Source organism: Amphiura filiformis, chromosome 7, assembly GCF_039555335.1.
Source record: "Amphiura filiformis chromosome 7, Afil_fr2py, whole genome shotgun sequence".
In the NCBI taxonomy this organism is placed as follows: Eukaryota; Metazoa; Echinodermata; class Ophiuroidea; order Amphilepidida; family Amphiuridae; genus Amphiura; species Amphiura filiformis.
The window spans coordinates 61,615,167-61,687,255 of record NC_092634.1 but is presented as its reverse complement, the minus strand read 5'-3'; the positions used below and the strand labels follow the sequence as shown (position 1 = coordinate 61,687,255).

Sequence of the window (72,089 nt, the reverse complement as noted above, 5' to 3'; positions counted from 1 at the left end):
ACGGGGGAGATCTAGCCTACATAGGGAATGCGGCTACGCAAAACCATGTGAATGCAATCGTAAGCCGTGATCTATCAGCATTATCGTGAGTGTTATTAATAATTTATTTATCTTCTCAGACGTTTTGGGTCAAAGCAGTGGTATAGCCATGCTGGGGGCAAGGCCAAGGGGCACGACATCTAGCAAGGGGAACAAATGGTTTAGGTTTAAATCTACAAAAGGACTTATTTTTTTTAATTTCAGGGAGTGGTGGCAAAAAAAGACATCCCACAGGGGACAGTTACCCCCTAACACCCACCGCGGCTACGTCACTGGGTCAATGAAATATTTTCGTATATTGTACATGTTGTAAGCGGTAATGACATCTACAACTGACTTATTGATCAATAATTATTCGTTGAGTAGTTAGGCAAATAAGTTTGAATAAATTCTCTAAATGTGGCTTTAAATGTTGCTTTTTTATGTTTCCTATTAATCTATTTAGTGTAATATTTTATCCAAGTTCATATTCAGCTAAAACTAACACGTGGATAGGGATGTACATACCTTCAAACTCAAACGTGCTACATAAGGCTGAGGGTACTGTCGCAGGGATCTATACCAATTGGGAAATTGGTTCGCCTAGTGGAACCGCAGCCGGACAATACTGTATTCAAAGACAGATAAGCGGCGATGGTTTATGGAATGACAATGACTGTACTGATATACTGCCGTTTGTCTGTGAATACATTCCTGGTAAGGTTCAAACGTTGACCTCCGTTTGTTAAACATCCCAGTTGTTCGACATACACGGTAACCTCCTACCTCTTGCCTTAATTCACCAGAGGCGTAGCCAGCCTTTGAAGTAACATGTGCGTATGTAGGGGGAGCTTTGGAGACGCCAATCCCCGGAGTAAAAGCAGGGGGCGGCGAATGAAGAATGAAAAGATGAAGGACGGGGCGCCAGAAGAAAAAGAAGGGGTGACCAAAAGAGTTATTGATGAAAAAAGGGCTTAAGAATTGCCATACAGTTTTTTTTTGTTTGTTTTTTTTGCTCTTTGAAACCTTGTGTCAACCTTTTCGGAATGTTGATGGAGAGCAGCAAAATTGCACCTTTTCTCACCCCCCCCCCCCCTCCTCACCCTGGTAGGAGCGCCCACGGAACGTAACTATGTAGGGTGGGTGGCGAAAGCCAAATTATCGTCCCCATTGGTAATTTTGTCCCATTCTCAGTAATTTTAATGACACTTTTGTCCTTGCCGTCCCCATTTAATCACTCAAAATTTTCTGTTGGACAATATATCCTCCCCACGGCTCCACGGGGTACGCCATTGATTCTAACCCAAACCCTAAACCCTATTGCCATAACCTAACCCTAATGACATTGTTAATTAGTTCAAGAGATTATCGTGCCAAAAAAGCGGAGGAATTACCGTAAGCTCTATCCTTCTCGGCTTATGTCTGTGCTTAGATATAGCGCTCAGTGGCGGCGTTTGCGCCATTGAAGTTTGTCAGTGTTTGTCATATATTTGTTATTATTTCTTTTAGACGTCGACGACTGTTTAGAAGGGACTCATACTTGCGATCAAAATTGCCAAAATGAACCAGGAATTGGAGCTTTCTCTTGCTCGTGCAATGATGGTTATCAACTGAGTATGGATGGTCATCAATGTCTAGGTATTTTGATTGTCAAATCAAATTTGGGTACTTTCAACTCATTGACTTATTCATACACATATAATTATTAAATTAAAAACTTATTTAGACCCAGAAAACTTTTTTACACTTAACAATTTAAGAGTTATCGTTATTAAGAAAACTTAAATCATTTAAGAGAATAAGGATGGAAACCAAAGGGGAATTTGTTGGAAAATAGATATTTACACAATTCAGTTATTTAATTCCTATTATCGACATAACACTTTTATGTACTCATATTTTCATTCCTTAAGATGAGTTGACTTCTGACGTCAATGCCTGGCAGTAAGCGCACGCATCATCACAATTTCCATTGTTTTTTGCCTGGCAGTATGCGCACGCATCATATTTTGTTCAGCTTTTAAAACTCCCGCCACATCACAATAAGGATATTGAACAGTGCAGTGCTTGCATGGGGTTCCCTCAAGCATATCGATATACTAGTCACTTGCCTTTGTTGTTACATTGAGGTCAACTCATCTTAAGGATTTGGATATTAGCGTTTGCACAGTATTTTTTTAATAAAAATGTAGATATTTATATACCGCTTTATGCCGTAAACAGCCTCAAAGCGCTTTACATTTATTCCGCCGTCATTTGAATATGTCGGAACCAGGTTTGCAGCCTACAAGTGGCGCAGGGTACATCAGTACAACGAATGTGACAACCCCTAACAGCTTCCCATTGCACCTGGGTGGGGTGAAGCAAGGGCGCAACACGGTGGTGGGACGGGGAATCGAACCTAAGCACGTCGAGCAAACTCTCGGATTATGAGTCCAAGGCCCTTGTGGGAGCTGAGAGTACATCAGACATATCAAATTGCATTCTGGATACGAGGAATGTCCTGGTGATATCAAATAATTTGGATTTTTTGAAATTCGCGATATATAATGCAAATTTTATGACAAATTATTAAAATTTTATTAACTTTTTGATATTTAACAGTCCTCAAAATTATTTGATATCTGAAGGACATTTCACGTATTCAGAATGCAATTCGATGTGTCTGGTGTGCTCTCATGTCATAAAAAAAATACTGTCCAAATGTTGCTACCAGATCCCTTAAGGCGAGTGGGATGGCTATCAATGCACTAAAGTATTGATTCCAATTTTTAAACACTCAAAGTTCAATTCAATTCTTGGTCAACTAAAATATTTTCAATTCAATTCCAATTCAATGCATCGAAATGCAAAAATGACCAATTGAAAATCAATTAAATTCAATTCCGCGATTTCAATGCGTCGAAATAACACTAGCTCAGGCTGTTTTTAGCTGAAATATAGATTATATTTTCGAATTATGGTGATTCAAATTTGAAACTGAATATTGATTTTACCGCAGATATTAGTTCAAATGTAAAATAAAATCAATATAAAGAAATAAAATGCAAATTTTGCAATTTTGCACGAACAGGTAAAGGAGCAACACAAGTCTATAATGGGGAACCATTAATTTTGCTTAGCCTGGCGACAAATTTGTGTCCCATTAACATTTCTAACAAGTTTCTCAACAATTTTATAGATATTGTATACCAAGGATGTTTTGAAGATGGAAACGATCGAGCTCTACCTATTGGAGTGACATCGTCTGACACTATGACAATAGAAACGTGTGTGGAACATTGTCAGCAAAACCAGGCCGGTAAGGATTATTTTTTTGCTTAAACATTTTTTTATAATTTATTTAGATCTTTAAATTAAAAGAAAAATAACAATTAAAAAAATTGACATCATATGCTCTGAGTTAGTACACTAATAAGCATTATGAGTTGGTACCCTGATAGCCTTGAATGTTATACATTGACAAAGGTACATGAACCCCATATGTTAAATATCATGAACCCCTGGCCCAAACTGTTAAAACAAATTGTCAAGCGTTTCTCAATAATACAGCAACAAGGTTCTCGGATGGTGATACCGTGATAGCACTTCAGCATTACACCTTAACATGGGCCTCAGTTTCAAAGTAAAGGACCAGCCATAGCTTTAGGACCATATAATACGTTGGTACACCGATATAGGACCCCTTAAACATTCATGGGTACTAACTTGAAGACTATCAATGGCCAAGTGGACCAAAAAACGTGTAAGATTATACATGTAATCTTAAACGTGTAAGATTGCATCTTATGCGTGTAAGATCGCATCTTATACGTTTTAGAATCTAGCGGGATGCTTAAATTGACGAATCATATATAAAGAACCTATATTTGAACCCCAAACAACCTATTATCTTACGCGTATTCATCTTCGACCAATGAAATCTCGCTATAGCATTTCTTATACGCGTAAGAATTGCCTATTAGGGATGAACGGTATTCCGATTTGACTGGTACGACGAGTGTCGAATAATCTCACCCTCTCGATCTGCATCGCGGTAGTTTTTGCAAACGTGATTATTTTACCATCACCTCTTGAAATTTAATTGATATGAGTATTTATTGACTCTAGATAACTGAAAAATGTAGCCAAAAAGTCAGATAAATCGGGATGTGGGCATGACGGACCAACAGTCGGAACAATTCCTGACATGGATTAGATTCGTCATAAAATACAGGACATTGTAGCACTCATACAAATTAAATGCCTCGTTTATGATTTTGGTGACGAGCTCTCCTTATCCTCGGTACGCCGCCAATAATATTACGTATCGTCCATCACTACAATCTTACACGTATAAGAAGTCGTGGGTGTTACAAATCACAAAACGTCTTTACATATTATTGGTTGAAGTTTGTTACGCGTAAGATGATTGGTTGTTTGTGATTTCTTACTCTGTGATTCATCAATTTAAAAATCCCGCTTCATTCTTACACGTATAAGATGCAATCTTACGCGTATAAGATGCAATCTTACACGTGTAAGGTGCAATCTTACACGTGTAACCTTGCACGTTTATCTTACGCGTTCTTTGGACCACTTGGGCATTCATAGAAGACGTTCTATTGCGGGTATAGCCGCATTTGTGTGCAAATAAAGGCCCGGATCCATAACTTACAGGTTCCACTTAACGCTTTTTGAAACAAATGGAAAAATATTTTATGATAATAGTAAAATGTAAAATGGTGTATGTTGTCATAAATTATTTGATTTGCCCATCTGGACCAATTTAGAGCGTCACACATTATTGCGTTCAGTCACAATGGTTCATTATATACAAAAAATTACTCGTTTTAAAAGTGCATCTGAGTCCATCACGTAGGAGTCCACTCAGGAGCGTAGCAAGAGCCTCGAGGACCCATGGATATGTAGCAGTGCGGGCCCTTTTAGCATCTCCTTTATCAGCTCTTTTCCCCAAAAGTCGTGTTCACACGGTCGGACATAAGTGACTTATTACAGGTAAAAAATCACTTATTACCGGTAACAAGTCACTTGCTCGGCGGCCCCTGAACCCTCTGGGCCCCTTGACTTCATCCATCCTGTCCACCTGCTTGCTAAGCTCCTTAGTCAACTCTCAACCAGGCATATTAATGTCTTTGTTAAGGAAAATTGACTCGTAAGGGATAAAAACAATTTCAGCCTATAAATGCCGGGACAGGCATATATGTTGATGAACACGCATGCGTTAGTAATTACCGATCGACCCGACATTATTCTTGGTTTATTAACTGTACACGCAATGGTTATATGCTCAAGGTGATTACCCACGCCTTCCTGCATCCATACAACCCTAATTCGCTTCTATCCTGTGATTATAATACCAGATTCCAAAATAACGTTACCCAAGTTAAATAATGTTATTGGTGTATTTCATTCACTAGCAATAGCTTGCCAAGACCGTCTCGGGGTGGAGGATGGTCGTATAAGTGACGCCCAAATCACAGCTTCAACCGAATTTGGTGGCGCATACCACGGGGCTAACAATGCTCGTCTGAACCGCGTTGCGCAGGCTGGTACTACTGGAGCATGGAGCGCCGGGGTCAAAACGTCAACCAATGGATCGAGGCAGATCTTGGCCACCCAACACGGGTTACTGGCGTGTTGATTCAAGGGCGAGCTGATGGTTGTTGCTTACAATGGGTGACCAAATTCAAAGTTAAATACAGTAATAACGGTGACTATTGGACGTCTGTTCAGCAAACAGATGGAGAAATGGTAAGGGTTTTATCTTCATGTTTATACTTGACGTTCGTGTTTCTTATTCTTACTCGACCGTCGGTTGACAGGCGGTTGGTGGCGGTTGAACAGCGTTCCATTGCTTAGAACAATCGAAACCAGCTAAAACCAGACGGAACCGGCAGGGTTAGGGTTCAAATTCAAATCGATACAATTGCCGGTTGCCCGCCGCCACCGCAAGTTTTAAAGCCGTCCCTAAGAAAAGAAAGAAGTGAATAAGTGTGAGAATATTGTGAGAATGTATCCATCAAACATGGATAGCCCATTGTCACTTTAAGGATACGATACATGATTTATCGACAAGTGACTCATTTCGGAATGCGATCATGAATTTTGAAGAAAAAAAAGTTTCCACAGGCTTCGTTGGGACTCGAAACAGCGATTCTAAACTTCCTTCGATTACGCGTCTAGCGCTTTACCGCTCGGCCACCGTGGCAGTTGAGCGGATGAGTGTAATGATAAAAGATAAATCTCATAATGCCATCTTTAGCCTTTTGTTTACTAAAAAAAGACGCGTTTTGTAAAGATAGATTAGCCGTTATGCATAAATAGCACGAACGTTTGGGAAAGGTTTCAAACAAATAATAAAGACACTGATGTGATGATGAAATTGCGTAAGTCGGGAATTATCTGCGTCGCAATGTTTTATTTTGGTTTTAGGAATTTGACCTTAAATTTACGACTTCATGACATTATCATTCGAAATCAACAAAAGATATTTCAACACTATATGTCCTCATTCTTTCTCTAGAATTTTTTTGTACATGTATGTGAAATAGCTTCAATAATGGTTCGCTGCATAGTGGTAAAAATAGCCTTGACCTAAAAAAGGGCGAGAGGTACCATATTTACGGATTCAGGCTAAATTTAAAATTGATATAAAACGTTTGTTTTTTGATCGATTACAAAAATTACTTTTTGTCGTATAAAGAAATTGTATCTGGCGTGAATTACACTACAGTTTTTATTCCTAGGGCTCTTTGACTTCTTCAAATAATTTTTTTAATGATAGAGTGAATCCCCTGGCCATCTATAATTACGCACAAAAGATCGAATCCCCATAACAACGTGTATCCAATAAAGACTTGACAAAAATATGTTAACATAGAAGAACAGGTTAATTTACGCGCATTGTGATACCAAATTTCGTACAATATTAAAACGAAATAAAAAAAAACGAATTAAAATTGCCATAAGGACCTGGCGCTCAATCTCGCCGACTTAGTCAACGGCTTCTCGGAGCATTTCGATGGCTCTCCTGCGGATTGCAGTTTCAAGCACGCCGACGAATTAATATAGTGTAGCCATATCACTGGTTGCGAGCAGTTATGATAAAGATAAAGAACTGAGTGCAATGCATTCGTCACAATAATCTCACGCGCATTTAGCTCGAGAGCCGATAGGCCGATTATGCCGATTATGCATCATATACTTCGAGTATATTAAAACAATAGGCGATATTAATTCCCGCATTCACTATTTTAGTTTGAACATTTGGAAAAATATCTTATAAAAACACCGTCAGGCCACTGACCTGGTAACAAGGATGCATATAACTGGTCAGGAAAATCAATTATTGTATAAGTTAACTATCAATGGTATCGATTGCGCCATACGTCATACCTTAGTAACTTGTTCACGTTTGCATACCTATATAATCCGGCAATTACCGCCATTCATCAACGCACAGTAGTTTGTTAGGGTATTGTTGTCAAGGGTTATAAGCCGGTTGCGAGAAATGCAGGAGTTGGTCTGATGAAGGGTGTCTGAACATAGCTTTTTATTGGGTAGACACACATTGTGTTAGTGCATATCTCAGCAGTATTTGATTTCCCAGCAGAGTTGCATCGGCGCACACCGACATCGCCTGGCTAATAATTATTTGGTGCAGCAGAGACACTAAAATGAATACACGGGATCGATACACGTGAATTGCTATGCACGATTTTGATATCAGACGAAAATCTTCGGATACCGGGTTAGAAAATGATGAATATCTCCCGTAAATGATTTCGTCTCAAGAAACCAGATGTGGTCTCATACACTTGAAAATACGTGTTGAACAGATATGATAGTCGTCGGCGTGCGCTTTTGACTTTTGGCCGTGCGCTTTGAACTCAAATCTAACCAAAATTCAAGATTTTAAATAGCGCAGCGTAGACCCTCGTGGAGGTAGTCTCGGGCCAGACTGTATGTGGCTATCACGAACATACAGGATCGACGAGTGTCAGACCGACTGACACAAACTGGCTGTGTAGGAGACTATCGTAGAAGCAGGCTATAACCAGATGACAATGGCGAATGTATGCTCGCTGACCATACAGAGGTCAGTCACAGGCTAATGTCATTAGCCTTAGTCGGGTGTCCTTCAGCCAACTTTGCATTTAAAAACTATTAAACAGGTGGGAACACAATGGCCATCCGTGGCTGTGGATTCAACCTACCATGGCATTTAATGCCATGAAGATATCGGGGCGACGCTGCTGTGCGGCGTGGATCTGTGTGGTTGTGTTCCGTGTGTTCCGTGCACGCCGATGAGTTAATCGGCAAGATTGAGCACTAAATTGTATCGATTTGAATCCAGAAGATATAATGACGGGTTTTACATGCCACAATGCGTACGTTTATGGATGGCGGATATCTTCAAGATACGCCTAAGATAATACGCCTAACCTTAGGCCTCTAAGATGCAATCTTAGACGTCGTCTAAGATGCATTCTTAGGCGTCTAAGATGCAATCTTAGGCGTCTAAGAATTTCGCGGTAGACTTAAATCAACGAATCACAGGACCAGAAATCGCAAACAACCAATCATCTTAGGCGTATTCAATTATTGACCAATGAAATTTTAGACGCCTAAGATTGTACACGCCTAAGATTTTTCTTAGACGTCCAAGATTGACCATTTGACCGTGACTAGTGATGGACGGTATCGTAAATTCGATCAAAACGTACGACGGACGCTGTGCGTTGGAGAATATTTCGAACAATGGCTGGGTGGTGTGTTTTTAATGAACTCATTTTCTCTCTATAGCCATGGGCGTCAAGTGGAGGACATGTTCTCCCTCCTTTCGGCAAAATGGCTCATTGTTTTGGTTTTTTCAGCCACTTTTGACAATTCAGGCTGATTCTCTACCCACATTTCAAGCTGGATTGGCGCCAATGTCCATAGCAATGGAGGTTCATCATAATTTTCCCCCAAGACGCTCCCCCAGCATTGCCTCTGATTTAAGAGCATGTTATGGTTATTCAGGATCTGTGGGTTATTTAAAAGATGCCCTGTAAAAAATTGCTTGTGTCCCTTCTCGACCTGCCAAAATTGCTTGCAGACTTGAAACCTCCCTGAACAATATTTCTTTTCAAAATAAATTTTTTAATAGTCTTTTTTTTTTCTTCATTTCAGCTTAATAGCAGTTGCCATGGTTGTGTGTAAATTGCAATTAGATACATTGTAATAAAACATGATTTTAAATATTTGTACATTAATTTTCTCTGAGGACTTGCAGCAAAATTATGATTTTATTTTCGTCAGTATGGGTTTGTGGCTAGCAGTTGGGTAATGATGGTGATGATGATGATGATGATGATGATGATGATATGATGATGATGACGACGACGACGACGATGATGGTGATGACAATGATGACGATGACGATGACGATGATGATGATGATGATGATGATGTTGATGATGATAATGATGATGATAATTAATACACAAACGACAAAGAGGAACAAACATGCCTAGCATATAATTTTTAACATGGAAAAATTTGACCTCTTGTCTTCTTGCAAACTGAGATTATGCACAACTTCAATTGTAAAAGTCGATTTGGCCTTTGTCTCATGCTGTTCTAACATAGACAGTAGTTATAAAGGCATAGTTTGCTGACCTTATAACGTCTGTGCACTCATAAATTGACCTCTGAGCGTATTAGGTACAAACGCATCATACTCTATAATAGGAGGTTAACTTTCTTGTTGAATGGTGGCCCCGAGGTCACTGAACTGTGTATTTGGATATGATGTATTTTTTGGCTCATAGCACACGTGTTAAGCAAAAACATATACATGAGAAGTGAGCAGGGTAGTTGACACCATAGAAACGTGCTCTTTGTTTAAACATTACAAGTAACATGAATGGCAAACATTAATGTTTCATATTGCTTGCAACCCCCTCCTCCCGCAATCAATGTTGGAGCCAATACTAGACTAATTGTCCGTTCCTGTCTCAGTATCAAAACAATAGCATTGACTGGATGGGTGCGGGAGGTGGGGGGGGGGTGAAAATTTCATACTAAATTAAATCCCTCATCACTGCCATCATCATCACCACCACGACTCTAATAATAATCTGACATCATTTGTATTATCCATCATCATCATCATCATCATCATCATCATCATCACCATCTTCATCATCATCATCATCATCATTATCATCATCACCATCATCATCATCATCATCATTACCATCTTCATCATCATCATCATCATCATCATCATATTCATCACATCACCATCATCACCATCATCAGATTCATCACCATCATCATCATCGTCGTCGTCGTCATCATCATTTACACTATAATCACACAAATAGAAATCTTCAATACATTAACTGCAAGTCATCAGAAAAACAAAACATTTCAAACAAATTATTGTTTTATTACAGCGCGCACAGTTTGCAACAACAACATCAACTGCTAGATTATGCTCAAATGAAAAAAAATTTAAAAAATGTCCCCGACGCAAATTTGACCCTCCACCACGCCACAGAAGGGGGGACAGACCCTGTGGATGATGTTGAGATGGTGACGGCTGTGTTGGTCGTGTTATTTCGTCAACATGCTCTATAACCTGGTACAAAACGGGGCGGCGATTTGCCATTCTGCCGGTTCATAATGGCACTTCTATTCGAAACTTGTTCCTATTATAGATAAACTGAACTGAACCAGAGATGACGGAACTGATTATCCCGTGGTACTTTCGATCACTGCGCATGGTATCTGTAATACGAGCTGCTAGTAGTCTTCCAAGGTGCTTTTGCGAGCTATCACATTGGTGATACCGTCCATCACTACAATATCAATCTTAGACGTGTAAGAATTCTTAGGCGTGTAAAATCTTAGCCGTCTAAGATTTCATTGGTCAATAATTGAATACGCCTAAGATGATTGGTTGTTTGGGATTTCTGGTCCTGTGATTCGTTGATTTAAGTCTACCGCGAAATTCTTAGACGTCTAAGATTGCATCTTAGGCGCCTAAGATTGCATCTTAGACGTCTAAGATTGCATCTTAACCGTCTAAGGTTAGGCGTATTATCTTAGGCGTATTTTGAAGGTATCCGCCATCTATATACGTTTGATTGATCAATGTAAGCATGGCAAGTTTTTTTTTTAATTCGTCCTGTTTTCTTTAAATTACTGCTATGTTATAATGGAACGAAATTAGGCGAATGAGCATACATGAACCACCTGACTTTCTATGTTAAACTATTGCGAATACGATTAATACTAGTTCGGTATAATAGACGTATCTGTAACGGCTGCGTTACGTTTTGTGAAGTCATGAATTCTGCGCTATATATCATTTTTTCTACACAAACAAAAACAACAAAAGTTCAATGTGACAGAATATATCTTACTAAAATAACATACAAACCTTAATAAGATATATAAACGATATTTTGTCCTTTAAAAATCAATCCCTTTCACAGATATTTGATGGAAACACCGACCGAACTACGGTTGTTACCAATCTATTCCTTGTACCAGTTATAGCGTCTTACATCCGAATAATCCCCACTGAATGGAACGGTCACATCAGCATGCGGTTTGAACTTCTTGGTTGTGAAGGTAAATGTTCTGAGCACTAGCTCAAAGGTAATTCCCTAGTATCGCGATGTCCGAATATAGGGTAAAAAATTGTTTGCTTGACCTCCACCGACCGACCCAAAATTGGCCAAAATCAGGGTCGGCTCCTTAAACTCATTATAACATTTCTATCCATTCATGCATCAATGTTTCCAATAAACTTGGCGTCTTATGCCTGTAAGTACGCAGTCGGTCTAATTGAATCAAATTCTATGGCGTATCTTGCGTATTGAAGGTCTGAAGTGAAGTATTGATGTATCTTTCCACATGACCAATGTTCATTGCCTACAGGCCTGTACAGTAGTTAGTCGTTAAATTTTTTTAAAACTCCAACCCCACTGGAGGGGCCTAGAAAGAGGGCGCGAGCAGAGGGCCAGAGGCGCAGAGAACCGACATACCTTGGTTTACTGATAGGCTATTCCAGTTGAAATCCATACGCCCCCTATGGAAGACATGACCTTAATCTTCCACACACAAGGGTTGTTGATTTCAAATTGAGTCGCTCATTTTGGTATCCCCATTTCAAATTCATACCGGTACTCTCTGGTGTGTTTGTGGATTCAACTGAAAAATACTCAATGGGTAGTGCATGTGTTGCAATCTCTGCTTTTCCGTTCAGCATATACATTTTCAAATAAACAACTACATAATTTTGCTTTCATTTGCACCAATTTGGCTTACTACGTTAACCCAATCGAACGACTGAAAGGGAAGGCCAAGGAAGGTGATTGTTCGGCTGCGGCTGCGTGTCTTTTGTAGGATTTCGCGAGGGCACATTAACATTATGATTTCATGAGAAGATAGATTATTATGAATAAGATACTGAAATGACCTTTTGACCTTTAAAATTGTTGCTAATTTCCATCCAATCTCATAGGACTTCAATGAAAAAAACAAAACAAACAAAAACAAAACACCAAGGGTCCAATCATTTCTAAGCAAATAAAAGCAGTTTAAGCCCTACAAGTGATAGGAACCATTTGGGTCCCCCATTTAAAGCGCTTGCTGAAGCGGTGCTAAACATTGGGTATAGCCGTATCTGTATGTACTATTATAATGCCCTCTAGCATGTCATTCTTTTGGGTTGGGTTTTTATTTTCTTAAGTGTAATAGTGGTTACTTAAGCCAGGTAAATCCTTTTCTCCTGATTTTACATTTATAATAATGTTATAGATTTCAAGTGCCCTGCAGGATGGGAGGAGTCAAACAACTATTGCTATTTTGTTTCCAGTGATAGTAAAAATTATGCCGACGCCAGAGCATACTGCAACGATAGATCATCTCATCTTACCAGCCTCCACACTCAAGCTGAAGTTGATTTTATCGCTCGTAAGTATGTTTTCTTTAACCCTGATACTCCAGAATAAGCAGTAGGGTGAGAGTTCATGTAAGGGTAATGTCGGGACCCCGTGTTCAACTTAGGATACACCCAATAGCCATTTTGTAAATATTAAGGGGTTGTGCAATAATTATGTGTAACCCCGGGTTGGTGAATTCTCAATATGGTCTGCCAAAAATCGCTTACCCCCCTTTGACCGTGGCAAAAATCTTTGCCCCCCTTTTGACGTGGCAAAAAATCTTTGCCCCCCCCTTACACATGCAATATTGTCTTATCATATACTGCGAGCGCAGCGAGCAGGAAATTTTGCATATTTAAACGTGTTCCTAACGTTTTCCTACACCTTTTTATGGTGTAATATAGAAACGGTGCCAAAAATATCGGTGCCAAAAATTGCTTGCCCCCTCTTTCGACCTGCAAACAATTCGCTTGACCCCCCTTTAAACAAAAAACCCCCCCTTTTTGGCCTGCCAAAAATCTTTGCCCCCCCCCCCTATAATTCACCACCCCGGGGGCACATAATTATTGCACCACCCCTAACTCATGGTCATTGTTGGTTAAAGCACGTTCAGGTTTTAACCGGGTAGTCTGTGGCTAGTCTAATAACACCTTTGACCCTGTACAAAAAACAATGGACATACGTCGTTCTAGTAAATTAGGAAGATGTTTAAATGTGATGCGTGTATACACCTCAATAATCACCGCCATATTTTATAGACTTACCAAAGAATAGTTTCTAAAGTAGCCTACTGTATTTATATTTAGTAATTCTTAAACACTTGAGAATGTTCTTGCAATCTTATTGGTTCTTACCCGTGTGATATGACACGATATCACACACCTTAGCGCGTGCGTGTCGACGCGATACTCGTACGCGCTATTTGAACCAATCGGAATGTGCATAGCAACATCAGGACTGATCGATTCTAAGCCCTAGGTAATTCCTTGTAAAATGTAGGATTTAATTTGGTTAAAATTTGGTATACTTATGATTAATATAATTTATTTTCATTGAAATGTTTAAGAATGAGAATAAAGGTATTGTTTTAAGCCGCTGTTGTGCATCTATCGTCTCATATAACACGCGACATCATTATTTTTGGCGTAAAACAACTCGGCTTCGCCTCGTTGTTTTACTTAATGATGTCGCCCGTGTTATATGAGACGATAGATGCACTCCAGCGGCTAAAAACAATACCTTTATTCTCTAATTTGGAATCGGGAACATTTTACCAAATCAATGTTTTTACCTGACGGTAATAGTACTCGTGAAGTAGAGTGCCTGGGTGACCTAATCTACTAAACCTTTAACTTTTCCCTTATGAATTTTAACCCTCATGCAATATGATGCAATATGGCGCGTATTGTCTATACCTAGCATACACACAATTGAGTCATTACGACATTTCAGTCGCTCATCTTCCCATTGTTAAAAATAAGCTGCCCTTCGTGAATGGCCCATTGTGACCACATTCAAGGACATGTGAGACATACTACTGCCTTGAGCAGGGGTGTGGGAGGGGGGTGTGTGTGAAACCAAGAACATTAACGCAGTAGCCAGGGCGTCTCGAAACTACCAACTTGTGGGTCAAAATTACAAACCACACTCCCCTGTGCAAGATTTCGATAAATTCTTCCAAATTTAAAAGTTGCAGTAAATTGTATTAATTTTAACTAAGCGGGAAGATAATGTTGGGTTTTACATGCCACAATGCTTGCCATGGGTAATAACCATTGCATCTATTATGAATTTTATTTTGGGAAATTAGTCATGGGAAGGAAGAGCGAGGTACCAGATTTGGAGTCCCAAGGGATGAGGGAATGAACGGAAACGGGAAGGACAATCTCTGAATGAACAAGATGAAACAGAAATTACGTATCATAGAATTTATTAGGAATTTACATTATCAGATAAACTGATCAAAATAATATGTATGTATGAATTAATATAAAACCTTACCAGAGTTACATCACATAAGTAGTATAATTTAATATGAATCACGTGCTAGACATGATGACATTAGAATCATCATCATGTTACCAGTCTAACTATCCATCGTGAACCAAAGTTGAGTAGATGTGCATCAGTCGCAGGGCTAGCAAGGAGTGACGAATTTATTAACGGAGAAACAAATCCTTGCTTCACTCAGTGCAATTGATGCACAGAATTGGATATAAAAACGTTCACTTGATGAATGGTTATTCATGACTTTCTGCCCTATGCTCAATAATCAATTATTGACTGAATTATCGTCACAACACATCTTTTAAATTCGGCTATTTTTAAATACAAATGCTACTGTGTTGTTAATATTGAACGATATTGCACAAATAGGTATTTAGATAAACCATCGTTAATTCTATGTTAAATTTTTGTAAATACGATTAATATTGCTAAAGCTATATGCGTATTTCCTTTTTTTCTGACTTACTTTCTGTGAAGTCTTTATTTTAACGTCAAATTAAAAACTCACCCACCACTAATTGCAACAGAATTCATTTTGCATGCGTCCATCTCCCAAAAGCTCACACAAAAGCATGTCAAAGGTCACCAAGAATCAAAGTAGTGGAACAATGCCTAATTTGCATAAATCAAAAATGGCTGCTTATGCAGGACGTGACATTTCCATTTTTGGTCAAATCTTGCTAACACAATACCAATGTATTGCTCTTGTTATAAGGATTCAGAAAAAGTACCTACCTACAGACTTGACATTTAGTATGGAATATTTTTTCGCAAAATTCCAAGACTGGTCTGGAGGGGTCAGCATAAACCGCACAGGCTAAATATTAATTGGGGTGTGTCGGGAGAGAGTGTAAAATAATTTTTTGACAGGAAATGTGCTTTCCATTGGTTTACATTATGGCGCTCATAATGTAGTGAATTAGCCTAAAATGGCGGTTTTAAGGAGACTGAATTGCATTCTTGTGGGGGTAACATTTCTGAATTTGAGCAACATTATTCTGATATCAAATTTATTGAGATTTAAGGTGATATTTACTGAACCTAAATACCAAGTGTTCATCAGAACTGAAATGCACTTGTAATATACCAGTTTTGACAGTGGGAGGAGCTTTAAAAAATATGGCTCTTAAAAGTGGTAAGCACTCAGAAAACTTGAATGGGCCCTGGGGGCCAAATGTTATAAATTGACTGTACACAAAGAAGCAATGTGAGTTTATTGGACAACCAGGAATCCTCGCAGTTGTTTTTGTACCGTAAGTTTATAACATTTGACCCCAGTGGGGCCATTCAAACTTATTGAGTACGTACCACTTTTAAGAGCCATATTTTAAGCTCCTCCCATGTACAAAAAATTGGTATATTACAAGTGCAATTCAACTGTGATAAATGCCAATTGCTGACGAAGTTTACGAAATATCACCTCAAACGTCTATAAATGTGATAATAACAGAACAATTTTGCAATTTTAAAGTCCGAAATTGTTCCCCCCCCCCCCACAAAGCTCAAATTGAGCCTCCCTAAATCCGCCATTGTAGGCAAATTCGCTACATAATGAGCATCATAATGTAAACTTATGGAAAGCACATTTTCTATCAAACAATATTATTATTTTGCACTATCTCCCGACACACCCCCAATTAATACTTAGCCCACGCGGTTTATGCAGATCCCTTCCAGACCAGTCTTAAATTTTGCGAAAAAATATTCCATACTAAATGTCAAGTCTGTATTTTGTGGTATTACCTATGAAACAAAGCATCAAAAACAATGCAACTTTTATCATTTTGATTTATTTTTGCCAAAGGAACAATTTGAGACCAGTTGGAGAGCAATACATAGTATGGTTGGTAACATGATTTGACCAACTTGGAAATTTCACCCCTGCATAAGCGGCCATTTTGGATTTATTCAAATTAGGCACTGTTCCACTACTTTCTTGAGAATTTTGATGAGTTATTTGACTAGCCTATTATGCATCGTCAAGAGAACAAACAAACACAGTTAGTTGGGGATCAGTTGATTGAATTGAAATTGAATACAAAGAATTAAGAACAAGAGAATGTTCAGTTTCCTCTTGTATCATTGCATTAATCACCGACACTATTCTATTTCCTACTTTAAAAACATCAACTCATTAGAGAATGAATTTGGAGAAAACCTTCTGATAATTACAAACACTCGCTGAGCAGCAAGACCTTCCCTCTAAGCTTTTAATCCGATAAGCTGATTATCTATTTGTTTTCATGAATTGGAAGGCATTTTTTGATGTATTACTGAGCTCAATCATCTGAAATTACTAGAGCGCGAGCCACCCAGGCTGATGGCTCAGCATGGTATTTTTATTGTCAGAAGGTTTTCTCCAAATTCATTTCCTAATGTTCATTACCTTTAAAAATGTGGAACATGATACGTAAAAATATGTCGTTTGCATGAAATACACTGATGTTGTTTTGGTTCTTATTTCGGTAGAAAAAGCGTTGGACGCAGGAACAACTTTGTGGATAGGATTGGATGATCTTGATGTGGAAGGGACCCACAAATGGGTAGATGGAACAACGGTATATAATAAGCTAAACCGGCATTAAAATTTACAATACATTGTGGGAAAATTTGTCTAGTTTGGGAATACTTTGACCCATCGAAAAAAATAGTTTTTTGTTCGTACAAAATATTGTTTAAAATGCTGAAAAAATGCATGGTTATTTCATATTACATAATAAATGAATGAATAATAATTAAAGCGATATCCCCGATAGGTCAGAGGTCACAAAATTGTAAAAAATCATCGTCATCATCGTCATCATCATTCACATCATCATTATCATCATTGTCAGACTTCTTTCTTCCCTTATCCAATGCGCAGCATTATCAGCATTGTCCACGTTCTTCCGTTAGCCAATGCACAGCATTGTTCACGTTCTTCTCTTAGACGATGATATAGTTAATTTTTTCCTACATTCTTCTTTATGACCTAAACACATGATTTTCGCTTCAAAATACTTACATTTTGAATATAATTTTGTACAGTTTATTGACGTACCATGGGATGCGGGAAATCCTGACACTAGCAATCAAGAGGATTGTGTTACGATGGAAACAAACGGATACGTTGGAGATTATTCATGTGGTGTTCAATGGAGATTCATATGCAAGATGCCAAAAGGTTGGAACAATATTGCTCTAATGCAATGTGTAGTACTTATTTGGAATCTAGAGCAAGTTCTCGTTGTTTTTTGTACGTAGTTTTAGTTCCGAGTGAGGGGAGGTACTACCGTTTGGACGTCAGTTTTGTAACAAGTCATGATTTGTGACTTTTAGAATGAGACATGTGCACAATTTACAATACAAATTAGTAGACAAATATAATTTGAACGTTTCTGCGTTATGATAAAATTCTAGCAAAAGGATGTGAAGAAGATAGCCATCTGGTATGAACTTATCAAGTCTTTGCCATTCTAAATATGTAAACTTTTATATACTTTAGACCAACAATTTAGAAGTTATGAGGCCCGAAAGTTTCCATAATTCCAATGTTCAAACCAACCTTAAAAAGGGGGACTAATAATACACACGCACATACATGTCCCTTCCATCCCCCCTACCTCCCTCGTATTTTTGAAAAATGTCAATGAAGAGTACACTTAGACGTAAACTTACACTGTAAATATAATTTGCAAAATATCCTGTGTAAACTAAATTTTTTAAGAGAACTATAACCAAATGCAGCCGGGATTGTTCTGATTGTAGTTGATGTGGGGATTTTTAAGTCCCATTAAAAATAAATCTCATTTTCGGATTTCGTTCAATTCACAGAGCATCATCGTTATATTGGATGTTATGTTGATAGAGCAGACCGCGCCTTTCCAACCGACTTGGCACAAACAAACCCAAAACTGACGCTGTCTAATTGCTTCAGTCATTGCCGTTCAACGGTAAACGCTACGCGGCGGTTCAAGACGGGAATTACTGCACGTGTGGGAACGATGATGTTCAGTATGATGTATATGGGACGGCTGCATCAAATGCGGATTGTAGCACCTCGTGTATCGGCAATTCCCTGCAGACATGTGGAGGTCCATGGCGAAATGCAGTATATGATTTATGGGGTAGGTTGTGTGAGTGAGAATAATGTATTTCATTTAGATAGCATCTTACAGCCATGGCCGAATTTACTACAGGGCAAAATGAGCTCATTTTTGGGAGCTTTGGGGCGCGAGCTCCCGGGTAAAAAGAAGGGCAGAAAGGGCTGCAAGAAGAAGTTTCAAGAAAGCCATCACTCAAACCGGTGTAGATAAGTTGGAGGGGGTGTAACAGCTCTAATTTTGTAATATCAAAAAGAAATCTTAAAAAAATGGGTCAACCTTTCGGGGCTGTGGCTGCAGGGGGCGAAAAAAAATACATTTTCTGTAGCCCCAATCCCCCGGGGGGTAGGAGCGGCCACGATATGTTGGGTAGATAAAAAAAAAGGTGGAAACTTAATGAAACTGTTTGAATGAGAAAATTTTAGCTTGGATGGGACCCTGAAAATGGGAAATCCGGCCGTGCTTACTGATGAGGTAGTCTAGGTTTTGCTTTTCGTCATTGGCAAATACTTTTTGCCATTAAATAACTTTGTTTAACCTTATTTTCCTTTTATTAACACGTTTAAAGGAATACGTTATGTTGGACTGCAATATGGAAGTCAGTGTTTTGTGGAGCCGTGGGTACCAATTATTCAAAGTATGGTCTCGATGCAGAATCGTCATGTAATATGCCCTGTTCTGGGGACGCCGGGCAAATGTGCGGAGCCGGTTGGAGGAGTAATATTTTTGAACTAAGACGTAAGTAGGCTTATAATGTTTTTGGCATTTAAACGTTATCCATGTGCGCATACAATTCGCCGTAGAAGTAATGATGTAGTACAGGTACCCCCCCCAATTATTTTTTTTAAACAGAACCCTCATTGCGCCCTCTTTTTCTCCTATTTCTGAAAAGTCGATCAAATGTATTTTGGTATGTAAAGAAGCCTTTAATTGTTAGCTTTGGTAAACCAAAACAATTATTCTACCGGCTGACAACTTTTGAAGATATGCACTTTTAAAGAAATGTACCGGATAGCAAACATAGCGGTTAGGATGGGTCATACTATGGAATGGCCTGCAAGAACACCAGACCTGACATTACTTGATTTCTTCCTTTGGGGCAAATTCCAAAGCAATGTCTATGAGCGACGGCCATAAGCTAGCCTCCAAGATCTTCACAAAAGTATCCAGCGCATAAGAATGGTACGCAACGCAATTGATGCAATGAGAACCAGGCCTGAAACCTTCATTCAACCAGGTAGAAGACAGAGCAGCACAAAAAATCGGTGAATAGTTGTTTCGTCAAAAACTTCCTTCACCCATTGGAATTTTGGGAGCTGCACAGCTAATTGGTGGATGTTACAATCTAAGTGCGGATAGGTCTGCGCCAGGTTCGGCTGCAACTGGCCTAGATGATGCGATTATTTTATTTTTTATAGTAAACTCACTTCAGACGAACCAAAGACAAACCAAACAACCCGGGCCAAACAATCCATTTCAGGGCTACCTTTTATCCAAAATAGAGAACTGATTTATGTTGTAAATAAAAATTAAACAAGACACAACAAAGTAAGAAACATAATAAAACAAAAAGGCATAAATAACCATGAAAATATAATTAATTGCAAGTATAGCAAAAGAAGTCCCATCCCACATCCATTTTACACACAAATTAACGACACTTAACAAAATCTATATAGCCCATAAGCCCACCGCGCGGGGTACCGGTAAAGCCATTCCCTAAATAAAGTTATTTATAAAGTTATCATTGCGGACTGTATGATATTCATGCATAGTATGTGTACTACTTTTCAATCTTTGAAGTAGCCAAACCTCCTCCGTGGACAGAATGTAAAACGGGTACATTTCTTTAAAAGAGTATATCTTCAAAAGTTATGAGCCGATTGAAATATTTTTTGAGGTTATTAAAGCTAACGATTACATGTTTCTTTGTATGCCAAAATATATTTGATCAACTTTTCTAAACTAGCAGAAAAAGAGGGGCAAATGAGGGTTCTGTTTGTTTGTTTTTACACCCTGTATCATTAATTACCATAGCGATATGTCAATGTATTGCCCTTCACTAAGTAGGCTACGCTCACGCTCACCACATGTCATGTCTGTATTTTGTGTGCAATATATTGAATACAATACCGTTCTTTTCAAAGACACTTATCGTACAGGTGCGAGTAAAACGTGCACGTACTCTGCATAATGGGATATATCCATAGAATTACGATTAGAATGTTAAAAGAAGTCACAATCACATTATGTCGTATATGTTAGAATAATCAAGCACGAATCACATGGTTTTATTTAAATCAAACTCATATTGACCATAAAACGAATAACAACAGCCGGCTCTCAACACGCGATTTTCAAAATTCCCGCACCGAAATTGTCTCTAGGGCAATGACGTCATGATTATTAATTGTGCTCAATGTCGGTAGCCCTCATTGTATTACTGGGACGTCATTGCCCCAGATAGCTTCGGCGCCCGGGAATTTTGAATATCGCGTGCTTGATAGTTATATTTCTAGCATATAAAGCATAATATTGCGATTGCCGGAAACTTCCTTTGAGGTATTTTTGCCTATTCTTTGATATTAATCAATGGTGCGATGCTACGCGGTGCCGTATCAATTTTGTAGGTAATGTGTTATCCCAGTGGCAAATTCGAGTTCGGGGAGTTATATTACCTGCTCGACCTCCGGGACTAATGTCATCGCGGTACCTAATCTGTTTATAGTGCAGCTCATAAATTATGGAAAGATTATACTTCAATATCCATAGATTTCGATGAATTTCAATTCCGTTTATTCTGTGTGGCAATAAACGTATAGTGCTGTACCTGTGGTTATAATGTGTAACACGCTAAAAACGGATAAGCTGGCTCACTATACACATACTCTGTGGTGCAAATTCGGGTTGTATGATTGCAATAAAGTAACTAGACTTTCACCCCAAAGCGGTTATACATGGAGAGTCAATACATTACGTAACTTATTGTTCCTTTGGCGTCGAATTGATTTGCCAACAGGATTAACATTTTGTTTTTAAAAAATTATTATTTATGGAAATGCCACAATATTGCGTGCTTTTAAATACTACCGTCCTTCATTCTTGCATTGAATACATAATTAGCTATTTGCAGTCCTGCATGTGTACATGGAATATGTAATTGGGCACCGGATCAATGCGAATGTTTACCTGGCTATGAAGGCATCACCTGTGAAATAGGTAAAGTACCCAAAAACTCCACAGATTCCCTCTGTTACACCGTTCCAAGCTGTCTTCTTTCTATTAAGTTATTTTAAAACAAAACTGTTGAAAATAATTAATGTTAAGGTAAACTTTGTTATTGAGAGTGAATCGCGTCAAACGTTAAACACGAAATTTTGCACAAAATTGTCGAAATTAATTCAGCACATTTATGTAACTTTGAAGTAACTAATGCTGTTATAGCGACCAACATGCATGTTTTATTTTACAAGATTCTGATTAATGAACAAGAAAATAAATGATCAAGAAATACCCCTTTAAAGAAAAAATTCTAAACTATGTTCTTTGCCAATTACAATTGTGTCTCTGAACATTTTCCTTAAACCACAAGTAAGTATTATTCTTTTTGATCTGGATTTAGATATTGATGAATGTTCTAGCGGCATTGATGATTGCGAGGATATTTGTACTAATACACCTGGAAGCTATATCTGCTCGTGTCAAGCAAAATATCTCTTGGAGGCAGATGGAAAATCCTGTTCAAGTAAGAACAATTTTATTACCCCTTGTAAAGCTTAAAGAAGTTAATTAAAAACATTGAATTACGTAATCTGCTTAGATTTGATCCATGGAATTATGATATGTTATTGCTGCTTTATTATTGCATAGTTAATAGATACCTAACAAACAACCCCTACTCTTTTCGAAACGGACTGTGATTACGTGTATAGGTATGATTGATACCTTTTTATGGATCATTTGCCCATTCTTAATGGAAAAATGGGGTGATTGGAAGTCAAACTTTAATCAATTTTAATTATTAAAGACGTGTTCCACCAGAACGCAGCAAGTCAACATGTTTCCAATTAATAGTCCTTTAAGCTCACGGTTGTATGACGGGATCATTTATTATTTTTTCTGATAAAAAATTATATAAATGTTCAATTCTAGACCTGAATAATACCAACAGCTATCACACTAATAACCTGTATATACACATATATTCTGTAGCAATTTTAGCATTATTCATCTTTTTTTGTAATTTATATTCTATAAAATGTACATTTGTGTGAAAATTGAGGGCGCTATATACAGGGTGTCCCAAAAAAAAGAGGCCCCACATTGCGCCCTCTTTTCTCCTATTTCTGAAACGTTGATCAAATATATTTTGGTATGTAAAGAAACCCTAAATCGTTAGCTTTCATAAACCAAAACAATTCTTTCAATCGGCTCACAATTTTTGAAGATATGCCCTCTTTAAGAAATGTACCCGTTTTTCACTCTGTCCACGGATGAGGTTTGGCTACATCAAAGATTTAAACGAAACACACGGTTAATGACATGGATAGATAATTGCATTAGTCTTGGGAAAGCATTCACTATAAGCGAGGATCACCAGCTAGCTTCAAACATCTTTGCAACCCCGTATTACTGCTGCATTCGCAAGTATCCGGCGCACAAGGCCTTAAGGATGGTACGCAACGCAATTAATGCAATGAGAAATAAGGCTGAAACCTGTATTCTTCACGGAGGCAACCAGGTAGAGGGCAGAGCAGCACAGTAAACTCACTTCAAAAGAACCAAAGACAAACTAAACAGCCCTTTTCAGGGCTACCTTTTATTCCAAAAAGAGAAATGACTTATGTTGTCAATAAAAAGAAAGCAAGAAACGAGAAAAACATAAGTAACTGCAAGTATAGCAAAAGAAGTCCCATCCCACATCAATTTCGCCCAAACTAATGACACTTAACAAAATCCATAACCCATAAGCCCACCGGTAAAGCCCATTCCCTTAAATAAAGTTGTTATTTTATAAAGTTATCATCGAGGAATGTATTATATTCATGCATGGTATATGCACTTTCCAATCTTTGAAGTAGCCAAACCTCCTCCGTGGACAGAGTGGAAAACGGATACATTTCTTTAAAAGGACATATCTTCAAAAGTTATGAGCCGATTGAAATAATTGTTTTGGTTTATTGAAGCTAACGATTGAAGGTTTCTTTACATACCAAAATATATTTGATCAACTTTTCAAAAATAGAAGAAAAAGAGGGCGCAATGTGGGGCCTCATTTTTTTGGGACACCCTATAGATATATTTTTAATTTAAATTAGACAAATAATATGAGTTATTTCATTTCATGATAAAAAGAGTGAAAAAAACTCATACATTTCAGATAACTGCATTTTAGACACGCCACAGGTACACTTTAGTCACATGTAATTATAACATATTTACCTTTCCATATTTTCTGTCTCTTTCTCTTGGCCTTTAACAGGATGTGCCTCTTATCAAACAAGTATTGACTTCGAATATCAATATATAGACTCCGTGATTCCTTCCGATGTTACAAAGTTCAGATTCAAAGTCAAAACTGGCAATGGTGCTCATATTGCCTTGACCTCAACGAAATCAACCGTGTCAAATGCCTATCAAATAAGTGAGTCTTTAAATCTTCTATTGCAAATGTAACAAAAACAACACGTCGTGATTTAGATATTCAGTAATTTTCTGTAATTCATTCCACAATAATTTAGATTTATTCTTTTACTTTGTATTGAGTGGCTCATTAACTCCACACTCTGCATTTTCATTTATTGTGAATAGGTGGGAATTCAAAAGATAACTAACACCCGAAGTTAATTATGTTCCCTATTTGGGGCAATGAGGAGCTCTTTTTGAGGCAGCTTTCCGATATTACGCACAACTTAGAATGCAAATTTAGAGTCAGCAGATAAACCAATCAAATTATCTAATTTAGTTGCCAGCTAATTTGTTCAAACATGCTGAATGCACTTTTATTAAGCAGTCGTTTCCTCCATTTTTGACAAATGTAAGTACTATTGTTTTGGGTTTTTTTCTTCTTCTTTTACTTAGTAATTGCAGGATGGGGAAACGCCAAATCCCGCATGTACCCATGCAACCACCATGTCAGTGGGTGCTCGTACGATGTAGAAGTATCATCACTTGGTATGCTGAACTCTAATGAACATAGGGAATTTCATGTTTCTTTTAAAGAAGGCCTAATCGAGGTTGGTCAAAGTGGTCAGGCACCTTTCATCTCACATCAATATTCGACTCCCCATCCAATTAATTATGTTGCCTACGCTTCCGGTAGTGATAGTCCTGGGGACTGGAGATTCTGCTCTTTTGGTATGTAAAGAAGTTGCTGTTATTAATTTCTATTCACACGATTAAGTTTTTAACATATTGATTATTCTTTGGTTCAGCTCAAGTTCGGCACTGATATCAATACTTTATCGTAGGTGCCCGCGCTGAATAACTGTGCTAGGAAATAGAGACCATCTGAAACATGGCCAGATAACTACTCTCGGACTATAATACCTCGAGCCCAGTGTGTAAAATATGACTGTCCCAGCACATACTAATAAAAATACGTGGTGAAGTATGTTCGTATTATTAGACCAGTTTATTCAATAAATCGTCTTGTGTATGTTGTTTTGATAAAATGCAAATTGAGTGATCCCAGCTGAAGTGTATAAAATTAGAATTCTTTATAAATTACCTAAAAGAGAATGATAAGTCATTAAAATGGTCACGTGGTATTTTTGAGATGACAAATTTGCGCAAAAAAGCGAAAAACAGCAGTATATTGACAAAGATGAAGTCCGTACAAATACATATAGCTAATTTCTTTAGCTAGAGAAATTTCTTTAGCTAGAAAATTTAGAGAAATTTCGGATTTATGTAAAAGGTCTTACTTTGTCATGTTAGCACATCCATGACAGTCACAAAGGTGTCAGAATTGATCACTGATTGAATGATATAAAGATGAAAGCTTGAACGAACTTAAGTGAATGAAAGCATAAATTTAATTATAGATAATTTAAATAATATGAATGAAAAAAAAACGAATGAATGAACGAATCAGGTTTTTTTTTTAGTTTATGTAAAAGAAAATACATATCAGGTTTTGGTAAATTTGAAATGTCAAAGTGTCACATTCATAGCCTGAGCGTATTAAAGTCCTCACACATACAGTGGCGTTTATCTTACTTCCCAGCCACACCAAGCCCGAGAGCCACTGAATATCAATGTTGACTTATGACCGTGGACATTGTTATGATTCCGGAATTGTGATAATTCATACTTTTCGACTGGTTGAGTTAAACACCAGGAACTATCACAATTCTGGAAATGTGACATGTTGCGTCAAACCTGGAACCATGGGCGTTAATCCCGGAGGCCCCACCTTTCGGCAAAATGACCCATTTTTGTTCTTTTCAGCCACTTTTTCAGCCCCCCCCTCCCATTTCAAGCCGGATTGGCGCTAATGCCTGGAACTGTCACATTTTGGGAAAATTGTTTCAATTGTTTCATTTCATGGTTTTTGACGCATCTGGTTCACCTCCTCCTCCCCAGTGTCGAAGTCTTTACAAAAAATATTCAGAATATCCGCATTACTTCCATTATGATATATTGATCAGTACGATTTTATTGTAAGACCATTTTTCTAGGTATTACTGGAAAATATAAATTCGAAAATAAATGATGACAACAATGTTTTCTTTTTCTCCGTTTCCCCTTCTTTATCAGTCAATTTTAACACATATACCACAGATGGAATCCTCCCTGATCAGCGCCATCTTGATGTATCTTCATCTACCACGGCAGAAAGTGTTACGCGATGTGCGTCGTACTGCAAGATGCATCTAGACTGTAGCGGATTCAGTTACAATCAAAGCAGCGAGGAGTGTGAACTTGTTAACGGTGAAGCAGCGCACGATTCTTCAAGATTGGTTTCAAACTTGAATTTTAAATACTATAAATTGAAAGTCTGGGCTTAAGGGGTGTGGTATGAACGTTTGGACAGTATTTATTGTGGGACATTAGAGCACATCAGACATATCGAATTGCATTCTGAATACGAAGAATGTCATTCTGATATCAAATAATTTTGATTTTTTTGAAATTCGCAATGTAATACACATTTTATGGCAAATCATTAAAAATTGATATTTTTGATATTTAACAGTACTCGAAGTAAACTTTATAAATCTGATGATTTATACTTAACGTGTATGTAGGTGGGATGAAAAGCCGACGAGCAATTGAAAATTTTGACCTTTCGTATTGAAGATATGGATTTTTTTCCCAAAACACCAAAAAAATTAGGTCTTTTGGGGAAAAATCCATATCTTCAATATAAAAGGTCAAAATTTTCAATTGATCGTCGGCTTTTCCTCCCAGCTACATACACTTTAAGAATATATCATTAGATTTATAAAATTTACTTCGAGGACTGTTATATATAAAAAATTTAAAAATATCAAATTTTTATAATTTGTCATAAAATGTGTATTATATCGTGATTTTCAAAAAATGAAAATTATTTGATATCAGAAAGACATGCTTCGTATTCAGAATGCAATTCGATACGTCTGAGGTGCTCTCATGTTCCATAAAAAATACTGTCGAAACGCTCAAAACACTCATTCCAGATCCCTTAAGCCATATTATAACATTTGCTGAGGAGGATGCCCTCAATATTTTTCGAAGTCCTGTTTTTACACGATTGCTATGTACTATGTAACTAACATAACCTGCAAAAATCAAGGCTTGAGGTGCTGTAGTTTTGTCAAAATCAATATTTTAATAAAACGTTGGAAGCGCCGTTTTATTATTACGATGGACATATTAGTCGAACGCGTACGATGTGTATAACATAGTACGTACATGGTGTGCGGGCGCCAGGCAGTCGTGACATATCAAAAGAACCGATACGCTCAAGTTCGCATGAGTCGCTCGCATTGGCCATATATGCGCTGGTATTAAATTTCGATTTATTTGTATTGCCTCGTTTGTTTGAGCCCAAACAGTGAAAACTAATATTTCATAAAAAAAAATACAATTCTATTTCTTATGGAAATGTTATATTAAATATAGCTTTAGAGACCCAGCGGAGTGAGTGGATACTTACTGAAAATGTGTGACGATGATGTACGGCCACATGTACCCCCTCTCTCGCAATGGATTTTAGATAAGCTCTCGCTGAATGACACCATTTCTTTTTATCTAAATGACCAGAATTTTGTAATTTTTATGTACTAATTTTAGATTCTTTTTGACAATTTTTATATTTCGCCACTTATGGGCCCAAAATTGCCCAGAACGCACACTGAATGACCCCAGTTTGTCGTAACTTCCACCCGTTGTTACCCATTATGATGTCAAATCTCTCACCGAAAGACTCATACTTTTGAATCACGCAACACCCCCACCCGTCAATTCTGAAATCGAGTGGCTATATGTTTCCCACATGGTAAATCTAAGTGTAAATTACGTACGGTAATCGGAGAGTTATTATGGTTATAAAATGTATCTGAATTAATTTTGATGTCAGCACACTCTGTGCAAAGAATAATATTTGACACAAATGCCATTTTCTTAACCTCGTTGGCACTGAAGTAGAATGGAGCACCCAAAGTGTTATTGGCCCTTGTTTAAGTAGAAGAAACATTGTTGTTATTTTCATATAATACTTTTACTTTAACATACTAATTTGTTTGCAGGTTTGCGGGAAATTGAGTGAACTATAAAATATCCAGAAACTTGAACATGGTGGGAACAGAACAATTAAAGTTGGAGTCGGGGAAGATAAGGAGTAATGTTAATATTTAAGAGTAATGTTAGAAAGTTTATTTTAACTGAAAAAAAAATTGCAAGAACGCAAAAATCAAATTTGATTCAAGTTCAAATCAGTTTCAGATCTGATGTTTCTATTATTCATTTAAAATACTTTGTGCCTCGTGGGCAAAAAGTTAAATTGGATATCGCAGTTAAAAGGCTCATAAAATTTTACGGTCGTTCCGATTCACTTCATTTTTTTTCAAATAATTGAGTGTGGCATTTGTAAAAACTTTCAACAATGGGAAAATTCAACTTTGTTCTCACGAAAATATCGATCCTTTGCCCTGATACACTTTTTTTTGACTCAGCCTGTATAATGACCCTTTATCACTTAACGTCTTATCTAGAATATATATTCTGTGGTATCAAATTACATTATAATTACTGTTGGTAGCTCTAGCCCTGCGGGGCCCTTATATTTGGGTCCCACTTTAGAATGTTAAGTTGTCGTATGGGGAGGCTCTGGCATCGTGCCTGCCGGCCCTGCGGCCTCTGTGTTCTTGTTGATACTGTGCAAATATCCAAATTTCGCAGTAGTTTGTTTATGCCACTTCCGAAATTAATTATCATGTATTATGTTAAGTGAGATTGTCTTTATTTTTCGTCTTTTGCCTTGTTGTCTTTAATTTTCGTCATTTCATATGCTTTGCTTGTTTTATTATTATTATTATTATTTGACAATTAAGCGATTTTCATTTGCTGCATAATCTTAATAAAAACATTGTCGATTAAAACCTGGTTAAAAGTAATGCTAATATACCATACTTTCAATGTAATTCACTTATCATTATCAGAGTATAACTTATTCTGCAAAACTTCAATATTAAATAATAATAACAAAGTCGCCCAAATACGTCGCGCAAATACGTCACTATGTGAAATGGCAAATTCTTCAAATTGCATATACGACATACTGGGCTTGCGCGGTACAGGTGATCAGAAATATGATAGATATAATATTCTACCAAGTATCGACCGGGGTGCGAACCAGCAACCTATGTATCAATAAACCACTGTGCTACGAGTCCGTCTACCAATAAGCCGTCTATTTATCATACTTATTGTTTACGGAATAAAGCGCAAACACACGATATACTATTACTAGTATATTACCAATGAATACCCTAACCCTGAACCTAGCCCTAATAGGCTGAATAGATTCCTAATCATCGCTAGCTAGCCCTACAACGCAGAATCACACTGCGCATATTTCAATAGGCAAAATACTAATCGACGCTACGAAGCGAATACCAAAACACCTATCGATCGCTAAATTTGACAACGGAGTGGTCGTTATGTGATACAGATATTTCAAGTTTTGCAAATACAACATAATTTAATGTAAAGCGCTTTGAGGCTGTTTACGGCATAAAGCGCTATATAAATACCTACATTTATTTATTTATTTTATTTAAATATCTTACTAATTATTAAGCCACTTTTAGACATGGTTTTTGGTGAAGTTGAGTAAAAAAATGTCACAACTCAATTATTGAGTAAGGTTGAGTAACAGTTAACTCAACAATTGTTGAGTCACGTATTGACTCATTTACTGAGTAAAATATTACTCAAAGGCAGAGTAAAGATGCTACTCAACTTTTGTTGAGTCACGTTTACTCAACAAATGAGTTGTGACCCTTTACTATCAAAAGGTGTACGATTTTACTCAGGTTGAGTAAAGTAATTTATTTTAGAGTGTAGGAGATCGGCGCCACTGCACGCGGTTTTTTACTTTACAGACGTCCCTCCCCCGATAGAGCATGGCTGGATAAGGCATCCAGGAGAGTTCATAGAACCAGTTTTTAGAGAAGGAGCTGTTCTTCCTTCACTTCTAGGGGAAAGTATATATCACAGAGGAAGAAGAGGAAGATGTTAATGTAGAAGAAGATGACACTGTCTGCATGGAATCCGACTTCTCAGATATGGAAGACTCTGACAATGACTGGTTAAATGGTAGAGAGATGAGCAAATACCATTATTTAGGTGGAAAGGTGGACACCAGGTATAGAAAATGTCCATTTATTTACTTATGTCATTGCTGATGTTAACCTGTTCAATAGTGAGAAAAGAATACTTGTTAGCCTATATGTGAGTGGACACTACGAATGAGCCGTAAATGGTAAACTCGGCAAATTGTATTCTGAGATACAGCGCAAAATATACGTGAAGATCGTATTCATAGGTGTGTCAATTAGGCGCGACATGTTTCTCATTTAATAACGTTTAAACCAACTATTGCTGAAGAGGATAGTAGTCCTCAACATTATAGAATCATTAAATAGATCTAGTCTTTGTTTGCTTTGGCTAAATCCTGTTCAAGTGGTGGGTTACAATACGCTGGCGAAGTTACGTAATTAATCGGATTAACTACCATAGCAATGGGTTAAAACAATTTTGAACATATCGCGCTGCACTACAAGTATGTTGAACTAATCGCCTGTGTATGTCTGCAATCATAGATTGAATACAATACTGGTCTTTTCAAATATACTAATCTTATAGGTGCAAGTGATCAGCGTGATATGGTTCAATGCAGAGGTACCGCGTGAACGTATCAGTGCAGCGCGGTATATTCAAAAATTGTTTTGACCTATTGCTATGGTAGTTAAACCGATTATTACGTATTTTCGCCAGCGTATTGCATTGTATTTTGTCTAGGTATGTATCACCAACAATGACAATGAGAGGACATTCCTGAACCTCGTTGACTTGGGGATGATTTGAAATGACCGCCAATTGTGACTTTATTACAAGCAATGTGGAAAAAGAGTCACGTGTAGAACCGAAAAAAGGTACCATTTTGTTGAAGGAGCAGAGTTCAACAAACCATAACCCCGCTTCTGAATATCGTTTGAAGTCAAATGATATACTATTTTAAAGCTTATGATATACATTTTCTAAACACATATATTTATTTTTAACAGGTTTACACATTTATTTGTGAGTTGAAAGCGGTGCACACCCGCTATAGAATATGTCTATTTATTTACTGATGTCATTGCTGATGTTAACCTATTAAATAGAGAGAAAAGAATATTTGTTATGAAAAAATTCCATTTATTTATTTAAATAATATTACTGATGTAAACTTGCAATTGGGCGGAAACAATACTTGTTATAATTTAATTGTTTTTATCATACAGGGTCAAAGATATCTCAAGTTTGGCTGAATAAGCATTAATATTTATGAGAATTTTTAGTCATTTTTAGTATTGATGCCAATTGCGGCGGTCATAGTTTTTCCCACTACTTGGACTTTTGGGGACTTTTAATATTTTCTTTAATATACTTTTCTGAAATGAATGGTGATTAAATGGTTTCTGTTGCAATTAGGAGTGGGCCTAGCCCTGATTTTCCTTAATTTGATTGGCCTATAATAGAAGTTTGTCAATCCGAAAGTGCAAACCACCATTCGTCATTTATAAATGGTATATTTCTATTGACGGCACGCATCAATAAACAAAGTTTATAGTTAATATCGCTTTTCCGTTTCATTTTTGAAAGTATAGATTATTTGGTTTATTTTTACTACTGGAATAATAGCCACACATGTTGTTGACCATTAAAAAATAATGTGATCGATGACCCCTTTTAATGGTAACGGTATGTTAGATATAACATTATAATCAATAACCTAGTCTGCAATTAATGTTATATTTCTAATTTTTTTAATGTATTATCACAATGGTACTGTAAAGAGTAAAATATTCCAATCAATCGCCCAGTCTTGCAATTGATATTACACTGAGTTTATGATTCTTTAATGTATTGCCCCAGTTACAAACAAAAAGGCTTGACTTACTTATTAGCAACCTGTAAAGAGCAAGGCAATAACATATATATATACATATATGTATAGCTTATCATTCAGTTCAAGCATCGCCATAGTCAAATTCATGTTCGCTTAACTCAAAACTGGTCAGAATGAATGTGCATTTACAACTTCAACAAATGTTGTTTGTTATTGTTCTTTTCTGCTCTTCTCATTTCAGTCAAGGTAAGCTAAGCTAAATGTCATTAGTCTGAGTTTGACCTCCCACTTTAGAATATATCTGTAATTTTCCAGACATTCCCGCCCGCAAAGTTGGCGGATCTAGAACTTAGGACATGTATTATTTCACACTTCATGCGCATTTATGGCCAACAGAATCTGAGTTTTGTAGTATAAATTTAACACTATTCCGTCCATACATCATTAAAAAAATTGCACACCCCGGGCCAACAAAAATTCTGGCTGCGGTGCTAATGATATATAACTATAAAATAGAATGGTTTGCCAACATGTTTTATTTTTGTCGGAACGGATCATAAATGATGATCTTTTTTAATTGTATAGGTGTGCTGACACCATGTCATGATTATTATGCTGGCGCATGTTATAAAGCCGTAGCAACAACGGTTACTTGGGAAACTGCCAGACAAAAATGTATAGACGACTGGAATGGACAACTATTCGTACCAACTCATCCCGAGGAACAGGACCATGCGTATGGCATACTTCTCAGGGATATTCCAAGGTAAATGCGATTAGATTTTCTTTGTAAAAGTCCAGATTATTACTCGCGTTTTAGACCCTATGTTCTCAGTGTGGAAGACCCCGTTCACAACGCAACTACTCGGCCGTCATACCTCCTGCAGCTATCTTTCCACCCTCACCCCTAGAGTGAGCTGTTCCCCCGCAATAGCTGACCACTCTTGTGTTATGTGGACAGGTTTCTCTACAAAAATGATTCTCTTATAAACCGTGATGCGCACAAGTTTCCACCTCGATACACCTGAGCACACATTTTCGTCCCAAGTGCTTCCAAGCAGAGAACAACAAGCAGGCAGTAAACATGGTAAATGTCTCCACCACAGTATTTGATTACACTACACGGTTGAGTGCATAATAATGTAGGAGCTGTGAAGCTTCTAGCTACAAAATGGACCTCTTTGATTGGTTTTTGTCGAAACCTCAAGTGTTCCCTTCATCCAATCAGATTTTTATTTATATCAAACGAAAGCTAACACTTCCCCATAAAAACACTTTTCGTCATTAGGTCAACAGATAACACAATTCAATGTTATACCAAAGCGAATGTGGGAAATCTATAAAAATCTTGAAAACTACCTATCCAAGCACATTTTTTGACCAAAATGTAGGTTCAAAAAGTCAAAACCTCAAGTGTTCCTTACAATATTTTTCAAATTCTATACATTAAATGAAAAAGCACACTTATATTGTCCATATACTAGAGTCACTAGAATGGGCAATGGTCAATTATCTTTATATTGCAAATCTTGTACAAATGTTACAAATGTCATACGGTTGTAAATTCAATGAGCTATGACTTTTAAAAAAGAGCGCTTACAATTACTCCGCGAACAGCCCACTCTAGAGGTAATGTTGGGAGGAGAGTTGGGGAGGTGCGGTGGCTAGGTCGGCGCAATGTTAATATGGTATCTCGTACGGTGGAAGGGTGGCAGAGGCGTAGTCACCTTTTTTTGGTGGGGGGCAAAATAAAAAATTGGGGCACAGACGAAAGAAATTACACTTGCCTATAGCATATATGTTTAAATTTTAATTTGGCTCTCACTATTATGTGGCCCAATGGATTAGCGCGCTGGACATGAGTATTTTGTATGTACATAACAGAATGCATTATTATTATTATTTTTTTATATCACCTGTATTATAGCGGTAATGCATGGATTGGACTTACACGGGCATCGAATACATATGAAGTATTAACAGTTGAAGGCAAGATCCAGACATTCTTCAGTTGGAACACAAATGAACCCAATGGATATCCCTCAGCAATGTGTATGGAACTCACTCGATCAGCTGGAAAGTTGAATGACCACGGTTGTACTGTACAACGGAATTACTTGTGCAAGTATTACCCCAGTAAAGGTTGGTGTTACCTTAACAGAAACCAATGTAATGTAATCCAATTGGAGTTAATAAGATTTATGACGGAAAATGTAAATTGGGGTAATATAGTGCACAAATATTGAATATTTATGAGTACTCTCTCTCTCTCTGTGTCAGGTGGCGCTGTGTAGCGCTGCTGTGGTCTTCACAAAAGTACGCCATCTCACTCGATCTGATGCCAAGTGCGTAGCACCTTGCATTCCTTGGTTAGAAACCAGCTTCACGTCATTAGTCCAAGATGTTTGTGGACGTCCTCTTCCTCGTTTGCTTTCCATAGCCCCTTGCAAAATCGGTTTTTCTACACCTCCATGTTTCCTGACAATATGGCCAAAGTACTTCAGCTTTCTCTCCATTATGCCGCTTCTGATGGTTAGACTTGTATCAATCTTGTCGAGGATCCAGGAATTTGTTCTCCTGTCTTTCCATGTCACTCGTAGAAGCCTCCTGTAACACCACATCTCAAAAGCATCTACTCTTTTCCTATCATTCTTGGTCATAGCCCAAGACTCGCATCCATAAGTGGCAATGGAAAACACAGTTGCACGAAGTAGGCGTACCTTGAAGTCAATGGATAGGCCTCTGCTTTTCCATATGCTTGACATGCCCTGCACAGTTGTCCTTGCAATAGCCAGTCTTCTCTTAATTTCAGTTGTGCTATCACCACTGCTGTTAATCATTGAACCCATATATTCAAATTGCTTCACCTCCTCAATCTGCTGTCCATCTATCACAAACTCATCACTTTTCCGCTCTCTGTCTACAACCATTATTTTTGTCTTCTTTGTGTTCAGGAGAAGGTGTTTTTCTTCGCTGGCCTCTTTGATGCGCTTCAAAAGATCAATCAGCTCTACTCTGCTGCTACAAATAAGAGTGGTATCATCAGCGTACTTCAGGTTAGTAATTCTTGTACCGCCAAATTTCACTCCACCTTCAAACCCCTCCAAAGCTGTTCTCATTATGTCTTCAGAGTAGATGTTAAATAGGTTTGGTGATAGCACACAGCCCTGTCGTAAGCCTCATCCAATCTTGAACCAATCTGTGTCCCCACTACTTGTTCTGACTGCCGATTCTTGGTCTTCATATAAGCAGCTGATCAGATCCACAAGATGACTTGGGAAACCCATCTTTTTCATAGTCTCCCACATCTGAGGGTGGCTAACACAGTCAAAAGCTTTACTGTAATCTATGAAGCACATACAAAGAGGAAGTCTATGCTCTCTGCATTTCTCAATCACATTCCTGATATTGACGATTTGGTCCCTAGTCCCCCTTCCTTCACGAAATCCTGCCTGCTCATCAGATATTTCTTGCTCCATTTTGTTCTTTATTCTCTTGATGATGATCTTCAGAAGCACTTTACTTGCATGACAAATCAGGCTTATGGTCCGGTGATTGGCACACTCTTTCAAATTTCCCTTCTTTGGCAGTGGAATGAATACTGCCTTGCACCAGTCTCTCGGCCGTTTCTTCTTTTTCCAGATGATACCACATAGACGCCACATTAGGTCTATCCCTTCTTTCCCAGTTGCCCTCCACAACTCCGAAGCTACATTATCAATGCCAGATGACTTAGCATTTTTCATTTGTTCCATGGCAAGCTCAACTTCAGATCTCAATGGTGGATGTTCTTCCTCACTCGTTTCACACTGTACACACACCTTGTCATCTTGTGCCTCAAACAGCTGGGAACTATACTGAACCCATCGCCTTTTGATGTCTTCACTTTCAGTAAGAGTGTTACCTTTTTCATCATTTATAACATCCATCCTGGGGGTCCATCTTTCCATTTCCACACACTTCCTTTCGATGTAGTTTCTTTTGTCCTCCTTAACACCTTTGGAGACCTCTTTGTTTAAGCGTGCCCATTCTTCCTTTCCTCCATCTGCCTTTGCTCTCTTCCTGTCATCGGCTAGGTTTAAGGTCTGCTGAGAGATACATGGCTGTATCCGTTTCTTCTTTGCTGTGCTCTGGACTGCTTCTTTCATGTCTTCCCACAATTCATTTGGGGTCTGCTCAAACTTGTTCTTCACATCTACTGAATATTGAGTGGGAATGTTGTCAACATCATACCTGGTAGGTGGTGCATTGTCTCTCTTAGCTTTTAGTTTCACTTAGGCTACAAGTAGCTGATGGTCACTACCACAGTCAGCGCCTGGTCAGGTCCTGACATTTTGGAGTGATGTTCTCCACCTCTTCCTGACCATGATGTAATCGATCTGGTTTCTTGTTCTATCTCCTGGGCTCATCAAAGTCCACAGTCTCCGTGGATGATGCTGAAATAACGTGTTCCCAATGACTAGGTTATTAGCTTCACAAAATTCCTCCAGTCTGTCTCCACGTTCATTTCTGATCCCAAGTCCATATTGGCCTATACACCCAGTTTTCTCCTTCATTTTGCCAATCTTAGCATTCCAATCCCCCAGTACGATGAGTAAGTCTCTTCTAGGTACACTATCCATAACTCCTTGTACCATCTCATAGAAGTCTGTCATCTCGCTCTCTGATGCATCTGATGTTGGTGCATAAACTTGTATGATAGAAATATTTAAAGGATATCCTTGCCGTCTTACAGTCATCACTCTCTCATTCAATGGATTATATCCCAAAACACACTTGGCTGTGGTTCTTTCTATTATGAAACCCACACCTCCTTGTTTCCTTCCAGTATCTTTTCCAGAATAGATGAACATACTTCCATCATCTGTAGTGAACCTCCCTTGTCCAAGCCACCACAACTATGTTACTCCTAGGATCTTAATATTGTTTGCAACCATCTCTTTCTCCACAACTTCAATCTTTCCTCCTGACATACTGCGTACATTCCATGTAGCAATATTTATTGGCTTCCTTAAAGGGGTGCTGTTCCTTTCCTTCCTGGGACCGTCAAGAACAGGACTTCCTGTAGCAGGCTTTAATCATGATCTGTCGTCACCAACAGGTGTACTCTGAGCAGCATCTCTCTCTCTTCCCCAGTAGCCATTGAGTACATTGGTAATATTTTCATGAGATGAATATGGACTGTTCCATTAGGAACGATCACATTTCACCGAACTATTCTTTCATTGAACAAATAAAAATATTCAATATTTGTATAACTACCACAAAACGTAAAAAGGGGCCACAGTTTTAAAAAAATCTTTCCTGTTTGGCTTTTCACACTTTTAAAAACTTGGTTCCATTTATAGTCATAAGAACATGAAGAACAGGTCATAAATGTTACTTTTATGCAACAAATTACACAAGTTATATTTTTAAGACCGTTCGAAAACGGAGCAATATGCAGTAGGCTGTGTATTATCAAAGGTATGTGTTTTATTTTATACTGCGTGTTTATAAGAGTAGTAGAATATTATCTGTCCTACTGCACATAGGCCGTACATTTGTATAAGCTTTTTTTGAAGTATGGCGGGCACAAAAGGAGAGGGCGTACTTTGGTTTGAGTAAACCTTTATATGCTTTCTCAGCTGACAAAAGTTTACTCAAACCAAATTACGCCCTCTCCTTTTGTGCCCGCCATACTTCAAAAAAAGCTTATACTAAGGCGCAGAATCTCACATGACAATGAGGATTTTAACAACGTGAGTCTTTTCTACTTTCTTGAATGAAAATACATCATAACGTCTGTACGGAAAAACTTCAATCACGCACGAACGTTAATCCATTCACTGAACGAACATTAATTCATTCACTCTACGAAATAAACACAATCAACTAAGAAAACCAACAAGTATAGATGACTCTGAATAGGTCTTTTAAGAAATTTCACAAATGGGACCAAGTTATTAAAAGGGAGAAAAGCCCCCGGGGAAAAGCCACACAGGAAAGATTTTTCAAACTTTTTACGTTGAAACGTTTAGTGGTAGATATTGATGCTTTAAAAAAAAAATAAGGTGACTCTTGCTTTTTTTGCCATGTAGGGCCCTTCTATTGAAGTCCCACTTGGAGTGTTTGGGAGTCATATGGGAGTCGTCGGACCTGCGCCTTGATGTTTTTGTTGAAACTGGGCCCCCAGTTAAGGGTGACGGCATTTCGTTGTCGACAGTCCGTCATACTTAGCGAAAACCTGTCACCCATTTCATACTTTTTACTATTGTCCCAATAATTTCCATCATTCTTCTGGCCCTACCCTCTATCGGGTGCTAATTTATAATTAAAGCTTGTTGGATATCCATATTTCGCGGTTATTGGCTCTTTGTAGCCCTGCGGGCAAAGTAGTTGGATATCCATATTACGCGGTTAGTTGTTCTCTGTAGCCCTACAGGGTAAACTAGTTGGATATCCACCTTTTACGGTTAGTTGTTCATTGCAGCCGTGTGGGGCAAACTATCCATACTATAATAAATAAATATATGTGTTACTAAGCGATTTCCGCGATTCCTGTATTTCCATTTATGAAAAGAATACATAAGCGGATTTTAAGTGGAACTCTATTTCTGGTAAGAAAGCCTCGTCGCGTTGCTATACTTCACTTATTCGTTTTTATTAACTAACAGTTGTTAATTTTTAATTTTTTAAGCTTTGGGAAAACTCGACCTGGTTTTTTAATAAATTATTCCTTTAGAACAATGTCGTGATGTCATGCCTGGTAGTGGGAAGTGCTACATTGCTCAAAATGAGTGGGCAACATGGGACGAGGGTCGTCAAGATTGTGCAGATAGGTATGGAGGAAATCTAGCATACATAGGAAATGCGGCTACGCAAAACCATGTGAATTCAATCGTAAGCCGTGATCTATCAGCACTATCGTGAGTGTTATTTATATTTGTCTTCTCAGACCTTTTTGGTCAAAGGCCTACAATTTAAAATATCAGGGGGTGGGGGCATAAAAGACATCCCACAGGGGACAGCTACCCCGGCTACGTCACTGGGTCAATAAAATATGTTCGTATACTGTACATGTTGTAAGCGGTAATGACATCTACAACTAACTTATGGATCAATAATTATGCGTTGAGTAGTTAGGCAAATAAGTTTGAATAAATCCTCTAAATGTGACTTTAAATGTTGCTTTTCTAATTTTTCCTAATCTATTCAGTGTAATATTTTATCCAAGTTCATATTCAGCTAAAACTAACACGTGGATAGGGATGTACATACCTTCAAACTCAACCGTGCTACATAAGGCTGATGGTACTGTCGTAGGGATCTATACCAATTGGGAAATTGGTTCGCCTAGTGGAACCGGGACCGGACAATACTGTATTCAAAGACAGATAAGCGGCGATGGTTTATGGAATGACAATGACTGTACAGATATACTGCCATTTGTCTGTGAATACATTCCTGGTAAGGTTCAAACGTTGACCTCCGTTTGTTAAACATCCCAGTTGTTCGACATACACGGTAACCTACTAACCCCCCCCCCCAACCACCCCGGTAGGAGCGCCCACGGAACGTCGCTATGTAGGGTGGCGAAAGCCAAATTGTCGTCCCCATTGGTAATTTTGTCCAATTTTCAGTAATGTTAATGACACTTTTGTCCTTGCCGTCCCCATTTAATCACTCAAAATTTTCTGTTGGACAATTTACCCTCCCCACGGCTCCACGGGCTACGCCATTGATTCTAACCCTAACCCTAATGACATTGTTAATTAGCTCAAGAGATTATCGTGCCAAACAAGCGGAGGAATTACCGTAAGCTATGTACTTGTGGGCTTATGTCTTATGGTTAGATATAGCGCTCAGTCGCGGCGTTTGTTTCATAAAAGCTTGTCAGTGTTTGTCATAAACATCTCAAAAAAAGTAACTTACCCCCTTAAATAATGACCATTATTCAAAAAGGGGCTATTGTGTTACAAATCTTTTATTTCTGCACATTTAGACACCTCATTTGATACGATAGCGCAGAAAACAATAAAACACCGGTCAATTTAATGTAGTGAGGTCCAGATTTGAAAGTTGCACTTACATACAAATTTTTACAATAGAAAAACACTCAGATACCATTATCCATTATACTGAATGCAAAATCAGTAGAATTTACTGTAACTTTCAAATCTTGGGCTACATTGATTTAAATGTACGCTGTAACGTCAATATTTAGTCAATTGCTACAAATGAGGTGCCAAAATGTGCAGAAATAAATTCTGCTTCCAACGCATTTTACAGAGTTGTAATACAATCATCCGTTTTTGAATAATGGTCATTATTTAAGGGGGGCACTTACTTTTTTGTAGATGTTTAAATCTGTTATCATTTCTGTTAGACGTCGACGACTGTTTAGAAGGAACTCATACTTGTGACCAAAATTGCCAGAATGAACCCGGAATAGGAGCTTTCTCTTGCTCGTGTAATGACGGTTACCAATTGAGTATGGATGGTCATCAATGTCTAGGTATTTTGAATGTCAAATCAAATTTGGGTAGTTTCAACTCATTGACTTATTCATACACACTTAATTATCAAACTAAACTTATTTAGACTCAGAAAACGTTTTTGCACTTAACAATTTAAGGGTTACCATTTAATTATTAAGAAAACTTAAATCATTTAAGAGAATAAGGATGGAAACCAAGGGGGAATTTGTAGGAAAATAGATATTTACACAATTCAGTTATTTAATTCCTATTATCGACATAACACTTTAATGTACTCATATTTTCATTTCTTAAGATGAGTTGACTTCTGACGTCAATGCCTGGCAGTATGCGCACGCATCATCACAATTTCCATTGTTTTTTTTGCCTTGCAGTATGCGCACGCATCATATTTTGTTCAGGACTCGTGTTTTTAAAACTCCCGCCACATCACAATAAGGCTATTGAACAGTGCAGTGGTTGTATGAGGTTCACTCAAGCATATCGATATACTAGTCCCTTGCCTTGGTTCATAAACATTGAGGTCAACTCATCTTAAGGATTTGGATATTAGCGTTTGCACAGTATTTTTGGTGGGAGCTGAGAGTACATCAGACATTATCGAATTGCATTCTGGATACGAGGAATGTCCTGGTGATATAAAATAATTTTCCTTTTTTGAAATTCGCGATATAATACAAATTTTATGACAAATTATTAAAATTTCATTAAATGTTTGATATTTAACAGTCCTCGAATTAAACTTTCTAAATGGGCAGAAAAGCCGACGATCAGTTGAAAATTGTGACCTTTGATATTGAAGGTATACATTTTTCCCAAAAAGGCCTACATTTGTTTGGTATTCGGGAGACAAAAGTCCATTATATTCAATACGAAATGTCAAAATGTTCAATTGATCGTCGGCTTTTCATCCCACCTACATACACTTTAAGTACATATTATTAGGTTTATAGAGTATATTTCGAGGACTGTTAAATATCAGAAATATCAACTTTTGATCATTTGCCATAAAACGTGTATTATATCACATTTTAAAGAAATCAAAATTATTTTATATCTGACGGACATTTCACGTATTCAGAATGCAATTCGATGTGTCTTGGTGTGCTCATGTCATAAAAAAAATACTGTCCAAACGTTGCTACTAGATCCCTTAAGGCGAGTGGGATAGTTATCAATGCACTAAAATATTGATTTCAATTTTTAAACACTCAAAGTTATTTTGATTCAATTCCAATTCAATTCTTGGTCAACTAAAATATTTTCAAGTCAATTCCAATTCAATGCATCGAAATGACCAATTGAAAATCAATTAAATTGAAATGAAATGAAATTCCGCGATTTCAATGCGTCGAAATAACACTAGCTCGGGCTGTTTTTAGCTGAAATATAGATTATATTTTCGAATAGGGTGATTCAAATTTGAAACTGAATATTAATTTTACCGCATATTTTCGGGCAAATATTAGTTAAAATGTAAAATAAAATCAATATAAAGAAATAAAATGCAACTTTTGCAATTTTGCACGAGCAGTTAAAGGAGCAATACAAATCTAAAGGGGATATGCGACAAACTATTAACTTTGCTTGGCCTGGCGACAAAATGTGTGTGCCATTAACATTTCTAACAAGTTTCACACCAATTTTATAGAGATTGTATACCAAGGATGTTTTGAAGATGGAAACGATCGCGCTCTACCTATTGGAGTGACATCGTCTGACACTATGACAATAGAAACGTGTGTGGAACATTGTCAGCAAAACCAGGCCGGTAAGGATTATTTATTTGCTTAAACACTTTTTTATAATTTATTTAGATCTTTGAGGGATTTTTTGTGGGACATGAGAGCACATCAGACATATCAAATTGCATTCTGAATACGAAGCATGTCTTTCTGATATCAAATAATTTTCATTTTTTGAAATTCAAGATATATTACAAATTTTACGACAAATTATTAAAATTTGATATTTTTCAAATTTTTGATATATAACAGTCCTCGAAATAAATTTTATAAATCTAATGATATATTCTTAAAGTTATATATTGAAGATATGGGTTTTTTTTTTTGGTGTTTTGGGAAAAAATCCATATCTTCAATACTGAAAGGTCAAAATTTTCAATTGATCGTCGGCTTTTCATCCCACCTACATACACCCTAAGTATAAATCATCAGATTTATAAAGTTTACTTCAAGTACTGTTAAATATCAAAAATGTCAATCTTTAATGATTTGCCATAAAATGTGTATTACATTGCGAATTTCAAAAAATCAAAATTATTTGATATCAGAAGCACATTCTTCGTATTCAGAATGCAATTCGATATGTCTGATGTGCTCTAATGTCCCAAAATAAATACTGTCCAAACGTTCATACCCCTTCCCTTTAATTAAAAGAAAAATAACAATTTCAAAAATTGACATATCCTTGCATTCTTTAATTCTTCATATGGTCTGAGTTAGTACACTAATAAACATTATGAGTTGGTCATTAGAGACCTTCTGATAAATACAAACACTCGCTGAGCAGCAAGACCTTCCCTCTAAGCTTTTAATCCGATAAGCTGATTATCTATTTGTTTTAATGAATTGGAAGACATTCTTTGATGTATTTCTGAGCTCAATCATTTGAAAAAACTTGAGCTTGAACTACCCAGGCTGGTGGCTCAGCATAGTATTTTATTAACAGAAGGTTTTCTCCAAATTCATTTCCTAATGGTACCCTGATAGCCTTGAATGTTAAACATTGACAAAAGTACATGAACCCCATATTTAAACATTATGAGCCCTGGCCCAAAATGTTAAAACGTTTCTCAATAATATAATTAGCAACAAGGTTCTCGGATGGTAACAGCACTTCGGCATTACACCTTTACATGGGTTTAAGAGCCCCATATGAAAAGTGAAGGGCCAGCCATTTCTAACAAATACAAAGTAGCTTCAGGACTATCCCAGCAAACACAAAAACGTTTTAAAAACGTTTTTAATAAGTTATATTTTGGCTTTTGGTTTGGGTAAAAACGTTTTAATAACATTAAAATGTCGGGTTATATAAAGGTCATGATATTGTTATAAAACGTTATGTATGAAAACACACAACAACAATATTTTTAAATGTTTTCAAAAATGTTATTGTAAACTATTTTTGCAAACATTTTTGCCAAATATTGTGTCAATACTTAAATAACATTATGTTAAAATATTTGAACCCAGCAAACACAGAAATGTTCTTAAAATGTTTTTTCAAAACCTTTTAATAACATTTAAATGTCAGGTTATATAAAGGTCATGAAAACGTTTTTAAAACGTTATTGAAAATATTTTGGGCAAACATTTTTCGCAAAATATTTTTCAACCCCAAAATAACATTCTGTTTAGAATGTTTTGTATCAAGTTTTCAAGAATGTTTTTGGAATGTTATTAAAACGTTTTTATACCCTTTATATAGCCCGACATTTAAACGTTTTCTGTAAAACATTTTGTTTGCTGAGCAGTAAATTATCAAAAAATGTTTTTTAAGTTTATGAAAACGTTTTATACTCTTAATATACCCTTTATATAACCCGACATTTAAACGTTTTCTGACAACCTTTTATAACCTTTTGCGAATGATGTCGAAAACGTTTTGTGTTTGCTGGGATATAATACGTATACGTACACTGATATATACAGGTAACACAACTTCTAAGTTCCCCCTAATACTTTTTATAATAAGTCGAAAAATATTTTATAAAATGTAAAATTTTAAAAAGATATGTATAGCCCTGTTTGTTTTACCCGTGTGGACCAATTTATAGCGTCACATATCATTGCGTTCAGTCACAATGGTTAATTATGTAAGAAAAGAGGCCGTTTTAAAAGTTGCACCTGAGCCCATAGCAAAAGTTGTAAGTTCCCCCTAAATACTTTTTTAAATAAATCGAAAAATATTTGACAAAATGCACACTTGTAAAAAGACATGTGTAGCCTTATTTGTTTTACACCTATGGAACAAATTATAGCGTCACACGTCATTGCGTTCAGTCACAATGGTTCATTATGTAAAAAAGAGACCGTTTTAAACTGTGTTAAAAGTTGCATTTGAGTCCATAGGAGTCAACTCTCAAACAATTCAGCAGGCCAGGCCTATTCATGTATTTGTTCAACAATTTTCCTATACCTTTTTACAGGCGCCAATCGTTGTTAATCCGTGATGAATCCACAATTTGCCAGTAGCGTATACGCGAACGCAAATTATTGGAAGCGCGTATACGCGATACGCGTCAGAAATTTGCCATACTTGGAACTTGTGTGCGCTACATGATGTTTTCATTATTTTGGAAGAAGCGGCTAAATACTGTTCTTTTATTCTGTAGTTCTTTTGCTGCTATCAACAGGAAAGCATCGATCTTCTTGTGTTTAGTGAAAATGACTAAACTGGTTATTCCTCATGAAATAATCGTGTGAATTAGACGACCGTTAGCTTGTTTCCGTTGTTGAAAGGGATTCGATCATGTTTCGCCGTTGTTCATCATCGAGTAACAACGATGCGTCTGCGTAGTCTGCGTGGTTTATTACGCGAGGGCAGCTAAAGCTGTCCTCGCGAAGTAAACCACGCAAACGACGCAGACGCACCGTTGTTAATCGGTGATGAACAATGGTGACACATGATTGAATCCCTAAATACAGAAAACCTGCCTGCTATGGGCTCAGGTGCAACTTTTCATACTGCAGTTACTGTCCGTTTTCCTATACACAATACACAGTGCTCTTTCCCATTGACGCGTGACCTCTACAAATAGCCCTACGTTAAAAGTATGGGGATATGACTAGTTAACGTCGCTGTGTGAAAAATAACCGGCCAATATTAAAAGTACTCTTCTAAAGTTCTAGAAAATATAGTTTTTAACATGTCCTAAATTTTTAGCTAATTTAGATGTTTGGAAATATTCGTACTTTGGTGTTTTAGTTAATGTTATAGGTAATAGTACATTGCCTAGTTAACGTCGCTGTGTGAAAAATAACCGGCCAATATTAAAAGTACTCTTCTAAAATTCTAGACAATATAGTTTTGTAACATGTCCTAAATATTTAGCTAATTTAGGTGTTTGGAGAGGGTCGCACTTTTGTGTTTTAGGAAGGATATGTAAACGACAGATAACACCAAAGATATGAAGAAATTATTTCCAAACCGTGTTAAGTCAACAATCATTATGTTGCTCATTTTCAAGAATGCTGGTTTACAAAAAGCAGGCAATTGTCTCATTTCGTGAACAAAGGTACACATACCATTGTTTCCTTTCGTTTCCTTTATAATCGGTTACCCAACTGAAGCTATAATACCAGCTTTATTGCGATATCGCACATGAAAACAGACACTTGTGCACAACCAGAGAAGATCCGATTTAATCAGTTGAGCTGTTTCAATGAGTGTTATCTTGGTTTAATAGCTTTTAATGGGGTTAAGTCATGCAAAGGTCGAGATGAATTCTACTGTAGACATGACTGCATCATGTAAAACGGCCTCTTTCTTACATAATTGACCATTGTGACTGAACGCAATGATGTGTGACGCTATAAATTGGTCCACAGGGTAAAACAAACAGGGCTATACATATCATTTTACATTTTTACATTTCGTAAAATATTTTTCGACTTATTTTCAGGAACTTAGGGGGAACTTAGAAGTTGTGTTACCTGTATATATATACACTTAAAACATCCACATGGGTACTAAGTTGGAGAGGTTCTAATGCGGGTATAGCCGTATTTGTGTGCCCGGATCCCATAATGTGCAAGTTCCGCTTAACGCTTTTTGAAAGAAATGGAAAAATATTGTATGATAATAGTAAAATGTAAAATGGTGTATGTTGTCATATTTGATTTGCCCGTCTGGACCAATTTAGAGCGTCACACATTATTGCGTTCAGTCACAATGGTGCATTATATAAAAAAAAGTACTCGTTTTAAAAGAGCATCTGAGTCCATAATGTAGGAGTCCACTCAGGAGCGTAGCAAGAGCCTCGAGGACCCATGGATAAGTAGCAGTGCGGGCCCTTTTAGCATCTCCTTTATCAGCCTTTTTCCCCAAAAGTCGTGTTCACACGTTCGGACATAAGTAACGGTAACAAGTCACTTGTTAAAGGTAATACGTGACTTATGTCCGACCCTGTGAACACGACTTTTACTTAATTTACGCGTTTGCTCGGCGGCCCCTGAACCCCCTGGGCCCCTTGACTTCGTCCATTCTGTCCATCTGCTTGCTAAGCTCCTTAGTCAACTCTCAACCAGGCCTATTAATGTCTTTGTTAAGGAAAATTATAATACTAGATTCCAAATTAACGTTACCCAAGTTAAATAATGTTATTGGTGTATTTTATTAACTAGCAATAGCTTGCCAAGACCGTCTCGGGGTGGAGGATGGTCGTATAAGTGACGCCCAAATCACAGCTTCAACCGAATGGGGTGGCGCATACCACGGGGCTAACAATGCTCGTCTGAACCGCGTTGCGCAGGCCGGTACTACTGGTGCATGGAGCGCCGGGGTCAATAACGTCAACCAATGGATCCAGGCAGCTTTTGGTCACCCAACACGTGTAACTGGCGTGTTGATTCAAGGAAGACAGGATGGGGTACAGTGGGTAACCAAATTCAAAGTTCAATACAGTAATAACGGTGACGATTGGACGTCTGTTCAGCAGAACAATGGAGAAATAGTAAGGATTTTATCTTCATGTTTATACTTGACTGTGTGTGTTTCTATATTCTTCCTTTTAGATTAAAAGTAATAAGGATCGGTTTCAAAACTCGGCCGCCGGTTGACAGGCGGTTGGTGACGGTTGAACAGCGTTCCATTGTTTGGAACAATAGAACCAGCTCCAACAGACGGCGTTAGGGTTAGGGTTCAAATAGATACAATTACCGGTTGCCCGCCGCCACCGCGGCGGTCAAGTTTTGAAGCCGTCCCAAAGAAATGAAAGAAGTGAATAAGTGTGAGAATATTGTAAGAATGTATCTATCCATCAAACATGGATAACCTACTTCAAAAACGTGTATCAAATAAAGATTCATAAAAATATCGCAGCCGTTACAAAGACGTCTATAGCATCAGAACAACTATCAGTTGTATTCATATTGTTAACATAGAAGAGCAGGTGCTTTATTTAATCGCATTTTGATACCCAATTGTGTTCAATATTAAAACGGAAAAATAAAAACCCCTAATTAAAAGTGCAATAAGGACCCGGTGCTCAATCACGCCGACTAAGTCAACGGCGTCTCGGATCATTTCGATGGCTCTCCTGCTGCTTGCCGTTTTAAGCCGCAGCACGTCGACGAATTAATTTAATGTAGCCATATCACTTGTTGCGAATTCGCCAGCAGTTATGGGCATCGAGTTCGCAACATCTTGCCATCTTCTTGGTCTCCTGTTCATTCATTACTCGAAACCTTTATATGAATGTTATTGTAGTACTTAGATTGATCTACTTGAGTTTAATCTGCGGATCGGTCGATATAATTCGGCAATTACCATCATCGTCGATGTTAGCATGGTAAGCTTTTTAATTCGTTTTGTTTTCTTTCAATCACTGCTATGTTATTTTGGAACGAAATTAGGCTAATGCGCGTACATGAACCACCTGACTTTCTATGCTAAAATATTGTGAATACGATTAATAGTTCGGAATAATAGACAACGGCTGTGTTATATACGTTTTGTGCAGTCATGAATTGTGCGCTATATATAAATTTTTCTACACAAACAAAAACAACACCGAGTACATTAGCAGTTCAATACAGACAAAATATATCTTACTAAAATAATAACATACAAAGCTTAAGGGTATACGAGGTATTGTTGGTCGATTTTCATTATCTGAATCAATATATTATTGAGAAATAACACTTTGGTTCATTCTACAAAGCATATACCTGCTTAATTTATTGTTGTTAATGAGTTATGTACGTTTTACAAAAGTGTTGTTGTTTCAGCCCTCTTTACAACATAACTCAAGAACCACAGGACCTACAAAAGTAAATCTGTGATATTTGAATTCTTCTACACGCTCGCTATGAATTTAGCAATGCAATTTTTGCTAAAGCTCACTACCATTCACAAGATGCTGTGAACTACTTTTCCTGCTGCTTCGACCAATAATACATCGTATACCCTTGATACATTACATTGATATTTCTTGTCGTTATTCAACCCAATCCCTATCACAGACATTTGATGGAAACACCGACCGAACTACGGTTGTTACCAATCTTTTTCTTGTACCAGTCATCGCGTCTTTTATCCGTATAATCCCTACTGAATGGTATGATCATATCAGCATGCGATTTGAACTTCTTGGCTGTGAAGGTAATTGCTAGCTCAAAGTTAATTCCCTAGGATCGCGATGTCCGAATATAGGGCCAAAAATTGTTTGCTTGCCCTCCACCGACCGACCTAAAATTGGCTAAAATCAGGGTCGCCCTTTTATTTATTTATTTATTTATTTATTTATTTATTTATTTATTTATTTATTTATTTATTTATTTATTTATTTATTTATTTATATTTTATTTTGTATTTACAGTTTATAGTTTATAATTTTAATTTTTTTTTATTACTTTATCTGTGTCTAAATTTCATTTCAAAGCTAAATTTGGCCAACGATATTTTTCTTGAGAAAAAATGAATTATTACTATAAACTCATTGTAATATTTTCATGTATCAGTAAGTATTCTAATTGAATCAAATGCTATGGTGTCCTTGCGTATTGAAGGTCTGAAGTGAAGTATTGATGTATATCCATATGACCAATGTTCATTGCCTACAGGCCTGGAGGGGCCTAGAAAGAGGGCGCCAGCAGAGGGCCAGAGGCGCAGAGAACCGACATACCTTTATTTACTGATGGGCTGTTCCGGTTGAAATCCATACGCCCCCTATGGAAGACATGACCTTAATCTTTCACACACAAGGGTTGTGGATTTCAAATGGAGTCGCTCATTTTGGTATCCCCATTTCAAATTCATATTCTCTGGTGTGTTTGTGGATTCAACTGGAAAAAACTCAATGGGTAGTGCATGTGTTGCAATCTCTGCTTTTCCGTTCAGTATATCAATTTTCACAAACATTAAGAAATAAACAACTAAATAATTTTGCTTTCATTTGCACCAATTTGGCTTACTACGTTAACCCAATCGAACGACTGAAAGGGAAGGCCAAGGAAGGTGATTTTATGTATTGTTCGGCTGCGGCTGCGTGTCTTTTGTAGGATTTCTGACTAATTCTACTGACAATAGCCCCGATTAGCTCGGTGACTGACCTCGCTGTGTGTCAGTCGATCATGGTACGCCATTATTCATATGCTTTTAGATTACCTCCACGATTGGCCTATACACTGCGCTATATAATTCGGCACATATAAATCAGAATTATTGTCAGTTTTTGACTCAAGACGCAAGCTACTCTCTCAAGACGCAAGCTAACGACTATCATATCTGTTCAAAATATATATTCAAGTGCAAGGAACCACACATTCATCATTTTCTACCCCGGTATCCAAAGATTTTCTTCTCATATCAAACTCGTGCATAGCAAGTTCACGTGTATCGATCCCGGGTATTTATTTTAGTATCTCAGCTGACAAAGTAATAGAGGTTATCCACTTCACTCATGTGTGACTTCTAACAAAAGTCGCTGATTCCCGTAGTATTCCTCATTCACACCAATTCAATGCACGACCTCGGAGTTACCTGCATGACTTTGGCGGGCTATTTTGAAACAGTCATGGTTGCACATACAGGTACTTCTTTTGAAAGTCCTAAACAAGGTATAGCAGTCGTTGATAGGATATGCAGCTTATAGAACATGGATAACCTCTATTATTAGCCAGGCGATGTCGGTGTGTGGGGTCCCCATTTAAAGCGTTTGCTAAAGCGGTGCTAAACATTAGGTATAGCCGTATCTGTATGTATTATAATGCCTTCTAGCATGTCATTCTTTTGGGTTGGGTCGATAACTGGCATATTCTGTAAGTGTTTTTATTTTCTTAACTGTATTAGTGGATACCAAAGCCAGGTAAATCCCTTTTCTCCTGATTTTACATTTATAATAATGTTATAGATTTCAAGTGCCCTGCAGGATGGGAGGAGTCAAACAGCTATTGTTATTTTGTTTCCAGTGATAATAAAAATTATGCCGACGCCAGAGCATACTGCAACGATAGATCATCTCATCTTACCAGCCTCCACACTCAAGTTGAAGTTGATTTTATCGCTCGTAAGTATGTTCTCTTGAATACTGATACTCCAGAATAAGCAGTAGGGTGAGAGTTCATGTAAGGGTAATGTCGGGACCCCGTGTTCAACTTAGGATACACCCAGTACAGAGGAGTAAGATAAAACAGAGCGCGTACCACCAGTCAAAGTCTCCGCCTCATCCGATAATGAGGGCCGATTGTTCCATGAATTGCGACGGGCGAGACTGCTACGCAATTACCGCGTATTTTCATGGTCTATCGCGTAATCGCGAAAGCACGCAACGCTCTATCGCGTATACGCGAAGGCACGCAGTGCTGGCGTGATTGTTTGACACGGCACAATCGAACAATCGGCCCTCATGAATATGCGAGAACTGGTAGCATACAATACACGGGGACTTTGACTGGTGGTACGCGCTCTGTGTATCTTACTCCTCTGTGGATACACCCAATTGCCATTTTGTAAATATTAAGATTAAGGTGTTGTGCAATAATTATGTGTAACCCCGGGGTGGTGAATTCTCAATATGGTCTGGCAAAATCGCTTGCCCCCCCCTTTGACCGTGCCAAAATCTTTGCCCCCCTTTTGACGTGGCAAAAAATCTTTGCCCCCCCTTACACATGCAAGATTTTGGGTAACCTGAATTTAAAACCTTAAATTGTCTTATCATATACTGCGAGTGCAGCGAGCAGGAAATTTTGCATATTTAAACGTGTTCCTAACGTTTTCTAGACACCTTTGTATTGCACCACCCCTAACTCACGGTCATTGTTTGTTAAAGCACGTTAAGGTTTTAACCGGATAGTCTGTGGCTAGTCTAATAGCACCTGTACAAAAAACAATGGTCATACGTCCTTCTAGCAAATTAGGAAGATGTTTAAATGTGATGCGTATATACACCTCAATAATCACCACCATATTTGATATACTTACCAAAGAATAGTTTCTAAAGTAGCCTACTGTACTTATATTTAGTAATTTGGAATCGGGAACATTTTACCAAATCCATGTTTTTAACTACCGGTAATAGTACTCGTGAAGTAGAGTGCCTGGGTGACCTAATCTACTAAAGCTTTAACGTTTCCCCTATGAACTCTAACCGTCATGCAATATGGCGCGTATTGTCTATACCTAGCACACACACTTGAGTCGTTACGACATTTCAGTCGCCCATCTTCCCATTGTTCAAAATCCCTGGAATAAGCTGCCCTTCGTGAATGGCCCATTGTGCCCACATTCAAGGACATGTGAGACATACTACTGCCTTGAACAGGGGGGTGTGAAACAAAGAACATTAATGCAGTAGCCAGGGCATCTCGAAACTACCAACTTGTGGGTCAAAATAACAAACCACACTCCCCTGTGCAAGATTTCGATAAATTCTTCCAAATTCAACTAAGCGGGAAGATAATGTTGGGTTTTACATGTCACAATGCTTGCCATGGGTAATAACCATTGCATCTTTTAAATCATACTGCAGTTACTGTCCGTTTTCCTATACACAATACACAGTGCTCTTTCCCATTGACGCGTGACCTTTACAAATAGCCCTACGTTAACAGTATGGGGATATGACTAGTTAACGTCGCTGTGTGAAAAATAACCGGCCAATATTAAAAGTACTCTTCTAAAGTTCTAGAAAATATAGTTTTTTAACATGTCCTAAATTTTTAGCTAATTTAGATGTTTGGAAATATTCGTACTTTGGTGTTTTAGTTAATGTTATAGGTAATAGTACATTGCCTAGTTAACGTTGCTGTGTGAAAAATAACCGGCCAATATTAAAAGTACTCTTCTAAAATTCTAGACAATATAGTTTTGTAACATGTCCTAAATTTTTAGCTAATTTAGGTGTTTGGAGAGGGTCGTACTTTTGTGTTTTAGGAAGGACATGTAAACGACAGATAACACCAAAAATATGAAGAAATTATTTCCAAACCGTGTTAAGTCAAAAATCATTATGTTGCTCATTTTCAAGAATGCTGGTTTACAAAAAGCACGCCATTGTCTGATTTCGTGAACAAAGCACACATAACATTGTTTCCTTTCGTTTCCTTTATAATCGGTTACCCAACTGAAGCTATGAATACCAGCTTTATTGCGATATCGCACATGAAAACAGTCACTTGTGCACAACCAGAGAAGATCTGATTTAATCAGTTGAGCTGTTTCAATGAGTGTTATCTTGGTTGAATAGCTTTTAATGGGGTTAAGTCCTGCAAAGGTCGAGATGAATTCTACTGTAGACATGACTGCATCATGTTCGGCTATTTTTCAATACAATGCTACTGTGTTGTTAATATTGAACGATATTGCACAAATAGGTATTTAGATAAATCATCGTTAATTCTATGTTAAATTTTTGTGAATATGATTAATATTGCTAAAGCTATATGCGTATTTCCTTTTTTCTGACTTACTTTCTGTGAAGTCTTTATTTTAACGTAGGAAATATAATTATAAGCTAGTCAAATTAAAAACTCACCCACCACTAATTGCAACAGAATTCATTTTGCATGCGTCCATCTCCCAAAAGCTCACACAAAAGCATATCAAAGGACACCAAGAATCAAAGTAGTGGAACAATGCCTAATTTGCATAAATCAAAAATGGCTGCTTATGCAGGACGTGAAATTTCAAATTTGGTCAAATCTTGCTAAAACAATACCAATGTATTGCTCTTGTTATAAGGATTCAGAAAAAGTACCTACCTAAAGACTTGACATTTAGTATGGAATATTTTTTCGCAAAATTCCAAGACTAGTCTGGAGGGGTCAGCATAAACCGCACAGGCTAATATTAATTGGGGTGTGTCGGGAGATAGTGTAAACTAATTTTTTGACAGGAAATGTGCTTTCCATTAGTTAGAGAATAAACGATAGGAATTTTATTTTGCCTATCCTCTACCGTGTGATAGACGACAGGCAGGTCCAATATTTTGAGTAGTGGATGCCGGCGCAGCCTATATTCACTACGATAAAAATATTGGACCTGCCTGTCGTCTATCATAGGTAGAGGATAGGCAAAATAAAAATTCCTATCGTTTATTCTCATTCTTAGTCAGTTAAATATTATTTTAATACTGTAAACTATTTTTTAAAGCAAAAATTAAGTTACCGTCATAAAAACTCCCCTTTTTCTAAAATGAACGAAACTTGTTTACAACTTCACACCTTTTGTTACGCGTACTGCTAGCGCGTGCGAGTATTCCGCACTGCGTCTACGCATACAACGCGATACATACGCGCACCTCTATGAGCGTGTTACGCGTTATCAACACTCATGATGACGTGGGGTCGTCTACAGCCCAGACAAACAAGTACCTAGACCTATGACTTTGGTTTGCGTAGTGAAGTCAACACTGCTTAGCAACGATTTTGACAAGGACGCAACCCGGACGCAAACAAGCAGACATGTTCGCGTCTACAGAACATGTTGCATTTGACGCGGGCGATAACGGCGCAGCAATCACGCAAACGATCGCGTTTTTCGTTCCAGACATGAACGCTTATTTCTCCGCGTCCGACCACCCGACCAAAATCACCTTGGATACGTGGCTTCACCTACTGCCATTGTTAGGGATGGGCAGTTATAGGTCTAGGTGGTATGTCTATGGTCTACAGCCTGATAGACGACACCCGAAATCATGCGATTGTCCAATCAGATTATGTGTCTACTAATAGACCACTCCCACTGACTAAGAATTTACATTATCAGTCAAGATTAATAGGTAAATTTTCACGGGAATATTTTCTGGAGACGTGACCAATGCATACCAATGCATATCAATGTAAGTGTGACCTCGCTATTCAAGTCTTAGTTATTTTGAATTGGAATAGTAGTTTTGGCCGAAATTTCGATAGAAATTCGTGCATTACAAAAAGTATAGAAAAATTATGCAATCTTAATTTCTTCACAATGTCATCAAAACGTAATTTCAAAAATATTTACCTACGGAAACTCTTGTTAGGGAGTGTTCATTACGGGGGCTGGTCTAACTCAATTTTTCGCTCGAAAACTTTTGACCCCCCCTCGATGGACCGCTAAACTTTTTGACCCCCTCTTTTGACAGACAAAACTTTTGACCAACCCCCCCCCCCCCATTTTCGCATAACAAACATTATACTTAATAATGTTGTTTCCAGTGGCATAGTATCTGGGTCACATGTCATTGAGGGAGGCAAATGTTTGAAACATTCCCGGTGGGACAATTGCGCATGAAATACAAGCACAATGAAATTTTCATTTTAATACTTAATTTAGATTTGTCCCAACTCCCAAATCAGGGTGTTTATCTGATTTTACAGGGATAAATGAAATAGAGGATTTATTTGGAGGTTCATAGGCACATCAGCATATAATTTGGATCTGTGGCTATTATGATAGTACAAATGCGCGCGAAGCGCTCAAAAACTTTCGCCATATTGAAGCTTGAATGGTCAAATATTGTTAAAATTGGAACTAATTTATGCAAAAAGTAATGGTCAAATATGAGATTAATTTGGTCACGCAAATGTACACGGGTATCAGTTTTGGCCCCCAAAGACCGTGGCACCTGGGCCTGTGCCCACTCTGCCCTATGGTAAATCTACCCATGGGCCTATGTGTACAAAATAATTTTGCGATGAGAAATAGTAAACTATTTATTTGCAATATTTTCTTGATTTGATTGTATTTTGATCAGATTGGTACATAATCATGTTTGTAGCCTACTTTGAAGAGATATAAAATTCTATGATAAAAAGTGCCAGTATTTCTTAGACCATCCCAGATGTTGGTGAACATCTTTAATGTTATATTGATTAATAGATATGTGTACACTGACTATAGCCAAAATAACAATTTCTCGATCATGAGAGGATGTACCTTCTGCGTCAGCGTACTTTTCATAGAATAACACGATCGCGCGACCTGTATGACCAAACCTTGACCTTGCCTAGCAACGACCGTGTGATTGGTCAATTCTCAAAGCTGTGTTTGCGCCGTAAGCGCCGGTATTTGCGTAGTACGCTGGGAGCAAATAACTGTGCGTACCCAAGTTGGTTCTCATGATCGAGAATTGAATATTTTGGCTATAAGTGCCATCATTTTTTCAAACAAAAGCACTGAAAACCAAAACTTGCCCATGTTAAAAGTGATATAGAGGATGTCAATGCGCGCGAAGCGCGCTAAAATTTTGGGTTTTTAAAGTGGAAAACTTTTTGACCCCCCTTTCCTACCACCTAAAACTTTTTAGTCTCCCCTCTTTTAAGGTCCAAAACTTTTTGGCCCCCCCTCCCTTTTTACCAGCCCCCCCCCCCCACCAAAGTATTTCTGAACACTCCCTTATAACATTATAAACTTCCGACAAGTAACTTATTTTGCATCCAAGGAGAAATTCTTCCTATTCAAATACATTGGAAGACCACCCGCTGTGCTCGGGGTCACATTCCATAATGCTAATATATCTGCGCCCATGGGTGTCACGTGTCCAGAAAATTTTCCGGTTAATATTTTCCTATTAATCTTGACTGATTATGGCGCTCATAATGTAGTGAATTAGCCTAAAATGGCGGGTTTAAGGAGACTGAATTGCATTCTTGTTGGGGTAACATTTCTGAATTTGAGCAACATTATTCTATTGAGATTTAAGGTGATATTTACTGAACCTAAATAGCAATAAGTGTTCATCAGAACTGAAATGCACTTGTAATATACCAGTTTTGAAAGTGGGAGGAGCTTTAAAAATATGGCTTTTAAAAGTGGTAAGCACTCGGAAAACTTGAATGGCCCCTGGGGCCAAATGTTATAAATTGACTGTACACAAAGAAGCAATGTGAGTTTATTGGACAACCAGGAATCCTCGCAGTTGTTTTTGTACCGTAAGTTTATAACATTTGACCCCAGTGGGGCCATTCAAACCTATTGAGTACGTACCACTTTTAAGAGCCATATTTTAAGCCCCTCCCATGTACAAAAAATTGGTACATTACAAGTGCAATTCAACTGTGATAAATGCCAATTGCTGACGAAGTTTACGAAATGTCACCTCAAACATCTATAAACTTGATAATAACAGAACAATTTTGCATAAAGTCCGAAATTGTGTCCCCCACAAAGCTCAAATTCAGCCTCCCTAAATCCGCCATTTTAGGCAAATTCGCTACATATTGAGCATCATAATGTAAACTTATGGAAAGCACATTTTCTATCAAACAATATTATTATTTTGCACCATCTCCCGATATACCCCCAATTAATACTTAGCCCGTGCGGTTTATGCAGATCCCTTCCAGACTAGTCTTGAAATTTTGCGAAAATATATTCCATACTAAATGTCAAGTCAAGTCTGTATTAATGTGGTATTACCTATGAAACAAAGCATCAAAAACAATGCAACTTTTATCATTGTGATTTATTTTTGCCAAAGGAACAATTTGAGACCAGTTGGATTAAAAAAAATTGAGCATATTTTAATATTATAAGAGCAATACATAGTATGGTTGGTAACAAGATTTGACCAACTTTGACTATTATGCATCGTCTAGAGAACAAACAAACAAACACTGTTAGTTGGGGATCAATTGATTGAATTGAAATTGAATACAAAGAATTAAGAACTAGAGAATATTCAGTTTCCTCTTCTGTCATTGCATTGATCACCAACGCTATTCTATTTCCTACTTTAAAAACATCAACTTTCATTACCTTTAAAAATGTGGAACATGACAGGTAAAAATATGTCGTTTGCATGAAATACACTGATGTTGTTTTGGTTCTTATTTCGGTAGAAAAAGCGCTGGGCGCAAGAACAAATTTCTGGATAGGATTGGATGATCTTGACGTGGAAGGGACCCACAAATGGGTGGATGGAACAACGGTATATAATAAGCTAAACCGGCATTAAAATTTGCAAAACATTGTGGGACAATTTGTCTACTTTGACCTATCGAAAAAATATTTTTTTGTTCGTACAAAATATTGTTTAAAATGTTGAAAAAAATGCATGGTTATTTCATATTACATAATAAATGAATGAATACTAATTAAGCGATATCCCCGATAGGTCAGAGGTCACAAAATTGTAAAAATCATCGTCATCGTCGTCATCATCATTCACATCATCATTATCATCATTGTCAGATTTCTTTCTTCCCCTAGCCAATGCGCAGCATTATCAGCATTTTCCACGTTCTTCCGTTAGCCAATGCGCAGCATTGTTCACGTTCTTCCCTTAGACGATGATATAGTTTATTTTTTCCTGGATTCTTCTTTATGACCTAAACACATGATTTTCGCTTCAAAATACCTCTTTTACATTTTGAATATAATTTTGTACAGTTTATTGACGTACCATGGGCCGCGGGAAATCCTGACACTAGCAATCAAGAGGATTGTGTTACTATGGAAACAAACGGATACGTTGGAGATTATTCGTGTAGTGTTCAATGGAGATTCATATGCAAGATGCCAAAAGGTTGGAACAATATTGCTCTAATGCAATGTGTACTACTTATTTGGAATCTAGAGCAAGTTCTCGTTGTTGTTGTACGTAGTTTTGGTCCCGAGTGAGGGGGCTTCTACCGTTTGGACGTCAGTTTTGTAACAAGTCACGATTTGTGACTTTTAGAATGAGACTTCTGCACAATTTACAATACAAATTAGTAGACAAATATAATTTGAACGTTTCTGCGTAATGATAAAATTCTAGCAAAAGGATGTGAAGAAGATAGCCATCTGGTATGAACTTATCAAGTCTTTGCCATTCTAAATATGTAAACTTTTATATACTTTAGACCAACAATTTAGAAGTTATGAGGCCCGAAAGTTTCCATAATTCCAGGGTTCAAACCAACCTTAAAAAGGGGGACTAATGATACACACGCACATACATGTCCCTTCCATGCCCCCTAGCTCCCTCGTATTTTTGAAAAATGTCAATGAAGAGTACACTTAGACGTAAACTTACACTTAGACGTAAACTTGTAAATATAATTTGCAAAATATCCTGTGTAAACTAAATTTTTTAAGAGAACTATAACCAAATGCAGCCGGGATTGTTCTGATTGTAGTTGATGTGGGGATTTTTAAGTCCCATTAAAAATAAATCTCATTTTCGGATTTCGTTCAATTCACAGAGCATCATCGTTATATTGGATGTTATGTTGATAGAGCAGACCGCGCCTTTCCAACCGACTTGGCACAAACAAACCCAAAACTGACGCTGTCTAATTGCTTCAGTCATTGCCGTTCCAACGGTAAACGCTACGCGGCGGTTCAAGACGGGAATTACTGCACGTGTGGGAACGATGATGTTCAGTATGATGTATATGGGACGGCTGCATCAAATGCGGATTGTAGCACCTCGTGTATCGGCAATTCCCTGCAGACATGTGGAGGTCCATGGCGAAATGCAGTATATGATTTATGGGGTAGGTTTTTTTGGTTTGTGTGAGTGAGAATAATGTATTTCATTTAGATAGCATCTTACAGCCATGGCCGAATTTACTACAGGGCAAAATGAGCTCATTTTTGGGAGCTTTGGGGGCGCGAGCTCCCCGGGTAAAAAGAAGGGGCAGAAAGGGCTGCAAGAAGAAGTTTCAAGAAAGCCATCACTCAAACCGGTGTAGATAAGTTGGAGGGGGTGTAACAGCTCTAATTTTGTAATATCAAAAAGAAATCTTAAAAAATGGGTCAACCTGTGGCTGCAGGGGGCGAAAAAATATACATTTTCTGTAGCCCCAATCCCCCGGCGGGTAGGAGCGGCCACGATATGTTGGGTAGATAAAAAAAAAAGGCGGCAACTTAATGAAACTGTTTGAATGAGAAAATTTTAGCTTGGATGGGACCCTGAAAATGGTAAATCCGGCCGTGCTTACTGATGAGGTAGTCTAGGTTTTGCTTTTCGTCATTGGCAAATACTTTTTGCCATTAAATAACTTTGTTTAACCTTATTTTCCTTTTATTAACACGTTTAAAGGAATACGTTATGTTGGACTGCAATATGGAAGTCAGTGTTTTTGTGGAGCCGTGGGTACCAATTATTCAAAGTATGGTCTCGATGCAGAATCGTCATGTAATATGCCCTGTTCTGGGGACGCCGGGCAAATGTGCGGAGCCGGTTGGAGGAGTAATATTTTTGAACTAAGACGTAAGTAGGCTTATAATGTTTTTGGCATTTAAACGTTATCCATGTGCGCATACAATTCGCCGTAGAAGTAATGATGTAGTACAGGGTACCCCCCAATGTTTTTTTTTTTAAAGAACCCTCATTGCGCCCTCTTTTTCTCCTATTTCTGAAAAGTCGATCAAATGTATTTTGGTATGTAAAGAAGCCTTTAATTGTTAGCTTTGGTAAACCAAAACAATTATTCTACCGGCTGACAACTTTTGAAGATATGCACTTTTAAAGAAATGTACCGGATAGCAAACATAGCGGTTAGGATGGGTCATACTATGGAATGGCCTGCAAGAACACCAGACCTGACATTACTTGATTTCTTCCTTTGGGGCAAATTCCAAAGCAATGTCTATGAGCGACGGCCATAAGCTAGCCTCCAAGATCTTCACAAAAGTATCCAGCGCATAAGAATGGTACGCAACGCAATTGATGCAATGAGAACCAGGCCTGAAACCTTCATTCAACCAGGTAGAAGACAGAGCAGCACAAAAAATCGGTGAATAGTTGTTTCGTCAAAAACTTCCTTCACCCATTGGAATTTTGGGAGCTGCACAGCTAATTGGTGGATGTTACAATCTAAGTGCGGATAGGTCTGCGCCAGGTTCGGCTGCAACTGGCCTAGATGATGCGATTATTTTATTTTTTTATAGTAAACTCACTTCAGACGAACCAAAGACAAACCAAACAACCCGGGCCAAACAATCCATTTCAGGGCTACCTTTTATCCAAAATAGAGAACTGATTTATGTTGTAAATAAAAATTAAACAAGACACAACAAAGTAAGAAACATAATAAAACAAAAAGGCATAAATAACCATGAAAATATAATTAATTGCAAGTATAGCAAAAGAAGTCCCATCCCACATCCATTTTACACACAAATTAACGACACTTAACAAAATCTATATAGCCCATAAGCCCACCGCGCGGGGTACCGGTAAAGCCATTCCCTAAATAAAGTTATTTATAAAGTTATCATTGCGGACTGTATGATATTCATGCATAGTATGTGAACTACTTTTCAATCTTTGAAGTAGCCAAACCTCCTCCGTGGACAGAATGTAAAACGGGTACATTTCTTTAAAAGAGTATATCTTCAAAAGTTATGAGCCGATTGAAATATTTTTTGAGGTTATTAAAGCTAACGATTACATGTTTCTTTGTATGCCAAAATATATTTGATCAACTTTTCTAAACTAGCAGAACAAGAGGGGCAAATGAGGGTTCTGTTTGTTTGTTATTACACCCTGTATCATTAATTACCATAGCGATATGTCAATGTATTGCCCTTCACTAAGTAGGCTACGCTCACGCTCACCACATGTCATGTCTGTATTTTGTGTGCAATATATTGAATACAATACCGTTCTTTTCAAAGACACTTATCGTACAGGTGCGAGTAAAACGTGCACGTACTCTGCATAATGGGACATGTCCATAGAATTACGATTAGAATGTTAAAAGAAGTCACAATCACATTATGTCGTATATGTTAGAATAATCAAGCACGAATCACATGGTTTTATTTAAATCAAACTCATATTGACCATAAAACGAATAACAACAGCCGGCTCTCAACACGCGATTTTCAAAATTCCCGCACCGAAATTGTCTAGGGCAATGACGTCATGATTATTAATTGTGCTCAATGTCGGTAGCCCTCATTGTATTACTGGGACGTCATTGCCCCAGATAGCTTCGGCGCCCGGGAATTTTGAATATCGCGTGCTTGATAGTTATATTTCTAGCATATAAAGCATAATATTGCGATTGCCGGAAACTTCCTTTGAGGTATTTTTGCCTATTCTTTGATATTAATCAATGGTGCGATGCTACGCGGTGCCGTATCAATTTTGTAGGTAATGTGTTATCCCAGTGGCAAATTCGAGTTCGGGGAGTTATATTACCTGCTCGACCTCCGGGACTAATGTCATCGCGGTACCTAATCTGTTTATAGTGCAGCTCATAAATTATGGAAAGATTATACTTTAATATCCATAGATTTCGATGAATTTCAATTCCGTTTATTCTGTGTGGCAATAAACGTATAGTGCTGTACCTGTGGTTATAATGTGTAACACGCTAAAAACGGATAAGCTGGCTCACTATACACATACTCTGTGGTGCAAATTCGGGTTGTATGATTGCAATAAAGTAACTAGACTTTCACCCCAAAGCGGTTATACATGGAGAGTCAATACATTACGTAACTTATTGTTCCTTTGGCGTCGAATTGATTTGCCAACAGGATTAACATTTTGTTTTAAAAAAAATATTATTTATGGAAATGCCACAATATTGAGTGCTTTTAAATAATACCGTCCTTCATTCTTGTATTGAATACATAATTAGCTATTTGCAGTCCTACATGTGTACATGGAATATGTATTTGGGCGCCGGATCAATGCGAGTGTTTACCTGGCTATGAAGGCAGCACCTGTGAAATAGGTAAAGTATTAAAAAACTCCACAGATTCCCTCTATTACACCGTTCCAAGCTGTCTTCTTTCTATTAAGTTATTTTAAAACAAAACTGATGAAAATAATTAATGTTAAGGTAAACTTTGTTATTGAGAGTGAATCGCGTCAAACGTTAAACACGAAACTTTGCACAAAACTGTCAAAATTAATTCAGCACATTTATGTAATTTTTTAGTAACTAATGCTGTTATTGAGATCAAGATTCTGATGCCTGCACAAGAAAGAAAATAAAAGATCAAGAAATACTCCTTTAAAGAAAAAACTATGTGCTTTGCCAATTTCAATCTCAACATTTTCCGTTAAACCACAAGTATGTACATTTCTTTTCGATCTGGATTTAGATATTGATGAATGTTCTAGAAACACTGATAATTGCGAAGATATTTGTACTAATACACCTGGAAGCTATATCTGCTCGTGTCAAGCAAAATATCTCTTGGAGGCAGATGGAAAATCCTGTTCAAGTAAGAACAATTTTATTACCCCTTGTAAAGCTTAAAGAAGTTCATTAAAAACATTGAATTACGTAATCTGCTTAGATTTGATCCATGGAATTATGATATATTATTGCTGCTTTATTATTGCATAGTTAATAGATACCTAACAAACAACCCCTACTCTTTTCGAAACGGACTGTGATTACGTATATGGGTATGGTCCTTTTTATCGCATTCTTAATGAAGAATTGGGTGATTGGAAGTCAAAATTTAATCAATGTTAATAATTGAAGATGTTTTTCGCAGCAAGTTAACACGTTGGGAGTAACTTTTTGCCTACATGAAACGAAAGCAAGTAATTAATCCACGTGATTGTATCATTTTCCTGATATATTTATCATGCTTAAAATATTGCTAGCACGATTGGCAGCATCATTCACCCACGCAATTATATTTTAATGACGCTATTAGTGAAAAAAGCTCATACTTTTCTGATAACTGCATTTTAGACCTAGTTTTTAATAATACCCCAATGATCATATTATATGTAATTATCATATTTTTACCTTTCCATATTTGTTGTCTCTTTTACTCGGCCCTTACAAGGATGTGCCTCTTACCAAACAAGTACTGCCTATGAATATAAGTTTATAGACTCTGTGATTCTTTCCGACGTTACAAAGTTCAGATTCAAAGTCAAAACTAGTAATGGTGTTCATCTTGCTCTGACCTCAACGAAATCGACCCTGTCAAATACCTATCAAATAGGTGAGTCTTTAAATCTTCTATTGACAATGTGACCCGTTAAAATGAAACAGAACACGTCATAATTTAGATATTCGGTGATTTTCTATAATTCATTCCACGATGATTTAGATTTATTCTTGTACTTGTAATTGAGTGGCTCATTAACTCAAGCTCGCTTTGAGGCAGCTTTCCGATATTACCAGTAGCGTAAATTTTTTTTTTTGCGATTGGGGGGGGATGGGGTTGGAAAATTTTTTTGAACCCAGCACCTTTTGACGACAGAATAAGTGTAATGTACAAATTCGCGGGAAGCGCGTGAAAAATGTTGCTATTTTGAAGCCAAACTGGTGAAATATGGTACAAAAGTGGAATAAATTTGCGCGAAGCGGGCGGAAATTTGCACTTTTGGAGCTAAAATTGGGAAATATGAGGTTAATTTGGTCAGAATATTCAGGCGTCAACATGGGGGTTGATTGTATGGACCATCACCCTGGTAAAATATTGGGGGGGGGTTAGGCGTGAAATTCAGTCATTTCGTGTAAGATTTTCGATTTTGATAGGCTTAAACTCTGCCCGCGAGCCTTTTTTTGGATCAACCTTTTAGCTTTTCAAAGTAATATAGTTCGCTAATGAAGGATTTTTCCCAACTTTCTATAAACGCACATCACCGTGAGCGCTATATTATAGTTTTGTCAGAATTTCCATTTTTGATTTCACCATTTTTTACTGCCGGCTGAAAAACTTTCAAAATCAACGCGTGAAATCTAAGGCTAATACTAGCATTGTGGATCGATATCTCTGGGTTTAATCAGGCGGCGGATGACATGATCGAGCCGGCAACTCGTGAAACCGCCCGGCCGTATGGCATTTTCCATATACTCGGTTAGTTTTGTGGGGTTCATTATCGAACCCCAACGGTTTTAGCTTGTATTTATATTATTTATCAACATAGGCCTATTTGTTTGTGATATTTCAAGCGTTTTAAAATTTCAAAATAATCCCATTCAATTACACGGGGACTGCACGTCATACACCACCTGGGTTTAATATGAATACCGGCATGTGTTGCCAGAACTTCAATATAGCAAAGAAATTCGCAGGCCTAATAGCGCTCCTACTGATCATGTTTATAGCACGATGAGGATCTTTCATCACGTGAGTGATTAATTATTTGATTTCATCATCACCGTGATCATCGGACCAATGTGTTGAAATTTCCTTCTCCTCAAAACAACTTTGCCCAACAATCTTACATGCAATTGGGCAATATTTTAAACAAAACTTTCATTTACAAAACATAAATATTACGCTGTATGTTTTATGATCAAGCAAACTGTTTGGAACACACTTCCAAATAACCTTCGTAACGCCCCCAGACTTTCGTTATTTAAACGCCAGCTTAAAACCAATCTTTATAAATTGATTGTTTTTATGTTTGTTTGTAAATTTCGTGCTTTACGCGCTTTGAGTTCTTCATCAGAAGAGATTGTGCCTTATAAGAACCATTCATTATAATTGTTAACTTAAACAGGTTTTTGTTTTTAAACAAAAACCTGTTCAAGCAATTATTTAAAATTGCTTGCCTAAAAACAGAATAACTTGGATGTTAATACTTGACGTAGTGTTTCAATTGTCATGAAGGTGACTGGGTATGGTGCCTTTTGTTTGTGCTTGTTTGAAACTGCCTTTGGAAACCCACCGAAAGTCATAGGCCCTAATGAAGCAGCCAGAACAATACCAGGTTAAACATGGAAGTTTATAAAAACCTATTAAATAACCTTAAGAAAAAAACATTTGTGGCAACAATAAGCCTTGCATTGAAAGTCATGGTTAATGTGTGTTGAGTACCACCCCAACGTTTCCCTACATACACCCCCACTACCCACCTCACACACCTCTGCGCCCACCCACATAGGCCTACATGTACATGATATTACATACTCGTACATAATAATATATAGCATAGCTATACATTTAGGTATAGCGCTTACTTATGACAAATATGGTTAGGCCTAGGCCTACATGTCAAATTAAAAACAAACCCGAACACAAATCTGAATGGTGTAATGAAAATGGCAACCCGCGATGGGGGGGGGTAGGTCATACAAAATTCACCTGGAGATAGGAGGGACAGAAGATTAAAATCCCCTATAATAACAGGCTAATTTTTCTAGGTTTGGACCGTGGATTTTCCCATGGACCTCAAGCGTGCGTCTCTTAATACGGACTAACCTAAGTAAAGAAACAAACAGACAGACAAAATGGTTTTCATAATCATGGAATCCATATAAATTGAAATTGCAGGCTATCACGGCAACAAATTTTTAAAATTCACATCACTTACCAGAACACCCAATTGGGGATTTGGGCTACCAAATCGCTGGTCGGGCAATCTTTGCTTTTCAATGGAAAATTGACCTGGATGACAACAATGGAAATATCGACTATTTCTGCTGGTTGCTCACGAGATAAAAGTACTGAGTTTGACATTTTCGGAGCATGAAGGGAAAAAGGGTAAAATAAAAGCGGAAATTCTGAAAAAACTATAATATATAGACCCACACGATGTGACTTACAGAGGTGGGAAATATCTTTCTTTAGCAAAGTATATTAGTTTGAGACGCTAAAAAATGAATTCCGTAAAAAGCTCGCGGACGAACTCAAGGCCTATAAAAATCAAAAATATCACACTAAAAGACACAATTTGATGCTTAATTTTAACACCAGGATTTTTTTTTTACATGTATATCCAAGCACCAAGTTTTTAACTGACATTACTGAAGAAAAAAAATATTGCTTTATATTTGACCGAGAAAATTAATTTCATAGCAAAAAGGTGTATCTCTGAATTGTGCTGATTTTAACATGTATCGATCGACTTTTAGCGCGATAAGCAGAACAAAAGAATCGGTTGTCCAGGTTGCTGACTGTTAAACTTTTTACCATATGCACAACATCCCACTCGATAGGACCTTTTGTTTCCAATAACTCTGTCACTATAGATCACATGGATCATAATTATGTATACATAATTGTAATCTTTTAGGACCAGACAAATAGTGTGTTTTATTTGAGGGTGCTTTCTGAATTTTAGCCCCTTTATATTAAACCTCTCTGTGATCCTATGGAGTCAATTTAAATTTGGCATTGGGTATTAAACAACTTAGAATGCAACATTTAGAGCCAGCAAATAAACCAATCCAATTATCCAATTTGGTTGCCAGCTAATTCATTCAATTGTGCTGAATAATCGTGCTCTATTAAGCATTCCTATCCACCATTTTTGACAAATGTAAGTAACATTTTTTTTGCTTTTTCTTAGTAATTGGAGGATGGGGAAACTCCAAATCCCGTATTTACCCATGTGACAGGCATGTCAGTAGTTGCCCGGCAGATATAGAAGTATCAACGCCTGGTATGCTGAACTCTAATGAACATCGGGAGTTTCATGTTTCATTTAAAGATGGTTTAATTGAGGTTGGTCAAAATGGACAGACACCTTTCATGTCACATCAATATTCGACTCCACATCCAATTAATTACGTTGCCTACGCTTCCGGTAGTGAGAGCGGGAGTGTTAATCCTGGGGACTGGAGATTCTGCTCTTTTGGTAAGTTCAGAAGTTGCTGCTATTATTTTCTATTCACACGATTAAGTTTTTAATATTGATTATTCTTTGGTTCGGCTAAAGTTCGGTAGTGACGTCAATACTTTTTTCGTGGGTCCCCGCGCTGAATAGCAGTGCTTGAAAATAATTTAGAAACCATCTACAACATGGCCAGAGAATCACTCTAGGACGGACTATAATACTTGAGCTTGGTGTGTAAAAAATGAGCACATACTAATAAAAATATGGGGGTGAAGTATGTTCGTATTTTTAAAGTAATTAGACCAGTTTATTCAATAAATCGTCTTGTGTATGTTGCTTTAATAAAATGCACATTGAGTGATCCCAGCTGAAGTGTATAAAATTAAAATTGTTTATAAATTACCTAAAAGAGAATGATAAGTCATTAAAATGGTCACTTGGTATTTTTGAAATGACAAATTTGCGCAAAAAATGCGAAAAAACAGCAGTATATTGACAAAGATGAGGTCCGTTCAAATACATATAGCTAATTTCTTTACTATAGTAGAGACATTTCGGATTTATGTAACAGGTCTTACTTTGTCATGTTAGCACATCTATGACAGTCACAAAGGTGTCAGAATCTTAATGTTGATAATTTTTACGATCCACCAGATGATCAAATTACTGATTAAATATTGATATAAATATGAAATCTTGAACGAACTTAAGTGAATGAAAGCATAAATAAAATTATATAGATAATAAATAATATGAATGATTAAAAAATGAATGAATGAATGAATGAATGAATGAATGAATGAATGAATGAATGAATGAATCTTTTTTAGCTTATGTAAAATAAAATACATATCAGGTTGTGGTAAATTTGAAATGTCAAAGTGTCACATTCATAACCTGAGCGTATTAAAGTCCCTCACACATGCAGTGGTGTTTTTCTTATTTCCCTGCCACACCCAGCCCGAGCGCCACTGAATATCGAATGTTGACTTATGACCGTGGACCCCGTTAAGATTCCGGAATTCATACAATACATACTTTTCGACTGGTGGCGTCAAACAACCATGAACTATTACAATTCTGGAAATGTGACATGTTGCGCCAAAACCTGGAGCCATGTGCGTCAATCCCGGGGGCTCCATTTTTTTTTGTTCTTTTCAGCCACTTTTTAACAATTTTGGCCGGATTGGCGCTAATGCCTGGAACTGTCACATTTTGGGAAAATAGTTTCAATTGTTTCATTTCCTGGTTTTTGACGCATCTAGTTCTCAAGTTTTAAGACCCCCCCCCCCCTAGTGTCGATGTGTTTAAAATAAAATCTTCCGAATATCCACACTTCATCCATTATGATAATGATCAGTACAATTTTATTGTAAGACCAATTTTCTAGCTATTACTGGCAAAATATAAATCCGAAAATCAATGATGACAACAATGTTTTTTCCTTTTCTCCGTTTCCTCTTCTTTATCAGTCAATTTTAACACATATACCACAGACGGAATCCTCCCTGACCAGCGTCATCTTGATGTATCTTCATCTACCACGGCAGAAAGTGTTACACGATGTGCCTCGTACTGTAAAATGCATCTAGACTGTAGCGGATTCAGTTACAATCAAAACAGCGAGGAGTGTGAACTTGTTAACGGTGAAACAGCGCACGATTCGTCAAGATTGGTTTCAAACTTGAATTTTAAATACTATAAATTGAAAGTCTGGGCTTAAGCCATATTATAACATTTGCTGCGGAGGACGCCCTCAATATTTTTCAAAGTTCTGTTTTTACACGATTGCTATATACTTTAGTAAACTAAGATACCCTGCAAAAACCAAGACTTGTTTTGTCAAAAATCGATATTTTAATTTAATAAAACGCTGGAAGTGCCGTTTTATTATTACGATGGGAATATTAGTCGAACGCGTACGATGTGCATAACACAGTACGTACATGGCGTGCGGGCGCCCGGCAGTCGTGACCTATCAAAAGAACCGATACGGCTCAAGTTCGCATGTGTCGCTCGCATTAGCAACATATGCGCTGGTATTAAATAGCGATTTTTTTTTTGTATCGCCTCGTTTGTTTGAGCCCAAATTAGAAGGGGACATATCGGACAGTAGTGAAAACCAATAGTGCTTGATTGTCTTGTCAACTCAAAGAAGTGTCAAGTGTAGCAGATAGGTTGATCAAGTGATCTCCGAGAGAGGAGCTTACTTTCAATATACCGGGTGTCCCAAAAAAAAGGTTACATGTAGATTTTTGAAAATAATCTAAGTTAATGCTAACAAATTTAAATATCCTTTTCATGACACAATCTTTGTACCCTCTTCTAGTACCCCTGTGAATGTCAAGTTCACAACCTACGTACTTAGTCCGCATTCCACGCATTCCTGAGCAAGCTCTTTACAAGACATAATGCAACACGCGGTTCATTGTCCGTCACAGCTCTTGTGCATTTGGCGGGGCACTTGAGTAGGCGCAGCCATAGCATGGCAGATGCAGTATTTTATTCTGATAAACAAAGAATAAAACTTGTTCAGTTTTATTTCAAGAGTTCAGTCAGAAATGTAAAAATAAAGAGCATGCGATTTCAAGTCAACAAAATCCAAACACGATGTTGATGACAGGAGTTACAGCGTTCAGAACTGCTTTCACCAAAAACGTGTTCTTCTCTAATGACCATCTTCCTTTATTTAATACCACCAAGAGTCCAAAAAGTTCTAAAACTGATTTATTTTCGTTTGTACAATTAAAATTGTTCAATAAGTTTCTTTTGTGCAATAAGTTCAACAATGAAAAATAAGACAAACATAAAAAGTAATAAAGAAAAAATCTGTGCGTGTGTTCAACTTTCGTTGTGCGATATTTTGATGGTTAGCCACTCTTGTCAGCCCTGCCATCTTGTGCTCATAGGTTAAGTTGCTTTTAAGGTACGGAATTGAAACTTAGGAAACCGTTACAAGAAGGATCAATAAATAATATCTGTAAAAATGACATTGTTTTGTTGTATCATCAAAATATGCGGTTCATTTTCTACATGTAACCTTTTTATGGGACACCTTGTATATAGATGACCATTTGAAAACACTAGCATAGCAGGTAGGATAGTGAAAACATAGTATTCAGGACTTAGACTGATGCTGTGGTAGATCAGGGGTTTCCATTGGGTAGACAGGATCTTGAAAATTGCTTTATCTTGGATCAAGAACTGAGACCATCAAAGGAATCTCATCAGAACGTCAGGTAATCAAGATCTCAAGGCTTAGTTAAGTAACAGAGAAATCTTGGTAATAATATTAAGTTTAATTCTTGTATGGTCTTATATTATAATTTGATTAACAGCCATACTGCACTAATTAATCAATATTAAATAAATAGTGAATTTGTGTGTTTGCTGAATAAACTCGGTAGCAGGTGATTTTATTTAATATTAATGATTTGATATATAGTTGGCCACTGTGACATGAGTAATCGAGTATGCTACCATGACTAGGTAAGATTACCTATACACCAATAATTGTGAACTCAGGTAGTCCATTAGTTTAACTCTCGACTGGTAATCCTGAGGTCTGACTTTTCCCATTACATGCCAGTTTACCCGACCTTACTCCTTCATTGAAATATTGTATATTTTTTATGGGCTGGCATTGGCGATCCTTATATTAATGGCCTTAGTCTTAGGCTTTGACAAGATGCAGCGCGCGTGACCTATGAACTGCAGGTTTCAAAAACGTATTCTTAAGTGAGAACAACTCTAATTAATTATTAATAAGATGATTTACACAACTAAAGTGTTAAACGCTACTAGAAGATATCCAACGTTTTCGATACATTTCATCTACGACTCTTTCCACATCTGACGAGCCTTGCTATTAAATCCAAACGAGAAGAATACATGGACACCTTGAAGAGACGAAATCAAGATAGCAATCCACCAGATTATCTCCACATCAGCAGCGCTGGCTATAAACATCATAATCCAGCTCAGACCTTGCACAGAGGAAACCTAAGACAATAATGTGAATGATGATTAGTGACATTGTCGTTTGGTTTATATGGCTAAATGGTATTTATAAATGTTTTGTATATAACACATCTCGAGAAAGTCAGGCTTCGCCAACCATCCAGTCGAGGAATTCGTGGACTTGGTGGATGATTCCTCATACCCGATTGGTAGGGCCTTACCAGTGTTAGTTCTTATTCGTCAACACCACAATAGCCCATTACTTTTATGCTCAAATGAGCGTAAAATTTATGATGGTTTGATTTACAGCCAAAGTGGATTCCTTCTTTATTCAATTAGCAA

The 72,089-nt window shown here is 37.5% G+C and overlaps 3 protein-coding genes across 3 annotated transcripts in view; all 3 read left to right on the top strand.

Annotated features, from left to right (window-relative positions):
• Nucleotides 1-13,034, top strand: part of LOC140156511 (uncharacterized) — a 17,780-nt gene extending 4,746 nt beyond the window's left edge. The window contains 8 exon segments of the mRNA XM_072179454.1: nt 1-85; nt 503-735; nt 1,528-1,656; nt 3,200-3,319; nt 5,439-5,611; nt 5,614-5,772; nt 11,511-11,649; nt 12,841-13,034. The exon segment at nt 1-85 is cut by the window's left edge and continues 99 nt beyond it. Coding sequence (XP_072035555.1) covers nt 1-85; nt 503-735; nt 1,528-1,656; nt 3,200-3,319; nt 5,439-5,611; nt 5,614-5,772; nt 11,511-11,649; nt 12,841-13,034 — 1,232 coding nt within the window.
• Nucleotides 13,035-17,441: 4,407 nt separating this feature from the next.
• Nucleotides 17,442-27,317, top strand: LOC140156417 (uncharacterized). The gene is made up of 9 exons (XM_072179367.1): nt 17,442-17,530; nt 18,000-18,135; nt 18,786-19,078; nt 19,623-19,792; nt 22,178-22,273; nt 22,677-22,799; nt 24,537-24,698; nt 25,136-25,411; nt 26,816-27,317. Exons 3-9 carry the CDS (start codon nt 19,074-19,076, stop codon nt 27,064-27,066), a joined length of 1,083 nt encoding a protein of 360 aa, XP_072035468.1. The 5' UTR covers nt 17,442-17,530; nt 18,000-18,135; nt 18,786-19,073; the 3' UTR covers nt 27,067-27,317.
• A 5,486-nt stretch (nt 27,318-32,803) lies between these two features.
• On the top strand, nt 32,804-69,601 carry LOC140156416 (uncharacterized). The gene is made up of 19 exons (XM_072179366.1): nt 32,804-32,906; nt 33,246-33,426; nt 34,588-34,802; nt 39,385-39,568; nt 39,877-40,109; nt 41,029-41,157; nt 42,792-42,911; nt 47,509-47,837; nt 49,348-49,486; nt 51,237-51,392; nt 58,144-58,232; nt 58,694-58,829; nt 59,491-59,784; nt 60,333-60,503; nt 62,887-62,982; nt 63,356-63,478; nt 64,058-64,219; nt 67,521-67,808; nt 69,260-69,601. The coding sequence occupies exons 1-19, from the start codon at nt 32,834-32,836 to the stop codon at nt 69,508-69,510; spliced, it is 3,369 nt and encodes a 1,122-aa protein (XP_072035467.1). The 5' UTR covers nt 32,804-32,833; the 3' UTR covers nt 69,511-69,601.
• The last annotated feature ends 2,488 nt before the right edge of the window (nt 69,602-72,089 follow it).

Bases quoted from the DNA above. Each gene is read 5' to 3' on its own strand.
- LOC140156416 (XM_072179366.1), top strand. From the start codon at position 32,834: ATGAATGTGCATTTACAACTTCAACAAATGTTGTTTGTTATTGTTCTT. The intron at 39,569-39,876 runs GTGAGTGTTATT...ATTTTATCCAAG, and splicing joins CGTGATCTATCAGCACTATC to TTCATATTCAGCTAAAACTA. The intron at 63,479-64,057 runs GTAAGAACAATT...GGCCCTTACAAG, and splicing joins AGATGGAAAATCCTGTTCAA to GATGTGCCTCTTACCAAACA.
- LOC140156417 (XM_072179367.1), top strand. The intron at 22,800-24,536 runs GTAAGAACAATT...GGCCTTTAACAG, and splicing joins AGATGGAAAATCCTGTTCAA to GATGTGCCTCTTATCAAACA. The intron at 25,412-26,815 runs GTATGTAAAGAA...CTTCTTTATCAG, and splicing joins CTGGAGATTCTGCTCTTTTG to TCAATTTTAACACATATACC.